The 72,089-nt window shown below is 44.9% G+C and overlaps 1 protein-coding gene across 4 annotated transcripts; it reads right to left on the bottom strand.

The window, feature by feature from the left end:
* Positions 1-872: 872 nt before the first annotated feature.
* On the bottom strand, positions 873-30,505 carry SLC41A3 (solute carrier family 41 member 3). Of its 4 annotated transcripts, none has more exons than XM_032194395.1 (11): positions 25,984-26,070; positions 25,042-25,076; positions 14,382-14,489; positions 13,483-13,554; positions 12,532-12,676; positions 10,284-10,430; positions 7,544-7,688; positions 6,756-6,835; positions 4,855-4,989; positions 3,883-4,031; positions 873-1,786 (listed from the first exon to the last, which is right to left on the bottom strand). In XM_032194395.1, the coding sequence occupies exons 3-11, from the start codon at positions 14,409-14,411 to the stop codon at positions 1,601-1,603; spliced, it is 1,089 nt and encodes a 362-aa protein (XP_032050286.1). In that variant the 5' UTR covers positions 14,412-14,489; positions 25,042-25,076; positions 25,984-26,070; the 3' UTR covers positions 873-1,600. The 4 variants fall into 4 exon arrangements, with proteins under 4 accessions (XP_032050286.1, XP_032050284.1, XP_032050285.1 ...); XM_032194393.1 differs by having other exon boundaries at positions 24,758-25,076; XM_032194394.1 differs by lacking the exon at positions 25,984-26,070 and adding an exon at positions 25,727-25,778 and having other exon boundaries at positions 24,758-25,076.
* Between the last annotated feature and the right edge of the window lie 41,584 nt (positions 30,506-72,089).

Consider the following 72,089-nt stretch of genomic DNA (forward strand, 5'->3'; position numbering starts at 1 on the left):
CCGAGCTCTGCCCAGAAATCCCCCGAAGAAGGGACGCACCCGTGCCAGGGCTTTGTTGGAGCTGTATGGCAGTGGAGCAGCTGAGTGCTGGGCTCTGGGAATTGATGCTGGAGGAGGTGACTGGGCCACCTCGCAGGAAAGCAGCTCTCTGAGGCAGCAGGGACACACAGCAAGGTGGGGAAGAGAAAGGCTGGTGCTGGGGCAGGAGGAGTTATTTGCCAGGACTGCTCAAGCCAGTGCCAAATTGGCACTAATAAAAGTGCATGAAATAAAACGCTAAGCTGAAGTTATTAAAATATGTATGTATCTTTTAGTGCAGCTCCCTCAAACTGGGACTGGCAATCAGACACTTGCTTTGTTTTCCATGCAAGCCCCCACAGCCACCGCTGCTGCTGCAGTTATCGCAGGTGCTCAGGGCTGACCGTGCCTGGGCTGCAGCAGGAGATAAAACAGCGAGGCCCAAGGTGGTGGAGAGGGTGCCCCAAATGCTGTCACGTCCCCACCATGTCCCCACACATGCTCCCCAGCTCAGTTGGTGCGGGGTTATTTACCCTTCAAATCTAAAAAAGGAAGAGGAGGCTGGGAAAGGAGGGGAACAACAGCTTGGTTTTGTCCAGGGAGCGCTCTTCCCCACTCCTGGTCTCCCAGCAATGAAAAGCTTTTGCCATTAGGGACCCTCAGCCACTGTCAACCCTGTGCAGAACCCCAGCCCCACTGCAGTATCAGGAGCAAAGAAAAAGCCCAAGGCCAGCAGTCACTCAACACAGCTCAAATCCAGGTGTTGAAGGGCTAGTGGGTCCTCAAACAAGGCGACTGTCTCCTAGCAGGAAGAGCCATGGCAAGAAAAACATCCTCAAATCCACAGCATTCAATTTTTTTAAACCACTTTATTTGTGTGTGTTTCTATAAACGTTTTAACTACTGGACATTTCATAAACCGTAAAAACAAAACCAGCCCTCCTACCCCCAAAATGCACTCAAATCAGCTTGTTGGTCAGACAACAGCAACGCTGCTGGCTTAGGTAGGTGGTATCCCTAGATAACCTCGTGCTGGGCGCAAGCCAGTGAGACACTCACTGCGTCAGACCCTAAGCATCTGAGCGACAGAGAGGAGATGAGTTTAAAGACCTGGATGCTCTCCTCCTCCAGGGAAAGGGGGCAAATACAATATTTTCCTGGATGGCAAGTCAGAGCTGGACAGAGATGTTGTGACACCTGCAGGATCAGATGCAGCAATCTCAGCAGGCTTTGGAGCAGCCTTGCAGGCTGTGTTGGTTTTAGGGACTGCAGCCGACCGAAATGTTCGTTCAGTACAATATAGCCCAGAAGCTCCTTAGGGCCAAGTTGGCCGGGCGTGGGTGTGAGCAGCAGGTGCTGCCTAAACTCGGCTTACTCACGTGCGACGGCGCAAGTCTGTGGGTGCTGATTCCTCCGGGTGGGCGAGCCCAGCTGTAAGGCACGACGGGGAGGAGAGGCAGGGCGGTGGGGCAGCAGGGGAGGCCCAACCCAGCCGGGTGACCCAGCGCTCATCGCCAAGCACCCCACTGTCACGGAGGAAAGCACCGTGTTGAACGAGTGATGTGGAGCAGCGCACGTTGCCTCAGTTCCCCAGGGTCATGTCTGTGCCGTGGACTAGCCAAGCCAGGCGGAAACAGGCGGCGAGGAATCCAGTGCCCAGGAGATCCCCCAGGGCAGTGAGGTAGGGGATAGAGAAATTATCTGGATCCAGCGCCTTCCTCCACATCAGGCGCACAATTAGGTCGGCCACGTAGAGCAGGATTCCCACCTGGAGAGGCAAGACAGGCTCTGCTGTGATGCAGCAAGAAGGCAACACACAACCTCCCTCAGCTCCCATTCACTTCAGCAGAAACAGGGTTGCTGCGGATACACAGGCAGCCCCAAAGCGTAAGTTTGCAACCAGATTTTTTTCTCCTCATCCTTCTTCTTTCCATTAGAAATTCAAATCTCGTCTACTTTGTTTTTCCTAAAAGTCTCAGTGGGCAACTAGAGTTTGAGGCAGTTTTTACATCAAAGTTATCCCAAGCAGCACTGACACATTAAAAAAATATAAAATAATTTTTTTCATCTCAATAATTTTAAAATCTTTGTTGTGATTTCTTTTAATTCCTATTTTGCTCCCGCTTCTGATAAACAGATGGAGGAGAAAATATTTCTCTTAAAGATTAAAGACCGTCTAGTTAATTGAATTAAGAAGGGAGAGTTTGCACTCCACATCTGCAGTCCCCCCATAGGGGACCACAGCACAACAGGAACCAAAGAGAGAGGCAGCATTTCTAAAGGTGCAAACAGCAAGCTGGGTGCAGGGAGAGGGAGATGGAGGGAGCAAATTAACAGCAGAATCACAGAAACTAAATCTGAATAGAAACTCAAGAGTTTTATAAAGTCCGTCCCTCTGCCTCAATGCAGGGTGAAATATGTCCCCATCTTTCCTGACAGTGTTTAAATGTATGCTAAACCACCCCCAAAGATGGAGATTACACACTGTAAGCAATCAGCCCCGCGGCTTAATTTTTTGACTTTTCTTCTTTTCTCCAAGGTCTAACATAAATCTGTCTTTTTCCATTTGAAACCCCTGATTTCTTGATTCATTCCTAGTGACCACAGAGAAAGCGTTATTCTGTCCCTCCCCACAGAAACTCGGTAGTTTAAAGGCTATTACCAGATTTTTCTCAAGCCTCTCTTCTTTAGACTAGCTAACCCCAGTCCATTCAATTGTTCCTCTGAGGTCATGTTTTCTAGGCCCCTAATCTTTCTCTTTGGGCTTCCTCCAGCTGAACCGAACTTCCCCCTCTCATTCTTTCTGGTTTTCTTTATAAATTGTAATGGATGGGAAGAAAGAACCAGGCTGAGCACATTCTCCTCTGCTGGGCTCCATGGGAGTCTTTTGGGGTCAGTGGCGTTGCTGGGATTCTGCTCTTTACACTGTCATTTATTCAGTGTATTTTCATGCTTGGCTCTGGTTGAGGAGTTACCTCGATGCATAAAGAGAAGAATAAATATTTTCCTTTACAACTATGGCTGTGGTGCGGGGCTTCGGGTTGTGCAAAGGTCAAGAAAAACTGATTGTTTACACACGCAAGGAATTCACCCGTGGACACAAGGCTGCTTGTAAGGCAAAGTGAGAAGCCAGCTGCCTCGCCCTACAACCTAATGAATTACTGATTTAAAAGGGCAAGTGAAGTCAGAGCCTCTGTGAGTTTGTGACAGATGCATGCATTTCTGAGTGAGACGACAAAGTTTACAGGGCAGTGAAAACACTGAAAGGGAACAGGCAGAACAAATTGGTTGAACTGCCCGTTGCTGACCCCAAACCTTTACTTTCCGTGACGAGCTTCCCAGGCCTGGGTTTTCCCTTCGCTTTTGACTCATACGGCCCCGTCCAAAGGGATCATGATATATGAAATTGGTTTCCAAAATGAGTGGGGAAACCTGCTGGCTGGGTTTCATAGTCTTTCATTTCCTCCTTACTAGGATGACCAGTAGGAATAACTGAGGCTTAACAACTCAAGGAGCAAATGTGGTAAAAAGGTACCACCTTACAGCAAGAGGTACCTAAGCTATGTGTGTCTGCCTACTGCAGCTCTGTGGATAACAGGAATTTCTTCCTCATCTCATTCTAATCCCTCCCTCGTCCTTAGTGGCAGTTGTGCTTCCGTGGGAAACTGCACAGTGGCAATGAGGGTGAAATATTACTGGACGAGTAGAAAATAGAGGTCGCTTGGTAGAAAGGACACCTGAAATGAATGGAAATGGGGGACACTGCTTGGAGCTTTAGCATGACTCCTGTCTAGCCTGGCCACTGTTTTGGTTTTGTGGTATCTATTTTGTAGTATTCCTTTTGGAAGAAAAGCTGGGGTTTACCTGCAGCAAAGCAGCAGTCAGATAAAACATCACAAAGGTGAAGGACAGAGAAGTGTGGCCTCCTTGCAGCAGGTGGATGGTGTAGAGGAACACGAGGTGCCCTGGGATAACCAGGAGGAACAGGACTCGGGCTGACTTGGAATTCACCTCTGCAGAGGACAGAGAAAAAGAGTGATCACAACGGCTGCAGACAGTGGGGAGAGAACAGAAGATGGTTGTGTATTTTAATGCTGGTACGTAGAGTTGGGTCTGTCCCCTCCCACCAAACACATTGGTAATGCCTTTTCTAGATCATGCAGCAATCTGGAGCATCTGTAGTATCAGCCCAGCAGCTTTGTCTGGCACTGAAAACTGTGCCAAAGACATGCTCCATGCTGATCCTCTCACTCTACATCTTCTAAACACTCCTTCTCAGCAGCTATCTCCCTCCCACTGCTTCTGCTCTGTCTTGCTGCAACCCACTTTCCCAGCTTTTAGTCTGCTCTAGCAGTAACTCCCAATCTAGTAGGGAAAATCGAGTGAGCCTGCAGTCTAAAAAGACAACAGACCCAAACTGAGTTTTAATGATGTTTAGGTTTGTCCACGGCTGAAGATGGAGGAGTTACTGATTTTCAGTAAGGAGTTACTGATTTTCAGCTCTATTCAGCCCCCTGCCAACAGGTGATGGCTCTAGGCTGGCCACGCTTAAAATCACCTTCTATCAGATAAAATCTCAGATTCCTTTTCAATTACTTTCTTTAGCATTTCCTGAAGACCAGTTTCTTTACATGTTAGTGAGCAAAAACATACAAGCTTTTTTTCAAGCTGCCTGCTGCAGAGATGTTGCTTGCCTGTCTGAGGATCTTCCCCATTAGGGAGAAAGGGAGTTCTGCCTTTGAAACCCACCTAGTCCTTCGCGCCAACCAGGCTTGATAAAGGAGCTATCTGTGATGACGGGCCTTGAGACATGGACACCTAGAGTTCAAGGTCTACCTGATGAGAAGAATGTGGTGCATGGGTTGGGCCAATTCTGCCTCATCTTGTATGGCAAAACTCCAGGCATGCTCCAGAAATGCAGGAATGTGGAAATACGGCTGGCCTGGATGGCGACCAGATTCCCTCCAACACCTATGAGGACAAAACACAGTAAACCTGTACACCACCTTCACTGCAGCAGGAAATACCAGCCTCAAACCTAGCCCAAGACAGGTCAATCTGCATTCACTTACAAGCTCTCGAGGAGCAGCGGTGAGAAAATCTGATCCCACATGTCATGGTGAAGCTGTGCTATTCACCTGGTAGGAACAACTCTTAAAAATCTGGATGGCTCCAGTGATGGTTTCCTTCTGACTGCTTTTTTGGAAATGTTCTCCCTGCCTTGCCAGCACCAGCAGTAAATGCAACGTGCCTCGGAAGATGATGTAATTGAACCTGGTTTGGTGCAGTCTGTGAGCAATACCTGGGGAAAGCAGTGCAGGCAATGGCAGCTGCTGCTCTTGGCCACTTCTTGGATTTACTCAGTCAGAGAACAAGACAACAAACATCATGGAGACTGATTACGTCTGTCTGAAAGCATCTGACACACTTGTTAAAGAAGGAATCATATGAGAATGAATCAGAGCCCAAATATGTTAGGCAATTAAAAGGAAATTAATTCCTTCCAGACTGATTAATTCTAGTAAATATGAAAAAGCTGCTATATTTTCCAGTAGAAAATAGAGGGCTGATGATCTGTGGAGCAAACTTCCACCATCCTGAGTGTGTGCAGGGTAGAAATGACACAGAAAAGGTAATGTTGAGCTGGATTGCACAGGCTTCTCATGTTTTCATTGCCTTAAAGAAGGAAATTCTTTAAATGATTCTTCACATCGTTAAATGTGAGATTTGCCAGAGTGGAACCAAAATGAAAATACCCTGACAGAGCAGCATATCCAACATGGAAGTTTTCTGAAACACACACTGCTATTCTTTGCAGGATTCTCGTGCATATACAATATAGTTACCTGTGCAAAGTCACAGAGCACTGCCAAACAGTCACCCACCCCCAGAGACTGATGTCTGGGTCAGCCATTGTTCACCTAAATGGCTGTTGACACATGTACTTTCCTAATCGGGCTCTTTGGCTAACCATGCTGGAAAGAGTTTGTCACCAAGGCGGCTGTCTTTATGCAGATCCAGCAAGGTGACAGCTGGATGACACCCTCTGACATTTCAAGATGACACCACGCTTTGACAGTGGCATGAGGCCAAGCCTTCCCTAGGAACATGGGTTTCCCTTGGAATGGGCCTGGTCTGCAAGAAACATTAGAATGGCAGAAAAACAACCCAGTGGATTCTCAGTGATCCCCAGCAGTTTATACCGATACATTTATGTGTCTATAACAGAATATTGTGAGGCTTCTTACAAAAATAAATATACACACAAAAGATGTTTTTATGTATATATACAATCTATACACATAATCTTGTATACATATATATGTATACATAATATATTAGTCTTTATCATCAATCTGTTTAGGGGATGATTGCACAGCTCAAATTAGTGAGCGAAGAGAGATGGAAAATGGATTTATTGTGACATCCTTAGTAGGTCTGATGTTATGAAAGTGAAGGTATCAGCATAGCTATCAGAGATAATCATCAGATGTTGTTAACCTTTCCAACAGCTCTGTCAGTATGTTTCAGCCCTGCTTGCTATTTTGCACCAGAGATGCTTCAAAATACCAGTAAGCAGGGATGTAATGGGGACCAGTGACTTCACTTCCACTGCTGATGGGAGCAGGGACTTGAAAAGAGACTCCTATATAGGGACAACAGTGGATAGCGTAAGCCTTGAGAAGACAGAGGAGGAATAAATAAAAGCATGCATATAACCCCCCTGGCCAACCTACCATTAATCACAGGTGTGAAAACGGCCATGCCTTCAAACTTTGGGTCAGTTACAGTTTTGTCCAAGATGAGCCCACCGATGCTGTAAAAAAAAGGACAGGCAAAGAGGGTGGATCAATCTCTCTTACCCAGAACAACTCCTGTGCTGTGAAAACAGCACACAGAGATAAGTTATTATCTTCTTTCTTATAATAACTTATAAGTTATTATCTTGTTCCTCATTGAAAGTGCTGGACTGTTCCCTATAGCAGACGTTTACTCCTTTTACATCTGTTTTCACTGACAGCCTTGCATTTTTTGTTAATGGAATAAGGAGATCAGCAAGGACCCCCTCTGAGCAAAACAAATACTAGTCAGGAAAGCTTTACTATCCTTGCCAAAAGTTTTGCTAAACCTCTATATTGGTTTTAGCAGTTTTCAAAACTCTGTCTCAGCTGGGTCTGAATGATGGAGCACAGAGGGGAACGAACTACCTGGCCCTACATTCACCAGAGTCGTTTACAGCCGAATAAAAATGAGGCTGAAGTCTGACTATTTGCGATGGTTATCATCTCCCTTTTTGGTTTCCTGGCTTGCACCCATGTGGTACGTGAATGTATGAGTGGGACTTAAAACAATGACTTGCTTTTTCCAGTCATTTGTGAGCTCCCTATCTGCTTTCTCACAGCCTGTTGAGATACCCTTCTGCTTTCCCTTCCAGTTTCCCTTTCTATGGCTTTCTAAATGAGCACAGGGTCTCCTTGTAACACGCAAACGTGTGTGGGCTAGCGGGAGTTGTTCCTTGGTTTACCTGCTGATGCTCATTGCAACAATAACCGGCTGCCATCCAGACTTCAGAACTTCAGCAAGGGAAGGACTTTGCTTGGCGATGGCAACCCAGAGTGGAATCATGACAATGAAGACAGCACAGATCAGAGGAGAAAGATATTTCACATCTGGCAAGGAAAAGAAATCTTGAATTAAATGCCCCTGGCTTCCCAGACTGCCAAAATTATATTGCATAAAGTCTGGAAGAAAGGCAGCAGGGATCTGGCTCAGACTGAGATACGTTAACAGAAAAATCATATGAACCAAGATATTCCCCACATGACCACCTCACTCCACCACAGAAATTCATAATTAACCTCTGAAACTCACTGCTAGAGGATGCTATTTGAAAATCAGCAGGACTCAAAGCAAGTTATATCTGAAGATGTGCAAGTCTCCAACTTTGTCTCCAGCTAAGCAAGACAAAAGTTACAAACTTTCCAGCTTCAGGGTACAAATAAAACAGCAGGGCAAGAGGGGGAACTCTCCTGTGTGCAAGCTGCATCAATTTAAGACAGACACCTCATGCCTTCATCTAAAACAAGACGTAATAGGTACTTTTTGTGATAAGCTAGCAGGCTCAGTGAGCAGCTGGCCTGCTCTACAGGGACAAATGCTCTCTTGCATGTATTAGCCAGTTAAGATCCAGGGTTTCTTTCAAGCTAGCTAACATGTGTTTCCATTAGGTGCTTTTTCCGTTCAGTAGGGGCATAACCTTGAATTGACCTTTAGAAGCAAAGGTTTTAAAAAATAAGCGTATGTGCAAAACCAAAAGAAAATAAACATGACTCAGAACCATGAGAAACACCTTCAAGCGATGGGGATGATGCCAACCCTTCTGATATAAAAACACTTCTTCGACAAAGCTCTCCATCTGGTCGCTGTGCTGGGGCCATTGCCAGTGGTTTGTAACACAGGCTTTGCAGGTAATCTGGGAGACTGCAGGCTCAAAGTGCACATTTTTCAAAATGACATTGTCAGGGCCTCAGGCTACCTGGGTGAGATAGCATTGATTTGATGATATCTTCACAGAATCAAGAGCTCTTACACAAAGGGATGCACTCTTTACATGTGGCTTTAGTCAGCACTGAAATGCAACCACTTCTGGGGTGTAAATAGTCGCTGTTTTGTCAGGGCATTTTAGGACAGATGGGTTGTATGACAGACTTTGCTGCTGTACTGGATTTCCTACCCCCACCCTCGTTGTTTTGGGCCATTAATTACTTCTTAAACGATGCATACACGCAGCACTGGTATCTATCAAAAATTACAAAGCCTACAGAAAGACTCCTGCTGGAATGAATGGACTTAGGTCTCTGCATACCGACTCTGCCACACCATGAACAGCCCCTAAGCACATTGCAACCCTTTGACGCAGTTCATATCTTCGTTATGGACTGGGAAGGTCCAAGGTTAATCTTTAAAAAACTGGAAATCTTCATAGGCGAAAGGGTGCATTCACTGTAAAGAGAAGGTACTGTACCAGAAGGCACATGGTCCCCCAAACTTACGGACTCACTGGTATTTTTGAAGGATATATTTTGGTAGGATCCAGAAGCCACATCACCATCTATCCCTTACTACACACTGGGGAGAGAAGCAGATTTATTTAACCACCATCAATGGTGCCTTCCTTTTACCTGACTCACTTTCTGCTCTCAACAACCAGGTGTCTGTGCGGTGAGTATTATCCATATCAAGAGGCTGAAACTATTTAAACTACTCTGAAAGCATCACAGATGCTTCTCTAGTCACAACCACAGAGGCTATCATGTTGTTCTGCCATGTGTTCCCTGGGAGATATTATCAGAGGCACAGCAACTGAAAGGCAAATGAACTCTACAGAGGCAGAGGCAGGTGTGATGGCGTCATGGAAAAAGCCTAATAAAAAAATGCACCTCCGAAGTCCAAGGAGAACTGGATGGAAGCAATTCATGGGCCTCTCCCTGCAACATGTGCTCCCTCACTTTCTGGCACATGGAGTGAGTTACGCAAACTGGGAACAGCTGCTGTCACTGCTGCTCACAGTCTGAAGCAACAGTTTAGGTTTCAAATGGCACTGAGCTTGCTGGATTTCTTTATTTTCCTGTTCCTATTCTAGGTTACACTCATGGTAAATAGATGAGTACTTTACAAGCAACAGTCAAGCACATATCACCAAGTTGCAACATGTTTTGTGCTTTTCAACGTCAACAGGTGCCCAAGTCTTTGCCAACCAGCAGCACAGCTAACCTCACAGCCACAACGCCTACTCAGAGCCCCGTGAGCATTAAACAATGCAGCACTATCTCCCTAACTCCAAGAATACAATATCATCTTGTTCATCCACGACTCTCCACATGAGAAGACATGAGAATACTTTACAAATGCCAAAACCCTGAAATAGCTTTGTGAGGAGGGGCCTGCTACAAACCATGCGCAGAAAGTAGTTATGCTGGACTAGTGACAGATGCAGGAACAGTGTCACATATGTCAACCTTTTTATCCAAAGCTATGTGATAAACGTTGGTCATTTCTTTGAGAAATACTAGTTGCATTTCTTAGGCTCTGCCTTCCAGTTTGCTACTGAAAGAGAGCCTGGAAAAAGCATTTGTGGTCGTTTTCCCACCTCAGTGGTATGACAGCCTCCGCTCTGAAGCATCCCAGAAACGTGCAAGTGCCCTGCAACAATTTAACAAGGATTCATCTCTTGCTGAGCTGCAAATCCCTGCTAAACACCTTACCTATGTATTTGAAGAGGGTACTGCTGATTCCTGCCAGCAGGGAAAGGGTTATCAAGTCTCCAAGGCTCGCTGCTATGGGTGTGGCGATGTTGTCTGGATTGATCCCAACTTTCCTTGCTCCAATGATCACGCCAATCATCACCAGACCTAGAGAAGACACAGAGCAGGCATCAGAGGAAGCATCTTGCTGTGTTTCACCCTGGAGCTGCTATTCTGGTTCCCAGAGGGACACAGGGTCTGGGGAAAGCAAGCAGCACATCGCCCATAGCGGAATCACACAGCTGAATACTGGACATCCCCAGGAATTTGTCCTCTCGCTTTCACCAATCTGAAGGGCATGCCTCTGCCCTTGTGAACTTCACCAAAGGCCCAGAGGCACACAGGCAGATTCCAGGGATCAAAGGAGATACCAGCAGGCAGCCCAAATGTAGAAGCTCCCCTCCTGAGCAGCCTAATCTTTGCTGCCTTGAAGCAGAACCAGGCACGAAGCACACTCATAGATAAGCACACAGCAGGCATGCAGCAGCCTCCCAGTGCCATCTCCTACTCTGGATTCTGCAGCACAAAGATATTTTCCATATTAGACCATAATTTCTGAGGAGTTTGAACCACCAAGGAGCAGCAAGCTTACTCGCAGTAAGCAAAAGCCTAAATTAGCTTTTCAGCTCGGCCATCAGACAGACCCCTCGCAGCCCACAGTCTTTGGGCTGCTTTAATTTGCACATGGGGAGGGATGGTTCAGGGAGCAGATCCAGAGCCGTGGGGTTATTATGGAAGTGGCTCACCCTGCCCACCCCTCTACCCCCACGCTCTGAGCTGCACCTGGAAAATTCAGCAGCTTTTCAAGACTGTCAGAAAGGAGAGAAGTTTGTCTTGCCCAAGTACGTTAATGAGCACTGATCCCAAAGCTTGATGAACAGGTGAGAATCAGCCACCAGATCTCTCACAGGTCTGTGGAAGGGCCACCTGGCATACACTCTGCCTGGCCAACCTTCGCTGCTGTGTGCCTGGCAAGGGCAGCCTTGGGACAAGACACGACATCTCTTCAAAATCCTCCTGTAGCTGACAGGATGCACCAAAGGAAGCCTGGGAAAGGATTTGCTCCTGCTCACAACTTCTGTGTCTGTTTGCACAGGCCCGCAAAAGTTGAGCAAGCACAGGAGTGTAAGCTCTCCCCTAAAAAATACCACTTTCCTCAATACAACGTGCCTTATACAAAAGCACATCCTCGCACTGTAGCATTCTCCACCAAAGCCCTCCCTGACATCCACACTCCCCTCCCCACAGAACAGCTCCCACTGCTTCCCTCCCCGGTCACAGAAATACCAGTTTCCCTTCATGCACACCCACACACAGGCTGGCTGTGGCCATGTCCAGGGAAGAAACTAATGCCAGCTGAAAGCCTGCAATGGCGCAGCAGCAAAGCCTCTCTGTATCACACTGAGCAGAGAGATTGAAGGGAAGAGTTTAATGAAAGCTGGGCTGCTATTTTTCTCTTTTAACAACTGCCTCATGTAATGTTCTTCATCAAAGGCATCTACAATCACCCTTTGACTCCAGCTTCAAGATATGCACTTGCTTCGACTTGTCCCTTTTGCTTAGAAAACTTGCTATATCCAACTCTGCCAGCTCCCTCTATTCAGGGTATCATGCTGCCCTCACATGGCAGACCTACAAAATATTCATCCTCAGTCGTCACAGAGCAGCTCCTGCCTGTCCACCCCATCGTGTTTGCCTTGCAAACACGAAGAGCCAGGGCTCAGAGTAGGTAATGCACAGGGACAGCCACAATCCTCTGCTGTCCATCTTGAGCATGGCTTGGAGCTGTCTGCTAACAAACAGACTCTCAATACCCTGCTTTGTGCTGAGGCATCAGCTAATCCTCCCCTACGAAAGGGACGGCGTGGATGGCTAATACGTCACCCAAGCTGAACGGAGAAAAAGTGTGCGCGTGTGCGTTTACACCCACCCAGAGCACGGGGCATTTTTTGTGCAAGTCAGGTACCATGGGACATTTTGATTGCTGCTGTAGATGCCAAGAGCCCAGCAAACAGCATATCCTGGGAGAAGAGAAGCAAGGACAGGGAGCAGAAGGATGAAGCTGTGGACATGGGACTAATGTTCCCTCCACTCCATATCCCTGTGCGAAACGAAAAGGATTTCAGCAGGGCCTCCCTGGCAGAAGGGACAAGTTTTTCTGCACCTGAGTACTGCGCATTTAATCTGAGAAGGAACTAAAATGACTCACCAAGAGAAAGTGCAGCTATGAAGGCCGTGGTCACGCTGCTGGCACACAGCACAGCAGCCTGGCTCAGCTCCACAGAGCCCTTGGAGATGGCTCCCAGGATCACAGCAGCAACGGCAGCCAGAAGTCCCACCACGGTGGCCTGGACCTAGGGGCCAAAAGACAGCTGGTGAGCAATCAGCCACATCTGCTCCCAGGCAGGCCTGGCTCCACGTGATTGCAGCATTTCTGCACAGCTAGGAGGGCAAAAAGCAAACCCTTGCAGAGATGCTGATTGCTTGTGCATTTAAGCAGCATCCCTGTAAGGCTTTGCTACATTAAAAAAAAATAATCCTGACAAAGTTTGGAGAAAAACTCTGGAGGCCTGCAAAGGGCAGATAACACTTCAGCAAAGGACACTGAGTCCATCAGTGAAGGAATAGTCCCGGTCAACACAAAAATGGGCTTCCCATCAACACAGCACTTCTACCAAGCTGAAAGCTGTGGAAGGAGATAAGGGAAAGCACACAGACACATGTTGCAAGCCCTTTAGCCTTGCCATGTGCAACCTCCTAGGCTAGTTGCTGGATTTTAACAAGCAGAAAGAGCTTGTTTCTCCCATCTCTCCCCTCCTGCCCCAGGCTGATTCCCAAACTTTGCCTGTAAATGACAGGCTTTATCTGGAGGCTGTTGTGAAACAGCGACTGTGCTGCAGCTCCCCCTGCAAAAGGAGTTTCTTTCATTATTTCAGTTTGTCCACAAAGGCAATGTATGTCTAGATCTGTTTTGCTGATGAACAACAAGCTCCAGAGCTACACAGAGCTTTATCGGAGGTCAAGGCTTTGCTTGGCTCTGTTGAGAATATCTGCCCCGAATCAATAGCTCTGGACCCAGAAGTGCTGGGAACAGATGCTGTCAGACTACAGAATAACAAGAGAAAAGGGCTTTTTGCCTCTCCCAGCTGGAGTGACTCACCTGGATAAGGGCTAAATTGCAGGTAGCCATTTTCCACTGCTTCTGAGCATCATCCATCTGTCCAGTGTTAGCCTAGGAATCAAAAGAGACACCCTGAAAACCTGTCCCCGTTGCAAATGTGGCTGCTGAAGGCAATTTCATCTGGCCCCTGTGGGAAAGAGGCCGCTAAAAGCCAGAGAAACAAGGACACGTCAGCATCTCCTAGCCTTCCCTGCACTCCCCTCTTGAGACATCCCTACTGTGCTCCCAACCAGCACCCCAGGGGCACCAGAAGCTCACAAGGAAGTGCAGAGGCATTGTAGGGCACCCACATTAAGACAGAGTGAGCATATCCACCAAATCTCACACAGACCATATGTTGGACAAACTAAACTGTTTTTCCTCTTTCTGGCCCCCTAAATTGCTCTGTTAAGCTCTAATTTCCCCCAGACAGCTGAAAGCAAACAAAACTGCTTAGGGAGATAGGAAACCTTGCTGAGAGATCACATCCAGAGCAACAAAAGCTAATGCTGGTCCCAAGAAGCCTCAGGCTATTCCCCCCCAAATAGAATTGCTGGGCAGCCCTGGTTCTCTCAAGGGTCAATAGCCACAGAAAAGCAATCCAGTCCCAAAGCTGATAGCTCTGGATCCCTGGCTCTGTCTCCTTCCTGTGTCACCAGGCCCTAAATAGGAGCAACTGGCCTCACAGGGATTAATTCACGTTCAAAGAGCAGACAGAAATTCTCTGTTCCATTTATAAAATGAGGGCAAACACATTATTTTAACACTCACACACAGCTAATTTCTACTTAGAAGAAACTGGCTTGTCTCAAACACAGAGTGGTTACATAAAAGCAGAATCTCTTGATGCCTCCTGCTAACTCCTTCCCTCCCACCACCACCGCCTTGTTAACACTCACAGCAGTAGAGAGCCTGGATGCCAGCGTCATCTCGAGATTACCCTTCAGGCCAACCAAGGCAGGAACCAGGATAAAAACTTCTGTAATCGTCTGAAACACAGCCCAGTGCTAGAAGGGAGAAAACAAAAGAAGAAAACAACTCAATTTGTGATGCTGACCACTGCACTGCTGTTGCTTCAGAGCAGAGCGGGTTCCCATCTCAGCCCTTCTTCTACAGGTATTTGCTAGGCACATGGGGGCAGATTCTGCCCGAGGCTGGTTGCACTTTGGGAGTGAAGTAAACAATTTTTAGCTTGCAGGATACTTCCTGATCTCATGTACAACGAAGCACTATCCTAACAGTGTAGAAACCTTCCTGAGGGCAGCAGCAGGTTTTGGAAAGTTACAACTTAAAATGTACCTTTAGAATTAGCCAACAACATCAGAAATTATTAAGGTTCACAAGCCAAATGAAATACAGCACGCCCTCCATCCTCTATACTGACACTAGACACAGGAACTCCCGTTGCTATCCAGACTCATAAGAACAAACACAAAGATCTGGAAATGATCTAACAACAAAAAGTCACGTCTGTCTTTCTTTACCAAATCTCAAACTAAGCATCTAAGACTGGTGGTGGGACTGAAAGACTTTTTTGTATCTCTTCTCCACAGGCAGTTCCTAAATCTTCCTGTTACCAAGCACACTCCCAGCACAGCTGGAAAAAGGATTTTGAATTAAGATATCCCATAAGCCTGAACTGCTGGGCCAGTATCTTCATTATCATTGCTCCTCTGAAGCTGAGCTATACAAAGTTCTTGAATTAGCTGCAACACTGGAGATGATCTGAAACCTTAAACTCTGTTGATTAACACACATCTTCTCTAGTGTATCTACCATGCGGTGCCTTTCAATATAATTCATTTACCCCCTGTGCGTACAAGGATGTTGCAAAGTCACGCAGTAGCCAGAGAGGCTCACATCAGAATGAAACTGCAGAACAGAGCAGCTCACTGTGAAGTAAAATCAACCAACCTAACATCTAAGAGCAGAATACAAGAAAAAACAGCAGCTGCAGTGACTGAAGGTCCATCTAATCTATTCTTACCTCTATCACTGGTGAAATTCAGATGTATAAAATGAGCACCTATAAACACGACAAGCATATGGGATAATTCTCCAGTGTATTTTCCAGCCTACAATTATCTGCCACAGGGTCCTGAGCTGGAGGAGCTGCTGTGCACTTAGCACCGCTGGAAGGATTTCTCTTTCAGGTACTCGTGCAATCTACCCCCTCCAGCCCATGTGCCATCCTGGGGCAAAAAATTCCACAGCTTAGCTACACATCACGAGAACTTTCATTAATTCTGAACTTGTCACTGCTGAGTTTCATATGATGGTCCTGAATTCTTGTGCTAGAGGACAAACATGAGCAACAGAGCTCTGCCTACCTTCTCCATATCCCTTGGGATTTTGTAAACCTGAATATCCAGAAGGTGAGACAGACTCAACAGATGTCAACACATTCACCATTCAGCCTGTTGGGAAACACACGCAGGGTGTAACGGCTCGGTGTTTTGCTCTGACTGTGCCCTGAGAAGCTGTGGGAAGCTGGTGGTGTGGCTGTCTGCTGGGAAGCCTTAACAGCTTCCTTCTGAGTCAATATGAATAAAAGAGGGGGTGAGCCAGCCCCGAGCACGTGGTGCAAGACACCCATCAGGGGTGCAGATAATAGGCAAAACGTTATTATCAATACGAGGAGGCTTATTTCCTGGCACCGCTGATCTGGAACCTGGCACATTTCAAAATGTTAAAAGTTACCTACTGTGAGTAAATAACAGACAACACGAGCAGAGTCACCTTATTTGATACACTGCAATTCTCTTTGAATTTGTTAACGTGGAACTTAAATACCTGAGAAAAGGGACAGACATCTCTTAGAGACTCAAATTACCCTCTCTCCTATCTCTCTAATTAAGAATAAAAAAAGATCCAAACCCATCTCTGACACCTTCAAAAGAAAGAGGAGAAAAAATAGTTCATAGTCGCAATGTAACAAAGCCCAACCATTTAAAATACACAAATGTACAGGCATTTGTATGTAAGATCTTGCATATTTTGCACGTAAAAAGATATAAATATAAAGAAAGAGACAAACTCAACTGCTCGTATTTTACATGTAGGTCTCCTTTGGGAGATATGACTTTGTTGTATCAATGTAAGCTCCAATCCTTGTGTTAATGATGGATTTTACAGGTCTCAAGCCATTGTAACGGAAGGTTTAGTATGTGAGGTATGATTTTTTTGGGGCACTGGCTTATATATAATTACTCTGAAAAGCTTTGAACAACTAATAATAAAATCACACAACTGTACTAATAAAAACAAAGCTGATTTAATTGCTTCCATTTGAGTCTCATTAGTGACTCACCAAGAGCCTGAGGACAGATTCACACTAATTTATACCACAGCAGTCAGGATTCCACTGTGTTAGAGACTGCAGAAATGCAGAATAAATAAATGGTCCCTGTGCCACTGCTACGCAGGACTGCCAGCAGAAGGAGCAGGTGGATGTGGCAGGTTAAGGCTGTTCAGGCAAGGGGCTGGATGGAGTCAAGCAGGCATCTCTGTCCTTTGAGGTGAAAACTGGCCTAGATCAAATCTACACAAGGAAACTAAGGGAGAAAATGACTTTTTCCCACTTCATGCACCCATAACGGAGTTACAGCCACAACTTGCAAAGCACAGCACTGAAGAAACTTGGTCACCCTACGATTCAGTGCAGCTGACTCACTTGATCCTGTGATCCCCATGGCAGCTGGATCTGCTCATGGGGTCCCAGAGGGGAAAAGCGGCTGTGATGTACTGACACCGACTCTCCAGCTCCAGCCTAACCCCACCATCCCACACTGCTGTCCTCACAGTCCCAGCCACGTCCTCTGCTACCTCTCCTGGTGTGTCCATCCTCCCACAGCAGCTAAGAAAATCTCAGAGGTTTTCCATTGCCCTGAACAAATCAACAGAAAGGTCAAAAGATCCTGGATTGTAAAGCCCAAGCCAATTCAAAATCCCTTTCAATGTTAATCATCCCATGAGCTTCTATCAACAAAGGATAGGAATATCTTATATCTGTGACTTCTGTTTGGACTGTGTCACGTTGCAGTGGTGTGGAAGGGGAGGATGAAAGGGCAGCTCTCCTCCTGAACTCTCTGGTTTGAAATCTGATCATCCAGTTTCAACCTGATTCTTCACCTTACTGTAAAACAGTGAACCAAACACTGATGGGGTCCCACAAGGTTTGTGCTTCCCCAGCAATGCCAGCCAGCCTGGAATCCAGACAGACCAATCAACCAGGGATCACTGGAGTGAAGGTAGAAGTGGGATTGTTCAGCAAGAAAAGACCCTTGCAGTGATCTTGGTCCTGTATAGAGGCTGCATCCATCACCTGTGCACCTAAGAAGAGAAAAAGGCAAATGGGTATTGCTTTGAGCATCCTTTTACAGTGAGAGAGACCCAAATTTGAGTTTGATGTCAACTGGGCTGGAGAGATCTCTCTTGATTTCATGGATCGGAAACTGCTGAAGTCCTGTAAAGACTGATGGACACAAATAAGCACTCTCCACTTGGCTCTACAGTTTCTAACAATATCAGCTCTACAAATTATAGAAACAGTTAGATTCCCAGCACAGCCACTGTATTTCTAAGTAACAAAACAGGACAGTGAGTTTCTAGTTCTCATGCTGCAGGAAGAAAAGCTGAAAATAAGCAGCTCACAGACAAAAAGGCACAAAAGAACAATCCGAACCCTTAAAGGCTAAAATCCCTGGATTTTTCCAGCTACTGGTTTTGTTTTTAAAAAGAGGGTTGTTGACATCATGTCAGCTTACCTCAATAACATCTCTCCGATGCTGGCTGTGATTCTCAATGCACTAGCTCCCTCCTCTGGGAGCTGAACCCACTGACTGATGGCTTCTATTTCAGTATAATTGGAAACACCTTCACCAAAAAATACACTTCCTATTACTGTGCTTCATGCATGACCCCATTTCTAAGAGTCTAGAGAGCAAATACTGCAAAGTGAGCAAAGTAGGCTGTGCTCTGGTATTTTAAAGGACATGTGCAATGTTGGTACGCAAGGATTGTGTTTTCCATCAGTTTTGATACAGTCACATTCTTTAACAGAGCCCGCTTCTCAGCAAGTGCATTGGATTTGTTTTAAACAAAGACCTATTCACCTGCCAAGGCTACAGAATGGGTACGTACAATGTCTTTATACTTCTTGGAGATATCTGGCCAAAGATAACTGCTAAATATTAACATAACATCTTGGGTAGTTTGAGAACTTCTGTAATGCTGCAAGACAGGTCTGTGCCTAAGCGCTGCACAACAAGGTGGAGACAACAAACAGAGCATAGCAACAGCTGTGCACTCCAGTTAACCCTTCTTTGATATTCCTCATATTCCCTTTTATTCAACTTTGCTGCCTTCTTTGTTTCTTTCAGTGCAAGAAAAAAACAGCAAGGTATTGTCCTTCCAAACACTCAAGTGTCCATATTTAGATCCTGCTGTGGTACAAATGCCAGAGAATCTAATGTACTCCAGTGAGCTCAGACTGCAGGATATATCCCTGGGAAACTGTGCCAGCCTTTTGATTTGTAAATCCACTGGCATTAGATGCCCAAACTAGATCAAATTTTGCATTTCTATTTGTGCCCCTGGTACAAAGGAAAGACAGATGGGATAGATTCTGGCTGTGGGCACAAAGGTGTAAATCCAGCACGACTCCTTGGAAGTCGATGGAAGTTACTCCAAATTTACACCCACCTCAGAATCTGGCCAAGAAGCACTAAGTTTGTAGGCAATGCTTATCTTTTCATGCTGGCATGCGTTTCATCACAGTATCTAAATACCTTCTAGACCAAAGATTACATTAGGTTGTTTGCAAAGAACTGAAAACATATAAACTTGCCTCCAAGTGAAACGGGTAGTTAGTAACAACCCTGACCTAGATCTTTTTATCAGACATTTTTGAAGAAAGAATATCATGCAACAGGGGAACACACCGCAGCCTGATCCCAGCTGCTTCTTAGCAGTCATCACCAGAGTGTTTAGCTGGATGCAGTGCAGTGAGCCCCCAGCCTAAAGCATCAAGAGGGGCGTCAGGCAGCCCCTCTGAAAGCTGCTATCCCACTTCACAAGGAGCCCATGCACTGATCGTAAGACAGACAGCATCTCTCTAGCACAGGAAAAGCCCACAGACATTTGGCTGACCAGCTGCCAGGACCACACACATTAAAACCAGCAAAACACAAATACTCCAGGTCAGTGAAGCAGCCCACCCCCTCACTACTGAAGCTGCCTAACCACGTGTACCTACTTGAACAACATCCATCAAGAGGCCAGCAGCTACCATGCCCAAGCCAGCCAGAAGGAAGGGCACGAAAATCTGGGAAGCAATGGAGAAGGAGGTCTCTGGGAGAAATCCACTGGCTGACCTAGTCAACTTGCAGGTGAAACCACGCAGCTTCTGGCCATGAAAGCACAGCTCCAGTTCTAACTGGGTGACCACCATGGTCGAACACCGTTACCCCATGCTCAGCAGCACAAGTGGAGGGAGATCAGGTCATCACACAGATCCTCCTGGTAGCTCACTCTGAAGTCAAAAGAAATACGCTTTTCCTCAAACTACAACAATGATGCCAAATTGTTTTCTCTTCTTCTCCTCCTAGGAGCGCGTCCAGAGAGTTGCAGCAAGGGTATCCTCCAAAATTGGTTCAGCTGGGTTGAGCCCAGGTGGCAGCAAACCCGACGGACACTATTTCTCCGAGTTATATCCAGGGGGGAATTATTAAAGATAAAAGAAGATTGTAGAGATGTCCGTGGACGAATAGAAACAAGCCCACACCCCATTCAGCTCCCACCACCTCGGTAAAAACCAGTAAGACCTGCTCAGGCTACAGCACTGAAAGAGTGACAGGTCATGCAAGAATCCTTCAGCGTGCTCAAACGCACTAGTGTCCTTTCTCCTCAGGTTACATTTCTTGTCAGACCGCGGCTTGCCTTTGATACGATGGTTTAATATATAAGCCTGCTGTGAGCCGGCCCCACTTCCCTCACTCCCACCATAAGCAACGTTGAACTTTTCTCGCTGTCCCAAGGCCGAGGAGGTGGGGAGTTAACAGCCAGGATCCGTTTTGCTCTCCTCCAAGGTGAAGAAAGGTCAAGGAAAACATGAGTCGACGTTTCTGCCGGCTGACTATATTATGCAGCTTCCATCCCCGGGCAAGTGACAGTTAAGCCAGCTGGTGAGAGAAGATCTGCCCTTCTAGACCCTGGCCCCTCTCGTCCCCTCCACGGTCTCAACGGGATGTAACGATCGCTCTGTGCCAGCTATACCTCCGAATGACTGGCTTTCAGGGGGGGGAAAAAAAATCTAGAGAACCAGCCAATAAGCTTCAAAAGCGAACACCCTTATCTGCTGTCATCACTTCAACTTTCTGCTAGTTTGCAAAGGCCAAGATAAGAGTCATAGCCAGAGCTTATTTAAGGTAGCTCCGTAATCTCGCTACTCCACAGGCAAAGGAGAGAAAGGGCGAATATTTCCAGGGCAAGCTGTGAGCTGGTCTCCCTTCCTGTCCTAGAGCAAAACACTCTGCTTCTGCATACTCCCAGGAAGATACGGTCACTGAGAGGTGGGGTCTCCCCTCAAAGTCTCCCTGGTCAAACAGCTGACACAAGCCCAAGAACCAGAGCTGCATCACAGCCACGGATGGACAAAGAATTTATATCCTGCTCGGTAAAGACTGCAGTGAACTCTTCAGCTCAAAGTCAAGCATGAGGGGAGGGAAGACTGGGTATTCTGCTGGGGCTCCTTTCCAATAATTAATGTGGGCAAAACTTAACTAGAACAGAGAGTGAAAAGGCTTTAAAAACATAATTTAGGATGAAGGAGTATAGGATTGGTTTAGTAGGTTGGCCACTGGGCTTTTTCACTCTCCAGCCATAGGTTCAAACCCAGCTATGCCCTACTGAAAGAAATGAGTGAAAAAAATATTCAGTGGTAGGCATGAAAGATTCAAGTTTCTCAGTCCAGTTCAAATTCAATGTTTGAATTGCACTGACTTACTAATACCTGTTGTGCTAATCAACCTCCCTCACACTCTCTGCAAAGAGATGTAAAGATTAATGGCTTGTGGACTCTGCCCCTGTGACTTGGTTCCCAGCTTGCAGCTAAGTGCGTTAGCAAGGTTGGACAGAACAAGGCATACTTTTGCCTTGTAGATAAACAGAGAACTAAGGACACTCGCAGGATGGTGCGCTTCTTTTGGTCTGGTATCACACACAGCAAAATACCAAGCCTGGTGGGCTGAGGTGGTACAACACATCTCTCTGCAAGCACAGCAGGGTGAAAAACGAGCCCTAACTACAAATGGGAAACTGTCCTTTCTAGGTTAGTATTTTGGGACAGCCCCTAGAGCCTCCTCCACTCCCAGCTAGCTTGGTGTGTACATGTCCACCTCTTCCACCTAACAATAGTCCGGTTAGCTGAAAGCTAAAAAGGGAGTATATTTCAGCTAATCTAACTGGGAAGAAAAAGTCCACAATAGCTGGAAGAGGGAGGTTAATAAAAATCCTGTAATAACCACACATCATCCGACCTCTTTATACCAGCCAGGAACTGGGCAGCAAAGGCATGAAGGCGCAGTTCTGGTTAGAAACTCAGAGGCTTCAAGCAAAAAAAGAATAAAGGACAAGCTCTGGGCAGCAACTACACGCTTTTTAAGGTCTGATAACATGCATACTTTATGTCATCACATCCGTCAGCAGGACTGCTGACAGGCAGCAACATTAATGTAAAGGAAATATCAATGAGCTTGAATGACTCAAATGACATTAAAAACACAGCAGCCACACATCCTGTTCTAAAGCTTCAACCTGGCAGGGGTTACAAGTTTATCATGCTTCAGCTCTCTCTGTTTCTAAGCAAGCACCGTAAAAAGCCTTCGACCGATGAATCGGTGTACAGAAAGGTAATTGGTTCAGGTGACCTGTGCGTGTACACCGGGTCATTTTATTATGCATTTAAGGAGTCTCTGATAAGGTCTCATGCCATTATTGCCAGCAAAGAGATGTGTCACATTTTCCTAGCAAAGAGATATATCGTATTTGTTGGCAAAGAGACATACCGCATCTGAGAAGAAGAAGAGCATTGCCAAGCAGCCAAAAACAGATTATAGCTGGGGGAAAAAATGCACCTCATGGCTGTAGCACTCTTCGTGACAAAACCTGGGGAGTGCTCTGCTGCCCTTCTCTGCACACAAATACACCAATATCCCTATTCTCACACATTAGCCAACAGGTAGTCTTGCCGTAGAGCAGCCAAAGCAGAAACAGCCTCTTTGCTGGAGCCCTCATCCTGATCTGGGGACTCCATCCACTGCTGCAGTTCAAAAAATGGAAAGACAGCAAGTGCCAAGGAATGCAGTTTCAAACGTACCTTATCATCCCTGCAAAGAAGGGACAGGGATACAACAAGCACTCTTGCAACACAGCACCAGTAGCAGCAGACAGTGGTAGTCTAACATCTCAGAGCCCTCAAAGGACACTGGCTTTTGGGGACCCCACGTCCTGGTTGTTGGAGCACCAGCACTCATGACTCTGCTAGCTCTCCGTCAGATCAGGCTGCGTATTCTTCCTGTTTCCCACCTTGCTCCTCTGTTCCCCACTTTAGGAAAGGAAAGGGAAGGGGACTGAGAGTAAGTGGTGAGCTAAAAGCAAGCAAGCTGCACGTGCCTGGGGCCCAAAGCCTTGCAGAATCTCCTGTTGCCCCACAGAAACAGCAGCAGGTCTGAGGGCAGGACTGCCTAGCTAAGGGAAGGGCAGTTCCCAGCAGCAGTGATTTCATGATGAAACACATTCAAGTGGTCCACGCTTACCCGTGAAAAGTCATTTTGCTAATTGCCAACGGCCTATTTTTCTTATGTGATGTTGCATGGCTTCACTTCCCAAGCTCTATGCACTAACGTGAATGTTCTTTGTGAGCTCTTTATTTGCATAAAGCAGAAACCAGACTTCTGTGGTTTCAGAAGAGTAAGAGGTTTGTTTCACATGCTGTTTAAATTAGTGGCCCAATACTTCCTAGAAAAAAAAAAAAAAAAGAAGAAAAAAAAGCGCTCTAAAGGAAAAACATTGAAAGAAAAACGGTCTTCCAAGATCATAAATCTATCTGCAACCTATTTCTCACTTTAATATCTCACTATGGGAAGCAACATGTCTTAGACTCATAGGAATGAGCAGGTCTGAGCACTCTGAAAAATAAAAATGAAAACCACAGACTTGTGCATGTCAAGTGGCTGCTTAGGACTCTCAGAACAATGTCTAAGGAGACTAAAGTAGTCTGCCGTGGGGTTCTGGATTTGATGTGGTATTTTCTGGAGCATTCTGCTGGGTATTGAGCACATGCTAAGGTCAATTAAGGATACTCTGTTCCTACAGTGAAGCCTCTATAGCTCTTATAGCTTAGGGAGATCTGCCTGGGGCTAATAGCAAAAGTACACACCTCCAGATTTGTAAAAGTTATATCAATAGAAGCACAGTAGTTTCAGTGTCACTGTATCTGATAACTCAGGGCAGTCTGACCCAACAGCTAGCTAGTTAAATAACACAGGTTAACTAAAAGGCACACAGCAATAAGAGTCACTTAGAGTACAAAGGCATAGCAATTTGTAATCTCTAAATTAACTACAGCTTTAAAGTATCTGAAAGTAGGCGTTCATTGCTGCTTTAAAGCGCTGTATTGCTATGCCATTGGAGGCAAGGTCTGGTCCTGGCTGTTACTAAAACATCAGTCAGACTGAAAGACTGAACACTCAAGGATTTATGTTACTTGCTACAAGGCCCTTGAGAAGGATGTGGGGCGCAGCCTGGGCTGGATATATGAAGTGTTAACAGTGCTGGGTCGGCTCCTCGCAGGGGACGCACTGCTTTTCAGAGCCACATCCAGAGCCAGAAGCAATACAGCTGTACCCATTTCAGAAAAGCACTATGCCATCACAGCCCTTGGGGCTGCAATTCAGCCATCCTCCTCCTGGGACCAAGCTAAAAGACTGCTGCACAGGACTGCACCTTACTACTTAGATGGCTCAGCTTCTTTGCAAACTCTTCAGCACCATGGTCTCTATTACGTCCAAAAGACAAAAACAGGCCAGAAAAACACCACATGCCGTCTACTGAGAGCTGCACAAAATACATATACCTGCCTTGGAAGGACATGTTAGTATGCAAAACTACTGCACATTTTCCTTTACTTGCTAACCCCAGAGCAAATCCCTGCTTCTGAAGAGAAGTTTCCCACCTATCCCATACCAGGTACATCAGAATAGTTCCTTTCCCTTACCTGAACATAATCCAAAACCATGCCTGCCAAGACCATGCCAAACCCAGCTAGGAGGTACGGCAGGAGCACCTGCAGGCAAATCGCAATGGCTGACTCTTCCCGTGACTTTGCCATGGACGCCTTCTCCTCAGCCAACAGCTTCTGCTGTGCGGGCAGAGAGACATCCTCTGCCTCCTGGCTGCCAAGTCTGCTCTCTCTGTGTTTACCCTTGCTCTTTGCTTTGTGCCTGGATCGCTCTCCATTTCTAGTTCTGCCCTCTTTTCTCCTCTGCCGAGCCTCCTCACCTTTCATGGTGGCTTTCTTGAATCAAGGAGTTTCTCTGAAAAACAAAGTCAGAACCAGTGAGATGATGAAAGGAGGTGCTGGGTGGGTCAGCGACTGACGACCCTGGCAACTCCGCTCCATTTACCTGAAGGCAAACCACCACCTACCCCCAAAACCCTAGATGCTCTGCTTGACCCAGATGCTGGTGCTCAGTTTACCTTCAGTTTTGCATTGTGTCAAACCAATCTCTCCTTCCATTACTGCATCTCTCTTCCTGGGCCTGTGTTCACACTGGAGCGCTCCTTGTGCATCCTGACTCCTACTCTGGGGATTCCTGAAAGGATGCGGAGGGTGCTGCAGGCAGCCTGCATGCTGGACCCACCAGTTCTCATAAGGGGGTCACGAGAACTGAGGAGCCCAACAAAATCCAACCCTTTTTAGGATCTGACCAGGAGCAGTCCACACCCCGGCATCCTGCAGTCCAGCAAAAGGTGTAACTCACACCTAGCTTAGCAGAGCCAGCTGCCAAATGTTCCCCAATATGAGGGCAATTCTTTAATCTGCCCTCTGATCCGAACACTTTCACTTCCCCTCGCACCTCCTTTGACACACACGAACACGGTATGTGACTCACCTACCTACACAGAACCTGCCGTGACCCCTGCAGCATCCTCTGAGAAAAAAATAAACACGCAAAATTGTTACCAGTTTCTCTCTCCTCTCGTCTCACCCCTCCTGCCTGGATCCTTCCCCATCGCCTCCCCCACCGAGGCTGACTCGTTCCCCAGGACGGGTCCCCGCTGCTCCAACCTCACCCAACATCTGGGCAGCGGAAGGAAACCGCTGGGAGGCCCCAACCGCAGCTGGGCGGCGGAGGAGGGAAGAAGGAAGGATGGACGACCCCAAAACCCCTCTGTGTGTGTGTGTGTGTGTGTGTCCCCGTCCCCTTTCCCGTCGCTTACCGGCTCCTCGCCCTGCCCGGGGCTCTGCCCTCAGAGGGCCGCGGGAGGCGCCCGCCACGGCCGGGCCGAGCCCGCCCTGCGCGGCGGCCGCGGGTTCGAGTCCGGCCCCCGGCGGCTCGGAGGCGGCGCGGCGCCCTGAGTGGCAGCCGCCGGGCCTGCCCCGGCGCCGTGCGTGAGGCGAGGGGGGGGCCGCGTTGCTGCAGCCCCTGGCCCGCGGTGTTGGTGGCTGTCCCGCGGCCCTGCCTGGCCCACGGAGGGCAGAAGGGGACGGGGTTGACGGAGAAGGGGGTCGGAGGGCTTCCGGAGCCCGCTCGGGACGTGAGCCCCACAGGGAAGCACTCCCCAGGAGGAGCGGCTGCCCCCCGAGCCTGCAGGCTGCCCCAATCCCCGGCTGATCTTATCAGCAAGGGTGAAAGCTGAGCGCAGGAGGAGAAAACCTCAGGCTGCAATTAGGAGTTGAAGAAAGACTTTTCCTCTATTTTTATTTTTCTTTCCTGACCCCTACCCCCTTAGTTCAGCATTACAACATCTCTCGCTTCAAGCTTCCTGTGCAAACGCCTCCACTGCAATCAACAGCAAAACTCCTAGTGACTTGATTTCATCCCCCCCCCCGCCAATGAACCAACATTAGAAATGTGATTGCACCATCCATCACATCTGAGCACATAAATCCCATTACGCACTGAAGTAACCGTACTTGTGCACGGCTCCTGAATCACACAGCTCAAATTGCCAGAACAATCAAGGATATTAAATCATACCTCAGTACCAGAGCAATGTTATATCCTGCTGAAGTCTCTCAGGTGTCACGCTACGCTAAAGGGCTCCTACTGACAAAATGGTGCCTCTGGGCCTGCAAGCCCTGGGCTCAAAGCAGGGTACACTGAAGGGAGCTGAAGGTTTTTGTAAGTGACAGTAACGAAACGCTGCAGCTGCTGCGTGTTGAGGGTGCGCATTTAACTGTTGAATGTCACTGCTGTAACAGCGAGGCTTAAATTTCAGCTCACTTGGTGTAATTTTATGTCTTCCCTTTGCAACTGGTGCTTCCCTGAGAATGGTCAGAACACAGCGTTTTCCTATGGGAAATAAGAAGAGAAGGGACATCAAAAACCTGCAACCTTGCCAAGACATTTTTAGACCTGTTAAATGTATTCTGCTATCACTTTACCCCTGAGCTTCAAAGAAAAATATCTACAGAGCAAGCAGAAATCCTCCTGGGGAAACTGATTGACAAGGGCCTTTTGGTAACAGCTCCAGCTCAGGGATCTCCCACCTGGGTCCAACCATCAGCTTGCACTGGAGCTCCCAGCACCCTGCCACACCTCATCCTGTGTACAAAAGGGGATGTAACTGTTTGGCATATGCACCGTATCCTCGTGTACCAACCTCAAATCTCCAGTGCATCACCACTGGGTACGTATTTGAGGAGGCTGTCTTTCAGCAGCAGCACAGAACTGCATTTCTCGGAAGCACAGCAGCAGTGTTTAGATACACCCTGGCTTTGACGCAAGGGAACGGCTGCTGGACCTTGACTGCAAACAGAGCTCCTGTGACCTAGGAGCCCCTGAGCTCCCAGATAGGAATAGTTCAGCCACTCAGTGCAGCCTGCGAAGTGCTTGGTGACATGAAGCTGAGCAACTTCACGCTAAAATGATTTTCTTCCTCACTCAGCTAGAATTCATGTGTGCTACTTCTCTCTGCTCTCACAGAGGTACAAGTAACATCGGCAGTGTCAAAGGCATTAAGGGACTCATTGCACTTGTTCTTATTTCTCCGTAGTGCTTACAAAGACTTTCCTGCAATAAGAAAATAAGTTTCCTTCCTGTCTTCCATGTTGCTTTGCTCCTGGACTTTATTTCCAACAACTATTCCTTCAGCCAAGCAGAGGGGAATTTTATAGCTCTTTCCACTCTTCTGTCCAGAGACAACATTTGTTTTTTACCCAGTTTCCTGTTATACAATGACATTTCTTTGATGACTAGGGACTACTGAAGACATTTCTCAACCATAAAGCTTGATTTATGACTTCAATGCAGTTGGCCCCAGTGACACTGTGACTGCCAGGCTGTGTATTGTCCATTGTCACCACTGCATTAAGGCTGCTGGTGACTGCTCCATGGCACATTGGGCTGCAGTCCCATCAGTCCCATCATGGGACATGCTTCTGGACACCCAACAGCTGAGATGCATGAAGAAATGCTCAGTCTAACCTTCTGCTTTGTGAAACACTGTTAGCTATTATGGGTTAAAAGTATCATCTGGAGGTTTGTGTGCAGACAGAAACAGGCAGTACAAAACTGATACGTGACAAATGCTTAATACCTTATAAATCCAGAGTTTGAGAGACATAAAACACGGCAGGAACTTCCTGGAGTTGGGTGGGTAGGAGAAGGAGACAACTCTTATTTGCTTTTTCCTTTGTGTATGTTTTGATGTTAGTTTTATGGTATGCTAGCCTTCACACGCAGTAATTTACAGGTAGCTCAGTTAATTTTGTTTCAGTCTCCATCTTTTTTTTTTTTTTTTTTTTTTTTTTTTTTTTTTTTAAATCAAAGCTATTTAAAGCACGGATGTTTTGAGCAGCAGTAATACTCAGAGAAATTAAGAGAGCCACCTCCTACCTGCTATCTCTCCTCACCTTCACTTGTGCAAGCATCCACCATGCAGCTACTGCTGTTCTTGGCACACTTGTTAAGCCAGTTTACAACCCCAGATTCAGGCTTCATATACAGAAACCACCCAGTGTAGGAGAGTGAATGTAGTACAAAGAGCTGCTTTTTGTGACCTGGGACAGCTCTTAACTTGACTTGCAGTGCTACAGGCCCCTGTTGAACTACTCTGCAGAAGAATAAAGCCAGGCTAAGCTACCATGCTTGCCTGGCACTCTCAGGAGTTGATGAGAGCTATTTGCACGTGTTCTCCCACGTACTAGATTACCAAGGACAAGGTATTTATAATGCATGATGCCCTTCTACTCCCAGTCTGCCATTAGATGGCAGCAACTGAACGTGGAATGGGGTCGTGCAGCTCTGCAAATCCTACTTACCACACGGCTTGTGCAGGGATTTCAAGCTTTTCACTTCTAGGTCAATGGTTCAAATCTGGCCCAGGTCAGGAGGGGCCAGAGATCTTCACAGTCCGACAGCTGCTCAGCCTCCTCTGTGAGAGCAGTTTGCAGGTTTCTGTTTCTAATCTTGTGGATGAGTGCCTGTCTCATCACTGGTTCTAATTGGCACCCCCACTTGACACAGAAAGGCGGAAGATGCTCCAAAAAAACTGAATTCTCCCGTGCTCTAGACAATTTGACAAAGGGATCTTGCGCATCTTGGAGCACAAGCCTACCCTCAGTAACAAAGCCAGAAGAATGCGTTGGCTCTGTTTCCTCTGCGAGTAAATAACAGCCCAAAATGATCTCATTCCGGACAGGAGTGTGACAGTTGGGGTCTTTCAGCAGATAAAATTAATTTGTTATTAATTTAGGATCTGATATTCAGATAGACTAATGATGGCGCAATGAAATCCTGTCAAACATGTTGTAACACTCGTTATTTACAGCCTCTATAACTGCAGGGACAAACTCCATCCAGAATTGCCTTACAAGGTGACCTAATTTGGAAAAGAAAACCTAGAGAATTTTCTCACATTAGAAGATACCTCACTGTGACTCCTTCCCTTACAATTCTAAAACTCTGTGAGGGACTGGAGCAACTGATACTCTCCAGAGAAATCCGTGAGATAAGAAATGAGCCTAGCAAGCATGTGATTGTGATATAGTTCAAGCCTGCGTGTGTATCACTCAGCTCGTTCTGTTAAGATTTGAGAAGCATGTCACTACGTAAATCCCTTTGGGCAGCTGGGCACCCCTCCAATGCACAGATTTCCCTTGCTGCTAATGAATCAGCCTCTTTTGCTAACTTACCTCCAAAGCTCGTTTACTTGGAAACCAAGGGAGCTTAGGGAACAGGGCCCTCTCCGTGCATAACAATGACCTATTTTAGATACTTCTCCTCACGCGGTCATGGAGAAGGGGCAGCAAGAGAGTGCTTCTATCCAAGAGGCATTTCCTGGAATAGATCCTAAACAATGTCAGGCCATTTCCATTTTGAGACCTGACATTTCGCGGTGCCAATGCCTCCACACAACAGAAAATGCCAGTGAGAGTCAGGGATGGGATCCAGCTGCCTCATTCCAAGAACGCACACCCAGGCCCTCAGCACACGTGGCTGTTATTCTCACAAACAGCCCCTTTCCATGGAAGCTGATAACACAAAATGGGAATGCTCCCAGTGCAGAATGTCAGAGGAGACCAAGGGTATGTTTTCTACCTCCAGGCATGTTTACATTGCTAGGCTTTCTCAGTCAACATGGGCAATACAGCATGGGAAACAGATGCATGCATCATGGAATCTGTCCTTTCCCAAGCCCTGTGCTGCTAGACTGTTTCCCGTGGCTGAATTAGCTGGTATAGCTCTGCATGACACTTCAGGAAAGACATACCTTGTGCCTCAGGAGGGAATGCTTGACCAGAGGAAATGTTTCATGTGTCATCTCCTCTCTAAGATGTGGGCAATTGCATACACCTGGGAAGAAGCAAAATCTTTTGTGTTTTTTCCACAGATAGCTTCCTGAGGGAAAATCAAAAGAAAAAGCACACTGTAATGCATTCGTTGTTTAGTACATTTAACCCAAATCTCACCAGCCTGCACATAAGGCTCAGATCCCAGGCTAGAACCCACTGGTTTCAGTGCATCTTTGGCTGATTCCTTGGAAGGCCAGATGGGACTGGCCTTATCCTGTGTGACTCAGTGGACACGGTACAACTTTAGAACTGCAGCATTTCTGTTACAAAAGTACCTGACCTACATAAAAACAGCCAGCAATGGAGGAGAATCAGCCACAAGGGTTAAGAACTCACCCAGTGTGCATTGCTTTATGAGGCTGAATTTGTCTGGCTTCAGCTTTTAGCCCCTGGATGCGCTCACACCTTTATCCCTACGTTCTTTTCCAAATTACCCTTTCTCTTCTTGTGGTTTCCTCAAGTCCTTCACCTTTAGGCAGGCAGATAAGCTCCCAAAAGTTTCCAAACAGCATACTACTGAATGGGGCTCAATATTGGGCAATAGCACTGAAAGTGGATAAAACTGAACCCTTCTGTGCCAGCAGAAGACTCCATCAATCCAGTGAGCACTGTAGCCCTTCTGGACCTCTAGAGACCAGCACATTGTTCTGTGAGGTTTCATAACTGAAATGTGGTGTGGTTGCACGTTTCACAGGAGACCAATGTATCATAGTGCCACTGTCAGCCAGTCAATAGATTACTGCCTGTAAGCTGTCAACCCTACTGGATACTAGGCTAATTTAAAGGGATTTGTGGTTCTTAAATAAACCTTCACTGCTACTAGTCGCCCTATTATTTTCATTCATGAGTCACCTGTACGCTCTTCCATTATTTTGACTAATGATACTTCATCAGCTCTCTTAAATGCTGGCACATAGCACGGCTTTCTTCCCATTCTCCTGGAACTTCCCAGTTATTTGCTGCTCCCGCAGGGTCCATTTCTTACCACCACTGACAGTTAAGGCTACTGAGTAAGTGAGAGAGAAAAAGAAAAAACAGAGCTTTCCTAGCTACCACAGGGTAGCTACTCAGGCTGCATCACCTCCCAGACATTAATGGTGCTAACCAAATATGCTCGGTTTTCTTAATGCAATATTAACTATTAAAAAGGAGCATTGTTCCTGACCCCTGAAAATTAGTAGGATATCATGAAGAATGATTACTTGTAGCCATCTCAGCATGCTATCTTAACATAACTGCACCTATGCCAAGAAACAAGATGGCTGTATTTATCCAGAGCACTCGTATTAGTTCCCTGTAGTGCACATCAGAATACTAGGCAAAAGCTGGCACTGCTCAGTCTTTCTGTAGTTCTTGGTTTGTAGTGACCATGTCAAGATAATTTGCAGAACCATTCAAGAATGTGTGACACCCAAAATGTCTTGACATAGGACACAACCCTGTGAGTGGTAAATCTCATCTCTGATTTTCTGAATACTCTGAGTATGAAGGAGATGACAATTTCCTAGGTGCTTTGAGTATGAGGAAGTCTTTCTGTTGGGATGGAGCAGCTCCAGAAGTAGGTAATGGGAGCATCATCTCTACCTTTCAGTTCTGCCTGGGAGCGATTTCTTAAAGTAAGGTAGTGATCCTTTTACTATATTTTTTATTTTTTGTTACTGTTAAAATAAACCACCTTTCAAAAACACTCAGTCCTGCAGAGAATGTTTGGCACTGCTAAATATATTTGGAGACACGTCAGTGCTCCCAAGGAAAAGGAACAAAGCTCTCATCCAGCATCGTTTCCCCACAGATAAATGCCTCTTACTTAAGAGGAATTAAATCTAGATGGTTATTCCTTAGGGCACAGCTGTGCTGAAGTGATTTTATTAAGTGACTCAGAAATGATCGTTCTGAAACATCTTTCTGGTTTGTTAGAATATTTCCTCAGGCAGCCATTTCATTCTCGGATGTTGTTGATCTGTGTTCTAAATCTTTGCATTTGACTTCTCAGCTATTTGCTGCCGCAAAGAGCAGCTAACATTCCTGTCTGAACTCTTTCCAGAAAAGCTGCATCTTGGTGGAGAAAGGGTCTGGGGACTCCAAACAATATTGTTTGGCAAAACAGGGTATGCACACAAAGTGATTTGGCAGGTCTGAATGGCAGAGGAAATTAGTCAAGGGATGAAGAAACCCCTCCACTGCAAAGTTACAATTATAGTTGTATTCAGAGCATTAATGGCTAGGAGTCATTAGAAGCTAAGGATTGCTTGGTTGCATCTGGAATGAATTGCTGGTCTCAGTCCAGCTCCTGCCTGACAGGTGTTTCAGAGATCACCATGAGAAATGGCCTCAGGCTTGGCCCAAGACTTAACAGAAAACACAGGACTTGAATGGGATTACAAAGACTGAGCACAGACACATTTGTTACCAAAAAGCAGCATTTAAAAAGGATGGTTATAGCCATAGGCTTTCAGGGTCACCTTTTCAAGGTCATTGTCTAACAAAGCAGATGAAATTTTGCGTACCCTGTCTCAAGACTTACCAAATATGTGTGCAAACGACACGGTTATTGCACAAATGCATTTTAACCCCCCAAACTCCCATAAAATAGCATTTAGGCCTTTTGGAAGCCATGGGAGGCACCAAGCTCAACCCAATCCCATGGATTTTGAGATTGACTTAATAGCATGCTTGTACTTCTCAGGTGGGGATGGATCAGAGCACAAACTCAAGCAGAAGCCTTCTTGGAAAGGAATGTGACTACAGCCTCCCTAACCACAGGCCCCCTGGTGCGGCTTGTGAGAGAGCCACTTGTCCCCAGCACACCCCTGTGCAAGAAGATGTGTCCTTGCTTGTGCCCTGCAAGAAGGCAATGATGATGGAAACAGAGCAAGGAGGATTTTGCCGTTTGCCTACATCCATATTACTGGAGCCAGAAGCTGTTCTGGTTTCCACCCTCACACACGTGGCCTTTCTCCTCTCCACTCCATGTCTTAACATGACCAAGGCCACACACCTGTACACCTCTGCCACCACCCCAAAATACTACGCTCTTTGCTCAGCCAGCCCCCAGTCACCTGGGGAGCAATGTGTTGCTATTGCTGAGCGCAGAATTGTTGTAACTTACTACTTACAGGCAGAATCCATTTGTGGGCTGGTAGCAGGGAAGACGTATTAGTAGAATATAAATAATAGATCAATACTGTAATGTCTTCCATCTAACTTATGGGCTTCCTCAAGCAGATTATTTGGTAAGTAGAATTCTGGAGAAAAAAAGAAAAGAAAAGAAATTATATAAACGTCCCAATTCTGCTGGTATTAGACCCAAAAAAGCAGGTTTGGATCCAAACTCAATCACCTTCAAACTACGGGATGCTTCAAACCCTGAGTTTTTATTTGTCTGCATTATTTACCAAGTGCTCCTTCTCTGGCTTACCCAGGCAAAGGTCTACACACCTCTAAACTCTTGCTCGCAGTACCATTTATCTGTGCAAGCCCAACTCTGACAACCTCTCCTCACTGTGAAAATTGCAAGTAACAACTTATTCCAGCACTTTCAGTTCTATTTCAGTCCCGACTTTTCTCCCACACACCAAGCACCAATTTCCTGCTGTGTTGTTGTTTTTTTTTCCCCATCAGTGCTATTTTCCTCCATGGGCAGAAGAGGACAAACACAACAGTCCCAGCAGAGCTCATCCTTAGCCCCTGCAGCCCTGCTCAGAGCTTGGCACATCACCCACAGGAAGAGAGAAGCAAGGGGAAAAACCTGCGTCCCTGCTCCGTGGCTGAGCTGCAGCTTGTTAGCTTTTTCACAATGTGGTTAGGAGGCTTACAGCTCTCTGTGACAGCTCTGCAATACAGGCTGATCAGGTTCACTTGGGGCCATGCCAGGCTCTCCTCAAATATATATATATATGTATTATTTATTTATAACCAACTTGTGAGATGGAAAACTGGTTTCTATATTTAATAGAAAGTGCTCCTGGCAGATTAACCCTGGCAGTGTTGGGCTTTGGGACTTGGTGGGTTCTTTCTGAGTATGTGCTACTACACTTACTTTCCTCCTAGGTCTAATCCAACACAGAGCTAGTGTCAGATAGCACGATTTACTCTTTAGAGGGGAGCTGATTTATTTTCAACCTCTCAAAAGAACCAGGCTAAGAACCATATAGTCTGGAGGAAAGAAAGGCAAGAACTTGCAATGTTTTTCTGAGTCTATTTTAATCTTGAAAAATAAAAGCAGGTTTGGATATAAACCTGAAACTGTGCCTTAGATACCACAGGATACTTAGCCTTAGATATAGATACCACAGGAACCCCTATTCTGTGATACTTTAGAAAGATCACTTCTGCCTTTTGAAGCCAAACTAAAGGGCAGGTTCCCATCCAAACAGCAAGGATCGAAATGCTGCATCAGCTGTGCTGGGGGATGCACCCTTCAAAGCACATTTGCCTGAGTGCTTCCCATGGCTGGAAAGCCACTATACACATTGAGCCAGGCGACCCAGTAGCTGTGATGTCCACGTGCACAAACAGCTGGATGCAGGCAGACACTTCATCTACAGCTGCTTGTAGAACGGCCCTACAAGCACAAGGCAGCATGTCTGGAATCAGTCTTCTGCCACTAGTGCACAAAGGACAATACACAATGATAGGAAGGCTGTCAAACATGGGTGCAGAATTAAGGAGTAAAGAGCTGTATGCTGCTATCCCCTAGCTCCAGCCTGCGTAAACGACATTCTTCAAATCTGCATTTCCACTCCTCCTTCAAAGGTATACTGTGCCTGATCTCCCTACCCTGTTCTGAACTGCTGTGCCAGGCTGTGAGAAAGCACTGCGGTAACATTCAGTCCCAGACACGAGTACATTCCCGGAGCAGGGGGCACTATTTCTGTGCATTTCCTTCAACCCGGACCAGCTGAGCTTGTTTTGAACCCGACTTGCTATTTGTGAAAGACTTTGGGGATCCTTGGCTAAAAAAAAAAAAAAAAAGACAGCCCTCCCTTTACAACGCGGGTTGCATTTCCCTTGCGGTACATTGAAGGAAACTGAGACACAAGGCACTTTAACTAGCTTATGCAAAGCTCCAGAGATACCAGCAGGAGACTCCAAGCAGAAAAGCAGCTGACCTTAATGCTCTAACCACTAGATTGTATCACCTTCCGTTATGCCCTGATCTCTTCTTGTCCAGACCTTTCTCCTTCTTCACGAGAAGCATCTTTCCAGGTGCAAACTCTAACTTAAAGCATTTGTATTCACCACCATGCAAGGAGATCTTGTCCTGACATAGCAACCACAGCAAAGTAGTTTAAAAATCTGACTGCATGCAAGTGTGTGTATATGTGTACATGCATAAATATACATCTATATATATATATTACATATACATACATAAATATATATAAAACATTACAACAGAGACAAGTATCATACTAGGAAATCCTGATTTTTCACTGGCAGGCTGGGCAAGGGGAAAACAGCCCATTTTTCTTTGCATGCCACTGTTCCTTTTGTGCATGGAAACACTCAGTTCCTGAATGCAAGAAGTGTATGTGTTGGTTTTTCAAGAGCTGGTCCAGAGCCTGCCCATGGGTATACAGCCCACGTGCTGCCTGTGAGTCTCATACCAACATGCTGAGAGTAGCCATCACACGCTTTGGCTTTTCAGGAATCCATACACTCAGTATTATCCAACCCTCTCTGTGCCTCTGGCCATAAGCAGAGCTATTGCTTCCCTCTATTAGCAGTGAGTGGTTTATATTAGATTCAAAGCCCCGTGGATTCAGAAAGAATAAGATGTTGTAGCACATGACGCATGCTAAATAGGTATTTCATCTGTTTACCAAAACCTTTGATATGACCCAGAAGGATATTGGCAGTCCTGCCTTTGAGAAAGAGAGCTTGGAGAAGGCAAGCCAAAGCTTACATCTAGCTTTATGCCATGCACTGCTAGTTTGAGCAGCAATTTAGTCTCTTTTGTCTCCGTCTCATTTATACTATGGAGATAATTACAATTAACAATTAAGCATGGTCTGGGGTAAAGCTTTCTGAAACACTTGGGTGAAAAAAGCTGCAGACACATGAGACATTGCACTTATGGATTTTTAGTCCATTAGTAGCTAGCTTCTGCCACAAATAGGACCCAAAACAGCTTGGATATCTTAAGGCAAGATCTATTTATGTATCTGCATGCTAAGCAGAAAACAGAGTCCTTGAAATTACGAGCAAACAAGTTTCTCTGTTCAGAGGTCTGGGCTAATAATGAGTGCCAACCCGCTGAGCACCTGGGCATTTAATGCACCCATAAGAGAGGGACCTCAGGAACAGACCCTGCTCTGCCCTGCACTGCCTGGAAACACAGAGCTGGCAGCAAAGTAGTTCAGAGTAATGAGAACCATAATAGGTATGGGGGCCCTGCGCTTTCCATATTTGTGATGGTCTGCTTGGAGCCTGCAGCAGCAGCGCTAGCAGTGCATTACATCTTTGAGCTGCTCTGTACTAATAAGCCTGAACAGACGGTGACATTAAGACTGGGGGAAATGTTTTTGCAGCGTGCAGTTGAGGATGAAGGTAATAATTTAATGAGCTTTTGAGGAATTTGCACACTCAGAAAATTCTGGCTACGAATGGGAATTAAAACAACTTCCTTTCTATAATACCAGGGGACTATCACTAACTGAACAAATACCAGGTCACAAAGCTAAACAAAAAAACAGTCTTCTGCAGGTGTACAGAAGATCTTGCTGAAGTTTTCCCTATTCTCCCTTATTTTCTCCTTTCAAATCATTCTGATTGAATACATTTCATTAACTTGAATCTGGTGAGCCCTTCAAAAGTCTTCTGCAGTTTTTTCAAGCAGACCAACCTAAAAAAAAACCTAAATGCTTCAACCCTACTTCCCCAGACAGAGCACACTCCAAAGCACCTCTTCATTATTGGAGACAGCCATTAACTTGCTGCTGCCAAAATCCAGCTATGTGGTCAAATGTACTACAAGCCTTCCTTCTCCTCTCTCACCCCCTTCAACGTGTTTTGGAAATTTTTGGTTTATTTTGTTGCTCATTAATTCACTAATTGTCTACGTTGAAATGCTAACAGGCACCCAGAAAGACACAGGAAATTGGGCTTCAGCTTAAGAAGAGCTTTCAAACTACAGAACAACGAAGCTTTGGGCAGCATGCCTCCAATAACGGGGATCTGTAAAAGCATGAACATCTACATGCATGTAGCTACAACAGAGGATGGATGAAATGTCTTTCAGACTTCCGTTCCCACTCAACAATTTACTAACTGGGATAAATACTCACTAGTTACCTTCTGAAAGTAACAAATTACCTATGTTTGTAGATACCTTCTCAGGTGCTTTATAAATTGCAGTTAGCTGCAATTCTCATTCTCAGGCACTCAACTGAGCTGCTCTGGTTTTCTGAGCTACTGCACATCAGCTCAGCTATGTAAGCCTTTGCTTTTCACAGATAAGAGGGAAAACGTGAGCAGTGAGCACTATTAAACCAGCATAACTTGACTAATGTCTAAAGCCCCTGTCTGAATATGTCAAAATTGAAACAGGCTGCATCCAACCCATTAAACATTAGGCAGGTAAGAGTCAGGCACCTTCAGGGGACAATTCATTCTGTGCATCTTAAACACTTCTCTTCAGATGGGACCCAGCTGAAGGGCTTATCTTTCTCCACTGACTACAGAGGGAATCTACCTTAAACTGGATTTTAAAGGACAGTAAACAGACAACACAAATCCCACTTTAACTGTCTCTTAGCAAAAAATCTTCAGCAGTAAACAAAGCCTAAAATCACTGCCCCTATCTGACTGCAGACATCCCCACTCGTACATTTTTTTTAGGGTTTTACCACAGAGTGCAGCGACCACAACAGCCGTATGCCTTTGGGGTTCAGCAAAGCCTGTGCCTGTGGATGGAGCTGAGTTTCTTCCCATCTGGTTAACAATTAATTTTGGCACAACCACTCATCTCAGCACCACAGCTGTGCAGGGAGCTTTCCATTTCAGAGCAACACTGGGAGGGCTGGCAGAATCACAGAACGGCTGAGGTGGGAAGGGACCTCTGGAGATCATCTGGTCCTACCCCTTGCCAAGCAGGGTCACCTACAGCACGATGCACAGGATGGCATCCAGGTGGGTTTTAATGTATCTGGAGTAGGAGACTCCACAGCCTCTCTGGGCAGCCTGTTCCAGTGCTGTCACCCCCACAGCAAAGAGCTGCTCAGGGGAAATCTGTCCGGGCCGAGTTAAAACCTTAATCCTTAAGCTTCGCATGGTGAGTGCCTCTGGCTCACTGGGTCTAGTGCGTATGCCGATGGATATTGTGCATGGAGACACTGAAATCCGAGGGGTAAGCATTTGTTTCCTCACACTCACAATGTTAAATCCAAAACCCCCTTCAGAGCAAGGGAAAGTAAAGCATGCAATGAGATATACTGACACTGCTTAGAAGAGTTTGCCACAGTAAAACGTAGATCACTCACTCTTCCTTGCTGTTTTGGTTGCCAGAATCTGCCCAACACCCTGCCCCGAGCCAGGCAGGAGCAAGCTCTCCACCTACCTGTAACTACTGTCAGCCCAGCCTCTCCAGAAGTTCAACCACTTTCTTAAAATACTCTTTTTTCAGTGCATTCATTCTTCTCTTATGGCCACAGAAACTAATCCTCAAGCTCTGAATTCATCAGAAGCTACGAACACTGGGAACAGCATACAGAGTTGGAAAGGGATTAATGAGTTTCAGCACAGCAGAAGGCAAGCTGGATGTCAAAAGCCAGAGTTGCAGTCCCGGCGAGCATCGTGGCACCGCAGTGGGATGCAGTGCTCAGCAGCTCGAGCACAAAGTGCCTCTGGGCAGCAGCTGCTCTGCAGCTGGCGCAGGGCTGGCTCCCAGCTCCAGCTCTCAGCTCCCAGCCTTCCCAAACGGGCAGCAGCTGTGTGTGTTTTTGGCAGGTCTGCGTGGCTGACAGGGGACACGCTATGTTTGGCCGCAGCACAGGTGCAAGCAAAACAGTGGTGGAGGCAAGAAGCAGCCCTTTTCTTTCTGCCTGCAACCTCCGTGTATCAGCATGAAGAAACATTGCTTTAATTCAAGACCTTAATTCAAATCCTCCTTGAGGACAAATTCTGCCGGATAAGGCTGGCTGCAGCCAGAGAGAGCAGAGAGTGGCTCTGAGGTCTTCACGTAGCCCCATTAAAGGGCTCCCACCCTCATCTGATCTCACACTTTTCCCAAAACAGGGAAAAGCTGCCCTCAGAGGTGTATTTTTGTCTACAGAGATAAACATCTTTCAGAGAATAAAATTAATCCCAAGTTTCTAGATATGCTGGGCTAGCACGCTAAACCACTTGCAGTGGAAACATCCCATACAGATGACATATATGCCACAAGGGGAGGAGATGGGGCAGATCAACAAATTTTCCCCATTGCCTGGGAACAAACCCTGGGCTAAGGGAATCTGAAGAAAACATTTTTATTTAGCTGCTTCTATTCAAAAATCCTTAGGAAAGGGTAGAAACTTGAGAACACTCTCACCTCCTGCCCAACCTTATGTAAGGAGGTAGGATCGAGTTGTAAATACGATCCTATCTCGAACCTCAAGTATGCACTCCTGGCTCGAACTCCAGCCTCTGGCAGAAGTCCAACTGATTCCAGTGAGGCCAGGGATTTGCCCCCAGGATGGTCACACCTGGGGTTTTATTCACTCCATGATAAAAATTTGCTAAACTTGGAACCCGATTGTAGATCAGCTTCCAAACAACACCCATGTTTAGGGTGGTTGGAGCTGGAGCTTCATTGCTGGCCCTTCTCCATGGAACTGAAAGCCAGAAGTATGATGATGACAATAAATATTCAGCACTTCATCTTCAAAGCACTGGGTGGATGTTTCAGTCAGCAGCTAGCTAATCAATGGCACAATATGAACCATGGCGTCAATTATTTATGTGATGATCTTGCAAGCTACATACGAAGATAGTCACTGGGGTTGACAGGTATAATCATATTTATTTTACCCTAAAGACGCCATTATTGGTAGATCCCCAAACCACAATAGTGGCAACAGTATAAAACTTCTTATAAAGAGTGTTATGACCTAGAGGCAAGTTGGCGGAGAGGTGCAAATGGATACTCCTTAAGAGATGACTCGTTTGCCTGTGACTTTCTGAGAAACTCCATCCAGTGTTTCTTTTTCCTTCTGCTAAGGGGTTTGGCTGGAAACATCCTCATCAGCTGTACTGCCTTCTCAGCTGTTGGAGATCTTTGCTCTGTGACCAGAAAGTGGCACAGGGGCAATTGAACATGAACCCCTTAAAGGTCAGGTTACACTCCCAGTAAATGAGCTATCAGAAAAAAAACACACTTCCGAGCAGTCTGCAGGAGGAATGAGCACTTTGCAAAGCAAGCAGCTATGAACAGAGGCACTGCGGGACCTTATGCTCTGGTTGTTTCAAGTCTGAAGCTTCTTGTCCAGAGCATCAAACTAGGTGGAGAGAGAAATGCAGAATCAAGATCAAGAATGCAGAATCCTCAAGATCAAGAGGAAGCTATTCTACCTATATCAGAGCCTGGTTTAGAAGACTTAAAACATCCTCAGTAAATTCTGGCTTAATTTATCTTCTTTCCCTCCTTTCAATAGGCAGTTTTCACTGATTTCTTGAGCTACAGTCAATTCATAGCCATCTCTTTGAAACACTTCTGTTTATTTTCTGCTTTGACCTCCGCCTCCCAAAACTGTTTGTAGTGTAAAAATGATCATATTATAGTTGAACCCTGCATACTTTGGCTGGGGACAGCCGGTTGTCATGGCTTCAAGGCAATTACTATTATCAGAAAGACTTCTCCATCATTTGTGGTATTTAAATTAAGATTCTTATAAAAAATATCCTCATAGCTCCCATACAAGTGGAGGACTTGCTCCAGGAATTTTTGGATGTGATTCTCTGGCCTGTGTTATGCAGGTCAGAGGATTTAATCATAATGGTCCCTCCTGGCTTCAACACTTAATAATCTATGGTTCATTTTATTTAGTCCCATGATCTAGTCTCTCTTTTCAAAACAAAGGGGCCCATATGCTCTTGCAGAATGGAAAGAAGAGAAAATAAAGGCAAGATGACCATGAAGTAATGAAGAGGCAGTCACAAGGCGGTTATCAGGTACACCTCATCAAGAAAAGATAACTGGTGACATTTTTTTTTTTTTTTACAGCATTGAATGAAGTGAATTTATTCAGCATAAGTGCCAGTTTGTAGTTAACATAGCTTCCTGAAGAGCTGTGACCTTGCAGCAATGTTGCGTTGATCTAAGTGATAGACTCGGAGGAAGCCTGCTGTACACATTTAGGCCTGCAGCTGTGCTTTTTAATAAGATGTCAAATATATCATAATTAACTCTGTGGACAGAGTCATGATATCTGTTGAGAAATTACAAGGAACAAGAGTTCCCAGGCACACACAGAACTGCTGGAAACTGAAGAAAGAGTTCTATGGGGCTCCTCACCCTGAATGTAAAGTACATCTTGTATGTATACATATGCATTGAGTCTCTTCCTCTAGCACCATTTAATAAGATTCTTCCATGCAGTCCAACACGACTTTTTACCCTTTTAACAGGGTAATTTAAGAAGGCAAAGCCACTCCTTGTGGGCAATTAAACTGGTCATTGCTCCACGATACAAAGCATGTCCTCCCTTCGAGTTCCTCGGGGGCAAGAAAGTTAGGATTTGAAGCTCAAGTCATACCTCATTCCTGTCTAACACCTTCCTTTTGAGATCCCAACCAGAAAATATTAAGAAATTAAGCTTTAGGACACTACTTTAAGGTAGGTCATAATTATCCACAGCTTAAAGGGAAACAGAAGTTCTCACTTTGGACAACAACTAATTTGCTGGTGCTTTCACACACCAAACCTGCAACCCTGCAGTAAAAACACAGAGTGGAGGTGGTTCTGGGCAGACTCCTGGGCTGCCCACACTCCTGGACATCCCTTCTTTGTCTGTTCTGTGCCTCACAAAGGGGTTAGGTGTGTCTGCGTCTATGAGCACAGAGCTGCTTTCGCTCCTCACCCACCTGTGCCACAGGGCAGGGAGTATTAGGTCTGGCTCCACATTCTGCTAATGCACCTCCACGGCATCTGGACCAGAACCAGCTTGTGTCTGGCCAGCTCGTAAAGAGAGAAGCAGGACTTGGTTCTGCCTGTTCCCATCTGCACAGGTACACCCTGGAAAGATAAGGGAGGAAGCCAAGGATTACAACAGAGACCTTGCGATGTGCACATCACCCCATGTGAAACACCTCAGCCCTCCGCTGTGTGGAGTGCCAACCTCTCCCTCCCTGAGCCAGGGAGCAGAAAGAAACATCCACCAGCAAAAGCTCCTAAAGCTGCTCAGCTGCAGGTAATGTCAAAAATCCTGAACAAAAGTCCTAAATCTTGATTGCTCAGGTTGGCTCACAGCTCCAGTGCAGCTCTAGGAAGGTCATGCTTTGCTTACTCCACAGTTATTTCAGAGATGCTCTGCTGTAGGCCGAGGCACTAAAAAGCATGAAATAAGGCTCTTACAAGTGGTAACTCAATTCCATTTTCATCAGTAACAGAGAATTAATGGCTAATGGTATTCCACCTAACTGTAATTACATATTAAGTATAGTAATGAATGAAGCTGAGAAGCATGAGGGGCTCCTTATTTAAATTATCCAAATTACTCGGTCCTCTTGGCCTGCTAAACACTTTATCAGCAACCTCGAGAAAAACGCTTGTAGCACAAGGGATTTCTGCATTTTACTGCGTATGCAGATATCCCAAGAAAGGCAACATGTTTTCCCCAGAAGTTCAGGAGTGCATTTGAAGCCAAATTTATCTTTTGCAACTGAACCAGCAGCCTGGGCCAACAGTCAGTATATTCTGTGGTATCAGAGGGTAAGAAACCTGAAGTCTGTCCCTAAGATCGACTGACAAAAAAGAAATTTCATGTTCTACTCACATTGTCAAGGTAAGTTGAGGTTTAAAGAGGGTGTATATTTTAAGCTCATATTATACTTCATTAGGATTTAAATAAACAGTGGTTAACACAAACAAAATTCTTAGGATGAGCTGTCTGGCCAGATAATGAGAACCATATAAAACTGGAAGTGTATTAAGTTTGTAGAACATTAAGTAGGTGTAGCAGTCCTCCTTCTGCTATCCCCATGAAGTCACCGAGAGCAGCCAACCTGTTTTCCTCCTAACCTATTCACCACATTCTCCTGAAGGTCATACTGGCAAGATGTTATTTCTCTGTGGCCACAGTTAATGGGTCTGGGAGCATAACAGGGATATATCCCTTTTCTTGAGAGATTCAGAGGTTTGACATTTACCAGCAAATAAGAGTGTGGCTTCCACCAAGTGCCACAGTGCAATTTGGGAATCCCTCCTTTGTAGAGACAGCAAATAAGCCCTTGTTAACTCTTCCACTACCACTTTTCTAATAACAAAACATAGCTTTCATCAAAACACAGCTTACTTTCCAGGACCAGCATTGTGGCCCTGAGCACAGCTTTACCCACTATCTCCAGGACCCAGGAAGCGCCTTGGAGCTTATACAAGCTGCTTCTTGTGGACATGACTTTCCTGTACCACAAGCTCCCCTGCTTGCTTCAGGGGCCACTTTACATCATTCCTCCCAGACCTGCTCGTGCCTGCGTCACTCATCCGCCCTCTCTCCCCGTCCTCGTTTCACACCCACTCCTCCATTTCCTTCCATGACACCTCGCTGCCACCCTTTTTTTGCAGCACCATCTGTCTAGGACAGCCTCGCGTGTGTTCTTCTCATCAAAATTATTCCCAGGAAGCAAGTGCAGGATTTTAGCAAATCTAAAAGCCAAAAATCAAGCTAAGGATAAAAAGAAATGATTCTTCCTTTCTGGCTGCCCCCTATTCAAGGGTTCCACCTGACATCCACTTCTAATGCGCTGCCAGAGGACCCTTTCCTCTCATCCGCTGGATATATTTCACTCCCCGAGCCAGTTACTCCTCAGGTGTCTTTCACACAGGGCCTTCCACGCCAGATCCCAACCTGCTGCCTTTGTGCTACAGAGCGGCACCAGTTCAGGAAGAACAAGCTCGGAAGCTGCAGGATAGGAGGAAAGCAGCAGGGAGGGCTTTGATATTGGAGGCAACTCGTTTGAATTCCTGCCAGCATGCTCCAAATGTTTCCAATGATGAGGGAGAAAAAGGAAAAAAAGAAAAAAAAAAAAAAAGGAAAAAAAAAAAAGATAAATATTCTGCATGCCAGATCCATAGCCAGTGCAAGTCAGCACAGCTCTGCTGCCATCTGGCTGGCTTCACCCACAAATCCCCGTCCCCTTCCATGGGGAAAGTCCTTCAAAGGACAGACCCCCAGGACACCTATCCCAAATGGCTAACAAAAAAGATCCAAGTCACATAAAAAAAAATCAATCTTTGGTTATAGTACTGCAAAGCCAACTTGCACCGGCTGAGGATTTGCTAACGCAAGCTTAAAGATACAAAGACAAGCCTCAAGAAAGGGAATTTCAGAAGTAAAAAAAAATGAAGCTGAGTTACAGCCAGCTTCTGAATTCCCTCAGAGCCCTTTACTTAGGCAGCTTTCCAGTTAGTGTCAATGGAAGTTTTGCCTGAGTAGCAACCAAGTAAAAATAGACTCAGAATATCAGGATTTGACCCAGAGCCTTTAATATACAGAAATAGAAAGACACACACACAAACGCGCAAAGAGGGTAAACCTCAGGAGTGATAATGAGCTTTGATTTTTCATCAGCCACAAAAATGTCAACTATGCTCCCAGTACATTCCACAACAGAACAATATTTATATTTGATCTCTGCAATGGTTTCACGCTGCACGTTACATAAGCCGCTGATTCCCCATACAGTAATGGAAACAGACGGCACTTGCCACGGTTTATTTTTTGCATCAGGCATTCTTTGGCAGATACTCATGGGAAACAATATGGCAGGGGAATGGCATTAGACTTCCCCTGTGCAAACGCCAGGAAGGCTGTGAACAAGCAGTACAGGACTTTTGCTCTTTTTTTGGAACTGTTGCAAGAGCTAATGGGTCGTTTTGTCCCCTTTGCATACCTAGAAGGACTCGTGTTATGAGAGCAGATCCACTAACAGAACAAATTTGGCCCCAGTGCCCAGGAAACAACAGTCCCAACAGTGAGCTCCCCTGCTTTTCCAAGGCAGGAGGCCACCAAAGCCTGTCACTACTCCTGCTACCTGTGCGATGGGATTCAAACAATCTGCAGGGAAAAGTCACCCTTCCCACCAGCACCGCTATTTCCCCAGGATCTGTGCCAGAAAAGCACCATGCTGCACAGCAAGAGCTCAAAGCTGGGGTTCAGTCCTTAGCTGAGCCTAGGCCCTGAAATAAATTAACTCTCATATTAGTCTGCCTAGTAATGTTATTAAAGAGGACCAAACAGTTAGTATCAACAGCAGCACTAACTACTCAGTGACATATTGCTGCACAGCCTGCCTGAGTCCATCTACCAGCACACTGTGGTCATATACATGCAAGACTATAGAAGAAAACTTGGATCTGGAGTTGAAATGCCATTACCGGCCTGGTGTCAGCCTTGGTTTTTGACCCATGACAGCGGAATGGGATGTGGAATTATAGAGCAGCTTTGCTCGGGCTTAGCTTTGTTTGTATGTGTGCTTCAGGTTGAGGTTTGGACAGGTTCTTTTTTTCCTACTGGTAGATATCCTTAGGGGGAGAAAGCTCAACTATAAAGGACATGGTGGAAGCTGTAGCATTGTGCTGTCCGTAGGTTCTTCAAACCCTTTGGAAACAGGCTGAAAGAAAAGAAGCCACCTAGGTCCTCCCTCCCACACCAAAGCAGTACCACCTCAGCCAGTTTAAAAGCATCCTGCCAGATCTGCACAGTGGGTACTGGATGTCCTGAGTACCACTGGCAGCACCATGGGCCTGGGAGCACTCAGAGTTTGACAGGCTGGGCCCAAAGCTCGTGATAACACAGACCAGCACCGCTCCCTGCATCCCACCCCACACCTGCACAGCGCTGAGAGCCCTGCAGAGGGCTTGGCATCCAGGGGACCCTGTGCTCCGGAATTCTCAAGTCCTGTCCAACACTGCCAGTTCAGCTGATTCTGCAAGAGGGTCAGTGGAAAAAACGTGACAGAACAGCTAGGAGCATGCCCCTTGATGAGCTAGCAAGAGCTGGAAGTAGTCCTTGCATGTTTTATTGCCAGGGATCAGAAGACAGCAATGGGCTTTAAATCTGCCTCTTCTCTCCAAGCCATGGTAAGCTGTTTTTCTTGCTGCATAATTGCCTACGAACTCTGATGGAATGTAATGGCTGGAGTACTAGCATATCTTCTGCTCCCAGCAACCATGCACGATTATTTTTTGCATCCTTGCTGGAAAGAACAGAGCAGACTGTACTCCAGGACTTTGTCACCTTAGGACATATGATAAACATTCGCATGTGTCACACTCAGACTTACGCCAGCCTATTAGCAGTGCAGGAATAGTAAAGGCACCAAGAGATGAGCTGCATTTCCACAACCCTCCAGCTGTCAGAAGCACAGACTGACAGAAATAAAGCTGCACAGGGGAGACAGGCCAAACCAGAAATAATCCATCATGTGCCACAGTTCCCAGATTCCTCAGGATCTTTTCCGAGGAATCTGATGTCAGGCGTTGAACATGTCAGTACGACTTGCACTTTGGTGATTTTCCATCTGCGGCTGCTGTTTCTGATATTACACGCAGGGTTACCACTGACACGTATCACTTCACGAACAGCTGGAGGAGCAGTGGCCAGCCTTCTTTTGCATACTGAAAATCCTGGGCAGCCAAAGCCCACAAGACACACCATGAATTCTGCAAGCCTGGGAATACGCCACACAGGCAAGGAAAGCAGCTCCACTGGGGTCTCACTGCTCTAACACATGTTGGCAGTGAGCTGTGCATGCAGTGACAGCAAATTCAGCCTCCTCCTGGTTTACTTCCAGGTAGATCTAAAGTCCCCAGAGTCCCACAGGCCCCACTGCTGGTTATGGGGCATAGCAAGTGCATGAGGAGTTATACTCAAGAGGCAGCTCTGGTCCACAGCCACACAACTACCTTATGAAATAGCAAGGGATTAGTGAGGACATTGAAGAAAGCAGCCAGAAAGACAGCTCTGTAGCTCCATAGACCAAGTGCAACAACTGGGCCATTTATGTAGGGGAGAGTTGCTCAGAGTTTTCAATACCTAGTTTGGCCAGCAAAATTATAACCCTTGGAGAAAGAATTAGCAGAATGTACAAAGGATAAGGGCATCCATCACACTAGCCACATTTAATAGCATGGCAACCAGAGTCTTGCATGGACTGACCCTACTCCTGCTCTCTCTCTCTGTCCCCAGTCTCGCTGCACAGTAGCAAATTCTCCTGGAGGATTCTCCTTCAGTAGCAATTTTTGGAAGCAACAAAAACTGGAAACTAATGCAGGTTCCTCCATCAGTAAACAGTAGAGACAACACTTCTCTTCTGCCCCAAACTTGGTAATTGGTCTTGTCCTGCTGATTCATTTTAAGGCAGATGCCAGATTCATACAGATTTACCATGGCACTACTGCTGCCAGACAGTCCTGGCCAGGTGTAGAAAATGGGAAGGAACCTGGAGCACACCCCTGCTCTGCAGACACAAGTCAACAAAATAGTGCCACAGAAATTGAACTCTGGATCACTCTTAATCCAAGCATGTGCATTTCTCCATCGCTCTCGCACTCACTCTTCATCACCATTTCTATCTATTCATAACCATGTTAGACATTTATACTAGTTACAAGGAGAAAAGGATTCACGTGAAGGAGTTGGTTAAAAGTTAACCGAGTTGCTACAGATAAGATTATTTTGGAAAGCAGCATGTCATCAGGAAATAATAGTGCTAATGAGGAGCCAGCTTCATCTTGTTTCTGTTTGCTGTATCGCTGGAGCTGCAAAGCCACAAGAATTAGAGATGCATAGATGCAACTGTTCCATGTTCAGAAGTAAAATACGCAAAGTCAGCTGAGTAGCCACTGAACAATACTCTAAACAAGAAGTTAAAAGGTATCCAACAAATGCCAACTGACTGAGGAAAACACAGTCACATTTCTTGGCCACGTGTCCCAGCTGAACTTTCTGTTCCCTCCTGTCATTTAATCCCAGCTTTTCCAAAGGAATCAAAGGGTGCTTCAAAGGAGACTGCCCACCAGAGTGCCCAGAAGCTGCACAGTGCTCCTGTTCCGAATTCAATACCTCCCGAGCTACTGCCTTTCATACCATCAAAAGGGTCTTATGGGCATATTTTAGGTGCTAAGCAATCCTTTGCAACATTCACAGCAGCAGCAAAGTTTGCTGCTTCCCCACTTCTTGCCTTTATCCAGGGAACTTTTTTTTTTTTTTTTTAAATGTTCTCTGATTTCAGTGGTTTTCCTTCCCCTGTCCACTCTGTTGCTGATGTTTAGCGATCTTCTGCAAAGTCATGCTGCCCTTCTCTGTTGATTTTTCCCATTTTCAGGTCAAGCTACTTTCCTACCATCCTCCTCCTCCCCCCAAACTTTATATGCTTTTCTGTGTTCTCATTCACTTGTTGCAAGCAACTTCCTCTAATCCACCAGATTCAATGGGCAGATTCCTGCATGGGGCTGTCCTCAGATCTCTCCCTGCTCAAGTGTGCTGCTTGTTCTCACAAAGAGAATTAGGTCATCTGATAGCCAGGGTACAGAACAAATACTGCAGCAACAGCTCTTACAGCAGCACAGAACCACGGGCTGCTCAGCGATCCAGTTTAGCATGACCCGGTTTTGAGTCACTAACTATAACACCAGCATTCTGAAAAGTAGGGGCTGGGCTTAAAAAAGGAAAAAAAAAAAAGCCTGCATATATACAAAGCTCCATGCAAGGCTATATGGCTGAAGTGCTCACGCAGCCAAAGAGTAGGGAAAAAAGGGCATTTGTGAAGAACAACATGCAAAATTGCAACTGCTGGCACTGACTTCAAGTCATAATGCTGCTGTGCGCCACCTGAGATCAGGCACACCTTGCAATATGACAACAAAAATACAACTGCTCTAGACTGGGGTAGCCAAGTCACGGTGTGTGGATCACCAGTGGCTTGTGCGGCCCAGTTCCATCACTGTCAGCTACTTGCTGCGATCACTGGTGTCAAAAGGAAAATGTTTGTGGAAGCCTGAACCAGACTGGTATAAATTGGTGTGGACTAGCCATAGGTGCCACACTCCTCAGCAAGCAGGAGGAGGTTTCTGCAAGATAAAACAGCGTCCTGTATTTGAGAGAGTTATCTCATCAGTGCCTCACCTGCTAGCAGAATGAAGGTGACAGCAGGGCCATGACTACAGCAGGACCATTGTTATAGATGTTATTCAGCTTTTTCTGAAACAGTTCTCACACTTCCAACCATAAGAACCGCAGTTTTCTCTGGGCCCTGCAGCAGAAAGCTGCCTCTCTCCCTGCCTCGATACCTCTCCCCTAGCAGTGCCATGTGAGAGCAGGACAGGTCCATTTATTGTCCCCTGTGCCACAAGCCAACAGAGATGGTCACAGAAACACAGCCTCCCAGTAAAAGTAAATAGTAGCAGGCTACTCTGTCTGGAGGTGGTTTGGGAAACAATTCTTTTACCTCACAGGAAACCCAAACACCCTCTGAATCAGCCCAACTTACTACTGCTAATTCCCAGCTTTGACAAAAGAGCTGAGGTTCACGTTTCTGATCAAGTCAAACAACAATTTGATTTTTCATAGTGACTCACTTGGACCTAGCAGGGGATCCCAGAGGAGAATCCAGGCATGGAGATCCCATAACACCAACATCCTTCCTTTTTTTTTTTTTTTCTTCCTTTTTTTAAATAAAGCAACTTTATTTAACTTTCTCCTGCCCAAACCTTTCTCCTTTTAAATAAAACTTTTCAGCAGCCTAATTCCAAAACCAACTCCTTTCTCCGTCTCTTACAGGGCCCTTTTGAAAATCTTGGACTTGCCAACATTCGGGATTAGACTGTACATGGCTGTCCTAGCACAGAACAGAGAGAACATCATGTAATTTCCATTTTTCTCCCGGTTGTGCTCTTTCAAAGCCTCACACTACTTACGGTTTCCACGCCACATATTCTTCTGTCCGTTGCCATGGCACAGCCACTGGTTTGTCATTAATATTGTGGGTAACTTCAGATCCTTGACCTCAGGGCTTTCAGAGCTTTTCATGGTGTATTTTCCTCTTGATTGAATTGCTCTGCATTCCCAAGCACAGCTAAAACAAAAATAAAACACTGCTGCTTTTGAATGGGGAAAATTCATTTCACGAAGACAGGCTAGAAAAGGCTGGAGACCCATTGAAGAACAGCAGATTAAAAGGAAAACAGCCATTCTCTGCAGACGTAGTGACCATGGCATGGATTTAGATTTACCTACAGCATCTGAATCGAACCATGGTCCATGCATGAACTCAATATCTAGTGCAGTTCTGACTAATTTAAATATGTCACTCTGCTACCAGAGGACCTCAAATTATTTTATAAATTCCTATCCGTGATTTTTCCCAACAGTTTTGAGAAGCGTGGTGTTACTGTTCACAGACTGCAGATGGGAAGACTGAGGTACAGAGTTGGTAAGTTACCCCACACCTAAACCACGGATGTAGCTCACAGCTTTCCACGCGATTGTCCTACCTTGATTTGGGTTCTTGCCTTTGAGGGCTCCAGCTGTATTTCCACATCTAGGGGTACGTTATTTGTACAACACATCTGTGCAAATGCTTTTATGCCTATGATTTTTACTCAGGGGGATTATTACCAAGATGTCAATTGGTAAATGAAATTCTATCTGTCATTCTTTATGTTCAAACCTTGGATTTACTGAGAGCAGAAATTTATCTTCACTAATTTTAATGCTAGTGATAATTCTTATTTCAGAAAGCAGTCCATTTCTGAAGTCTGTTAGAAATCAATTAGTTCACATGTACCAGACTGACTCTGTGGTATCCCTGCTCAACAGAACTACAGTTTTGGTGGTAGTTGTTGTGTTTTGTGCTTTTTTTTTTTTTTTTTTTTTTTTGTGGTCTGAAGAAAAGTAACAGCCATTACCATGGAAAACATGGTAATTGTCACACCAGCGGTCAATTGCCAAAGCTAAACTACCCTTCAAAACCTCAAAAACAGGTTTTAAGAACTGCATATACTTAAAGATGCTGCTTTCATATGAGTTTTTCCTGCTAAATGAACTTCCAGAAACATGAATTTGACAACTTTTTCACATTTCTGAGGATCAAACCTTGCTGCCCAGTCTGGTAGTATTATTTTTGGTGAGAGGTCCTTCTGGATATAAAAACCCCAAGGGAACAGCATCAGTCATTTTCCTTCTTTTTACAAATAATACCTTACAGAAAAAGCGATCTATCAAAAGGGAAAAATGCATCTACCACCTACTTCAGGAGGATGCTTCAGAAGCTGCAAACAAAACTCCTGAATCTACACGTGACAGTCACTGCACACATCAGGCGGGCAGTTCTGTCCGCATACACACACTTAAAATGCCTAATAGCAGGACTGAAGATGACAAGAACCACTTGATTATTTCTGAATCAATACAAACACCTGTCTGGAAAAACAAAGAGCATCAAACAGACGCTAAGATGCAAAGCCTGAGGGCTTTTCAGCTGACGCTGGCAGATAAAAGAATAAAAGTGGCATGAATGTACATCCTTCCTCCGCAGATCTGGGGCCTGTTTGAGCTCCTGGTGCTACTGAAGTGATTGTAGGATCGCTCTCAATTCAATTGTGCCTTCCCTAGCCCCCCCAACCAGAGCCAAGAAAGCCCTGTGCTGAGGAAGGAGCGTAGCCATACCATGCAGACTTTCAGCACAAAACCCTCTCCCTGCTGCGGACATGTCCCTCTTGCCAAACGCTGAAAGTAAAGCCAATCCCACAACTTCTTCCCAGCAGAATAAGGACCCCCTTTACGATTTGCTCAGTCAAGAGGACACTCCAGCTGGCTTTGCTCCCTCGAGAGGCCTTTGCTTCTGTAAATCTGCTTTGCTAGGCCAGCTACATCAGAGCCGCTCTTTTACTACTGCAGAGAGGGCAAGTTTGCTGTACTATCCCCCAGGCAGCCCGTTTGAAAGCCCTTCATTGGGAAGGCCAGTCACATCCCACTTCAGACAAAAACGCTGCCTTACAAACAGCCTTTTTCCTCAGATCCCCAGCTGGAAAAAGGGGGAAGAAAAAAAAAAAAAAAGTGCTGTGAAATCCCATAGCTCCTCAGGGAAAAGCATCTCTCTGTATGTCAGCACACTATAGGCTTGTAGAAAGGTTGTACCTGATGTGTATTGTCATAAAAACCATATAGGAGCACAACAGAAATAAGGGGAAATGCCGGAGGTCCCTTCCTGGGCTAAATCCTTTGAGATGCTGAATGCTACCAGCTCCTTACGGATAAGGCACTGAGAAACCTATGATCACAGTTTAGTTTTCCTCACATTATCAGCCCCACACAGCCATTCACAATGTTCTCCATGGATCTGGGTACTGTCCTACTGCTTCCCAAACCTGAGTTCCTTTCCAACCCATTTATGAAGAGAATAATTCTGCTAGTAGGATCTCTGTCTGTGTATAGCAAAAAGCCATATCCATTCCTGTACAGTGTATCATGCCAGATTAGCCTGATATTTTCTGCTCTAACTCAGACTCAAAGGATCTGCACTATGCTTAAAAAAAGGAAATTGCAGTATACCTATTGAAACCAGGCTGCCTGGTCTTTTCCAGGCCCAAATCCACCCCAGCGTACAGCCTGAGTGATCATGAAGCACACGGGGGCTTTCTGCAGTACTCAAGCTGTGTCAGCGTGCAGAACAGAGACCTGATACCCCTGAGTCCAACTGAGAACAGGCCTGGACCCAAACCTTCTTTTACTGTACTGACATACCTCAGCAGCCTCATCGTTTGCCTTTTCAACGTACTGACTCGATTATAAGGGATGAATGGAACTGATAGCATCACACGGAACAGTCACTGCAGTAGCCACTTCATGCCTTCAGGAAGCTGTTTTTCTATCCAAGGTTATGTGCGGCCCTTAAATATAAACAAATATGAACCTAACGTATTTCATTTCCATATTGCTCACAATTCTGCTACCACCTCTGCACCAGAGGGGTCAGGATTCAGCATGGACATAGAACTGCATCTCCTTATCACAGAGGAAAGAGATTAATGAGCTTTGGAACACAATTTTTCACTTGGAAGCATTTCATTAGGCAAGCTTTCTCCCACATGGAGAACATGATGCTAGAATGGAAATAGCTTAACCCATTTTATAAATTGGCATGAGTCAAGGTAAACAGCAGGCACGGAACAGATTCCAGTCACAGTGTTTCATGCTTCACTTACTGGATGATGATATAATTTTACCACTGTTGATTAACTAATTTTGTTAGCATCTACAGTAGTCATCTATCAGTGCCTTGAGATCTACAATTATTTCTCTACCAAAGTTATGACCTATTTATACATCATCCAATTATCTAAAATAGTGACAATAAAAACAACACCTGGTAGTTACGCTGCAACACTGAAAGCCAAGAAATAGGAGTTCTGTCCCAGCTCTGTTACTCACTTGCTGTTTGACTGTGGACAATTCACTCAGAACATAGTTTCCTCATATCCGCTACCTGAGGGAGTCCTGTTTCAGACATCTGACATTAAAAAAAATGCACAGAAAAGCCTTCAGTTCCTCCAAATGATACCTTAAATGCAACAGTCCTAACATTCAAACACATAACAAGTCTTTAAATATTTAATCAGATAGCACAAACCTCACGCACCAGCTGACTCCTGCTGGATGTTTCCCCAAAAAGAGGCTCCAAACACATGCATTCCAGATCCCTCTCTCCCAATCCATCATCCTGTGCATGAAAAGCACTCTGATAACCACCCTGCCATATTGGCTATGTGGAGTCAATAGCAGAGGCCACAGCTTTGCAATGCTTGGGGTTGGGGCCACATAACAGCCCCCCAAAACCCATGCTCAGATGCATCTGTATGGTGAAGAATGCCACGACGTGCTGCTACGTCACAGCATGGGGGAAAAAGAGCTCTGCAAAATGAGGACAACCAGTACGTGTGGCCACCTACCCCAGATTCAGTGAGATCTTATGAATATAGATTTTTTTTTCCTTTACAGAAAGAGCTGCACAACTCTCTATTCTTACACTGTTCCCTAACATAACAGAGCAAGACGCAATGCTTTCACAAGTTCTTTTTATTCCTGCAGCCTGGTTAAAAGGATACAGCGTTCCACTAACAGCTATGTACCCTGGACAGCTGGTTAAAAGCACAACTTTGTGCTGCAGCAGCAACAAGGTGGATCCTTTATACAGTGGCACCTACCCATGGTATAACATTCAAGCATGCAAAATGAAACCAGCTGAGTTCTGCACAAAGCTTTTGTGTGTGTCTGATGGGCTCTGAGAATCTTTTGTCACAACTCAGAGTGCTGTCCCCAGAGAGGGACAATTTTTTCCTTTCCCTCAACTCTGTTTTATGGTTTTCTTCTAATTTTACAACACAGCCTGTGACAGCTGGTCACACGGTGTGTCTGGGTTGAATAAAGCCCAGGGACCCTTTGCCAAGCCTCTACGCAATGTGCTGAGCTTAATGAAATGTGTCAGCTCTACTGTGAATCGTGCATTCATGGAACTGAATGAATCTGAATTTTCAAGGAAAACTTAAGGGATACAAAACTGCACACAGCGAACCCCAGGGACAGGGGTGGGAAGGGGGGGGGGGAATATCAGTGAAACACACAGCAGCTCTCCTAACAGCAAAATAGATCCATATAGATGGAATTCAATCAATCACTTTGAGTAATAATTTAAAATGATCAGTCACCTCTGAGGCTCAGGGGAGAATGAGTTCAATGGCTGAGTTAAATGCCAGGTGCCAGCAGACTAGGTTATAGTGCAGCCTCACCACCTACATCCAACAATTCCAAGCAAAATCACATCATTTTTGTACCTTTCTCTCCCAGTCATATAACAGGAACTAAACGTTTCCTTCTGGCTCAGTTTGCTTCTCTTCTCTTGTCTATAGAGGTTACCTGCCCAGAAGAGCACTGATTATTCCTGAGTAGAGTGGCCTATCAGTACAGGAGTGTCCCCATCCTACCTGGTACTCGAAGCTTTTATCACACGTGGGACAGGTTAGCCAATCTGTATGGCTCCTCCACATGGTGAACGTCCTAAGGTACACAAAGCAAAGTGCACATTAAAAAGGCCAGACCTTGTTTTTTTCCTCCCTCCCACACTGCAGAGCAAAGAGAACCCTGATGAACGTGAAAAATGCAATTTTAACAACAAAAAAGATTTTCTAGATGTTTTTTTTTCCTGGATCATATCAATCTGTGAAACTCAGTCTCATTGCACTTCCCCTCCTTGTAGTTTCTTGCTAGTAGTCAGTCAATCAGTAAATAAATTAACATTATGCTTCCACTGGACACAAGGAAATGTAAGTGTTCATCATCCTTGAAAATCATGCAGCACATGTCCCAGGAATTTTTGTGACATATGAGAGCCACAGGAGGAATGGGTATATTTTTACCCAAATTTCTGTAAAGAAATTTCTCTGTTTTCTTTTTCCTAGTGTTCCCAGTTACCTGTCAGCTGAACTGCACTGAATCTAGACCTGGCTGTATCACCCCTGAGCAATCTGCTACAAAATAGGGAAAATCACAGCAGGCCACCTGATGCTGATGGTTGGGCCCCACTGCAGTTTGCTGTCAAAGTCAGTTTGACATCTCTGTATCAGACAAGAAGCTATTTGACCTCGCCACGTGAGTTTAACTGGGAAAACAGCAAACAACACCTGCTCAAACATTGTAAAACAGGAGAACGGATGCCAAAACATAGATGTCCTATGGGGTAAGGGTTAACAGTCAAATACTTTTAACAAAGTCCCAGATGTGTGAGCATTGCTGTCAGTTTTCTACCTCTCACCAGCAATTTTTACTTCAGATGTGCTTCACTAGGGAATTAAGCCTTAAAATATCCTTACAAGATAAAAAGAGGTTATTATTCTCTTCTATATTAAGGAAAAGGGGAGGTTAAATGACTCCTGCAAACCTTACACCCGCGTTGGGACCAGAAATAAAACCCCAGCTATCCTTCCTTCACTCCTTGGCTTTAGCCCAAGATGACATTTTCCCACCTCCTAACACCAGCCCTGCAGAAATATGCTGGAGAAGAAAATCTTCCCCTGCAACCAAGAGCCCCAGCAGCTGGAAACATGGCTCTGAGCTGTGCCAACCTGCCACATGCGCTAACTGCTGAAAAGAGTGACAGCCATTTGAGAAGCCCACTTTTGAACATGGCCCAGCACCCACCACCCCATCTCCAGCTGCCTCCTTTTTGCCCCTGAACCAGCAGCACCATCCTCCTTGACCCTGAACTCTCCTTCTTCTCCACATCTGTTGCTTGCAAATCTTCCTGTCACCACCTCCTTTTTTAAACACTAAGTCCTTGACCGCATCTCCATTCCATCAGGCCACGACTGCTTCTTGCCACAGAGGATGGTGAAGTCTCCTATTCATGGATCTTCCCCAGCTGCCCACAGCACTGACCTCTCCAGTGCAATTCCCCAGCTTTTCACCCCACGTAGTATGTGTGGAGATGAGGGCCAGCCCCATCCTTGTTGGAGCAGGCATGCAGCTTCAGCTGCATCAGCAACTGGAGATCCCAGAAGCTGTAGGATGGAGTCTAGTGCAGTGCTGGTGGGATCCAGGTTTCCCAGCCCCCTGATTTCTCTCCAAGACAGGCCTTGCCTGCAAAACCGTATCTCCACCCCATTATATCCAGGATCCAGTTCAAAAGAACCTTTTGGATTTTCTACTCATTTCTCTCTTCCCTTCCCCTGTTTCCAGTTCCTCTGTCATGATTGTAAACATACTCCTTGTGCAAGACCCTTCCATTGTCTCGAAATCCACAAGGTCTTCCTCTCACCTCCTGCTAATGAGTTTGTGAATATCCAAACATATTCTATGTAGTTTTAATCAAAGTTTTATGTAATTACCAAAATCCATTCTCGACCATGCCATACAGTGCTTTGGAAATGGTATGGGGTCAAGATTTATTGCAGGCCACCACAGTGTACTCTTTGTTGAGCCTAATGAAAGCAGGGTTTACCCAAGAGAAGGAATCCATCTCAGTGTCCTGCATCTCAGCTATAGCAATACTTTTAACTCATGTGCTTGTAGACAAACCAACATGTTACGTTCTAATAACCTGTGCAAGAAATACATTTTTCAAAGTCTCAACTCACCTTTCTTCAGCATTTTTGGCTGGAAGGGGCTAAGTGAGGTGACGGAGCTCTGAATCCCACATCTTGTTCTGGAAGTGCCCATAGCGATGGTTGAGTTCTGAACATGTAGAAGTGTTTTTAATTACTAAGGGGAAAAAAATGAAGTCAAAGCAGAGACAGCTGCCAGAGCTTCCACAGGACTGACTACATTCACAAATCTTGTAATCTTTTTATGTTCATTATGAGAATGCTACAAAAAAAAAAAAGGGCAATCACATCTTGGCCAACAAATTAAATGCTTATTCAGAGATTAATTCACATCATCTGTACTCCATTAGATGTTCTCTTTTGCCAGGGAATATAATGCAATATTTTCAGGGGGAATAGTTGCTGCTGTTGCCAAGAGCTTGCAATTTACTGGCTTTTGCAGCATTGACATGGGAGTCACAGAGCTATGGGCACAGCTAGAGCACATAATGGAGCAACATACAGTATGAGACATACGGACCAAATCTGCTTAATTCTGGTGTTAAAAGGTAATGATTATGACTGCAATGCAGCCAAGTGACAGGGGGAAACAAATTCATAAACTGATAAAAGCATATCCTTGTATCAGAAAGGGAACAATTTGTTGCTGCTGGGTTTGGGTCTTTCTTTGTCCCCAGTCTACAAATACATTGAGATTTCATTTCAAGATCAGAAGATAAAGGTGAGGGAAGTATAACTTTTAACTTTGGTGTGTCTAACCTAAAACATCATAACAGGGCAACCTTTCCAAGAATAAATGCATAACATTGCGTAAGGCAGATCCCCAGAATAATTTTTTTAAAAAGCTTCCCTAATCAATTTGTGATTCTTCTTGGAATACACAGTGCCAGAAAACAGTTCTACTATCCTGCCTATTCTTACATTTGCTAAATATTAAGATATTACCTTCTGTTTTTTGAGCAGAACCTCAAAATGGAAGATCACTTTGGGATAATATGCTATGTATAGATAATAAGCTAGAACACATTATTTATAGTAAGTATCCAAGTACACCATCAAATATGAGGGACTAAATTCTCATGCTTCCCTGAATAGACCTGTTTATGTGGAAGTTAGCACTACTTTGAGAAGAAAACTGGACCAGAAACCTCCAGAGGTCTCCTCTACCCATAGTTATCTATGAGTCTATGAAAATGGTACACAACTGCTCCTTTCTCCGTCTGTGTCAGACACAAAGTACTGTAAGATAGGAACCCCTGTGGTATCAGTAACACATTAACCAGGTGCAGAGCGTTTTGTTGATAGTGAAGGACAATGCTATTGGGGTTGCATTGTTTGAATGAAGTCCCAGGGCTTTTGGGACAGGCTATCCACTGATCTGTTCTGCAGCTCTGGCTCCTCATGGACCTAGTACCAAAAGCTGTGGCTACAATAAAAGTACCTGGTAAAAATACCTCTTGACCTACTCTACACTCCTGCAAATTATTTAGGAAAAATGGGGTTGCATTCCCCAGGTTTTCCAGCCTAGAGATGAAGACAGAAAGAGCAAGGTGACCATTATAGGTATCCTTTGCTGATGTGGAAGAAGTTCCCTTTCCTATTTTACCATCTTCAGGGTCATCCAATAGGCAAGGTGGACCTGAGGAGCCTGCGGATGTAGTATCTTCCTTCATTTGCCTGCTACTCTTTTCCCACAGCCCCAAAGGTCAGCAGTGTACTATCCAGATTTAGGGACTTCATGGGTCCTTATATATTGCATTAGATGAGTGCATATACAAAAGAGTGAGATTCATGAAAACCACCATACTCGGTGCAGAATTCCTTACATTAGCTCATAGGAAATGATAATTATTTAGTTTTTGCCCCTTTGGGGCTGTTAATGCTGAATTTAAATAGCTACTAGGAAAAATTACACAACACATAGGTATTTGCATCTTTTACTGGATTTAGCTCCCAATCCCTTTTCTGTGCCAAACACTACAGGAGACAACATCACAACAAATACCATAAAATAGTGGTTAATTATCCAAAACCCATCTTTTTTTTTTTTTCCACCCAAAAAGCTCAGAGAGGTAAGTCTAAACACTGACTGCATCGAACTGACAAAAAAAAATAAAGGCAAAAAAGCAAACAGGGCACAACTGAGAGAAAGGGCAGAAAATTCCAGCTTACTGACGAGAGGTATACAGGTTGGTACACTGTACCGCAGATCTAGGTAGATGGTCTTGTTAGCGGAACATGCAGACCCTTCCAGATGTTCTCAGCTATTTCCAATGCTGTATCCACAGTCATTTTAAACCACTGAAGTGCAGAACTAATGGAAAGTTTGTTTGTTTCCTGTAGGATGGTGGTTGGCTATACGTGATCTGGGCTACCTAGTCAGCCTTTTAAATACAGAATAAATAGTTTCTTCCCAAAGTTGTTTTGCAGAAAATGTTCCTTTCTGCTAGATACAGGGAGAATTAATCCTTTCTCCCCGCTACAGACTGCTTTGCTTGTTTCTCCCACTGGCCTCTCAGAAGTAAAAGGGGGAGATGCAACTGCTCTGTTTAATGAGCTGCTATTACTCCTATTTTTATTATGATGCCCAATAAATATTAAATTTTTATTTTCCTGAGCTCTTTCCTTCAGGAAATGTCAGCCAAACATAACCCAGCAAAAGCTAGCTTTGTGTTTGCCTTGGCTTCTGGGACTCACCATGGTCCCAGAACAAGGACAGGATGAAATACTGGGGCACACCACCTGGCTTCAAAATTGGGCACTGTCTAGAGCTAGCTTGCACATATTGGGAGCCAAACCTGTATTCTGGGCTATGCCAAGTCTGGCGCTTTTCTGTCATTTTCCCAAGCCTGTGGTAGCCACATCAATACAGAGATTTGAGAAAAGTCTGAGCACATCCAAGGCATTATGCAAATATCCCCTCTTGTGCTCTGCTGCAATACATGTATTGAAATAACTTCGTATAAACTGCATTGTAAAGGCTTTACAAATGTCATCATTTCTGAATTAATTATCAACCAAATGCCAACAATTTCCCTGCCTTAATATACATTAACATAACCCATTAACAATGTCTAGTTGTCAGGCGATGTCAAGAAGAGGGTGTCATGCCTGGTTTGTGAAAAACAACTTGGACACCACGCTCTCTGGTTTTGGCTCATGTATTGTAAATATGAGGACACCCTTCATACTTCTTCAGATGTGCCCCTGATGGAATGGGTTCATACTATAAATCACTCCAACTTTAATTACATGTTTTTCTTTTCTGCATTAAAGATTCCAGAACATGATTCATCCTCTCATCGCTATATTTTGACGTGAATGCAACTCCTCCACAAACAATGGGAGTCACACCAAATTGGGGTACTAAAACAGGCTCTTAGACAACACTGTTTTTACTAAGTCCATCCTCTAAGCAACTTCGACTTTCACTGAGAAGTCCGTGCTGAATTACAAAATTATTCCATTCAGTCCAAAAAAGGTGTTACAGAAAAGCAGGGCCGTGGGCACTGTCCCATCACAAATGCCAGCCCCACACCAGCACTGTGTCCCGCTGACGGATTGGGTCCATTGACAAGTGCCAACAACTGGACAAGACGAGCAGTTTTCCACTGAAAACCAAGTTAACTCTTTCTTTTCTAGACAGCTCTTAGTTTTGACACTGATGAGAATTAGTATCTGGATATCTCATATCTGCTTTTCTCTATAGACCGAGCACCTTTGGAGGACTACGGCTCCCAGCACACTAAAATCTTCTCTCTCATAGGCGAGTTTTGGCCTCGATGTGCTTTGGGATAAAGTTCTATTCTTTGCTGCCAGTGAGCATATGTTCTTGCACTGATTCCATCAGTAAACAAGTACTCTTTAAAAGCCCGAAGAGCTACCTGATTTTCTTTACTTTTTGACAGAATTAGGCACTGCAGCAGTTAAAATTCATATGCTTTTTGCAGACCCTCCAATAAAGCCAGTGAGAGAGAATCACTGCAATGCCTCTGTGAGAGCATTTCTCTTGCTCCAATACCTTGGTGTACTGACAATTAACTCAGGTTAGCTGTCTTCTGCTCAGGAAGCTTGTAAGATATTGGCATGAAGGACTGTAAACTGTTGTGCTGTCCTACAGATGTACTAAGGGTGGATTCCTTGAGACTGTACTAAACCCACACATAAAACCACACAAACTTTGAACTGGGCACAAATGCTTTCCTAGCCCAAGATTTTCTGCCATGAATGCAACTTGTAAGTGAGGAGGGTTTTAAAAAATGTGTCCCCAGCCAGTATTTTCAAGGGATGAAGAAAATTAAGATTTGATCTTGTGGGCTTGATTTTCCAGTATCTGTTGTTAAAGCAACCCATTCCTACAAAAGCAGTGGCTGTTAAAATCGGGATACATTCACTACACCCATAATTTCCAGGATATACAAGCGTAATCTGCTAACCCTCTGTTTGTCCCTAAATTAATCAGGGTAACAAAATAGATAGTGATATGATAACAAAATGGATGTGACTGCACACACTGCCTTTTCCAAGGCACTCAGCAGTTTCTTGGCCCTATCATTCACTGCTCTATGGGCAGCCCCTTTTCTGAGCTACTTTCTGAAGCCTGTTTCACTAATTTACCTTGTCTTCTTGCAGTTCTCTGAAAGCCACTCAGATCTGTGCACTTCAAGAAATCTAACTCAGGTCAGGGGTTGAGGGTCTTTTCTGGATCTTTCTGAGTATATGGCACAGTGTCTCTGTATATTATAGCACTAGACCAAAAAGCTTTTGGTTTAGTAACTCCTTCCTAAAGGAAGAAATCTCCAGTTTTGTGACACCAGACTGCTTTTACCATATACCATTTTTAAAAGGAGAAATGTTTTAATTGGCACAATACTGACATGAAACATGCTGGGACTTTGGAAGGAATATGTAGGGAGAGAAAAGAAGAGAGGAAAAACAAATCTCATTCCTCTAGCAGGTTACTTCACAAGCAGTCAGCTTTCTGTAGCTGCTCAGGACCCTGGCAGGCTGGGAGCTGTTCTAGGGGAGAAAAGCGGATGCTGAGACCAGCATGCAAAATGCAGTCCCATCACGCAGCAATGCTGTTCATCATTCACATTCCCTTCCCATATGCTTGGTAACACGCACAGACGCTCAAGTTTATTGGACTTAATCAGTGCATTTCTGTTCCTTACACATGCTACCATCACCAGAGACCTTTGGCAGCAGCTGAAGCTCTGAATACAAAAAAGTACTGATAATCCTGGGCTCTGCAGTTTTTTTCATGATCAGCTTTGACATGACTTGTTGAACAGGCAAAGAGTCCTGAAACTTTCAAGATGAAAGCAGAAATACAAGAGTAACTGCCCAAGTTCATTTAACACCTCTACCACCGTGACCAGAAATACTTCCCCAGAGAAATGCAGACAGGAGACTAAATACGTAAGCGAAAGACGTTGATCCTGAACTGTACTCCCAGCTCTGCCACTGACTTGCTAAGGGACTTTTGGGATATTAAACTGCTGGTTACAATACTTTCCCTGCTGGTAAGTGAACAAAAGGATAGTGAATTTCCTGGGCAAGGCGAAGTTGATATGATCTTGCATACATTTCTGAGACAAGCACTGTATTTGTGTAAAACATTCAATGTGCTAAGCATACATTCATATCTGCCTTCATTTTTGCTAGTGTTGGCAGCTCTGCTATTTATCTCATATGAGAAGCTTCGCATTCCCTTTTTACAGATGCACAAAGTATGCTACACATCATGGGAAGCTGCTCCTAATAAACATCTGTAAATTCACCTCATTCTTGCTTCAAATTCTTAACCACAGCTCTGTCATGATAACCCCCTAAAACATAACAATGACCAGGCAAGCTAAAATCTTATTGTGCTATGCCAATACCAGCTATGCCTCCACTACACACGTAGAAGGGAGATGTCTGATCCAGAGCTACGCTGCACTCACATGAGCTGGCGTGCTCCTCTGTCACTGTGTAAGATGATGTGGAGAAAGTAATCTAGGTCCAAGTAAGCAGAGAGCGTATTTGAAATAAACCAGAGGAAAAGGTTTTCCACATGGGGTTGAAACAAACCAGAGGAAAAGGTTTTCCACACAACAAACTGAAGGCTTATGACCACATGATAAGAGCTTAAATGGGATTAAACATATTCAGAGAGTCACAATCTATGAAATCTCCATCTCAGGAGATGGCTAACCTGCAGGTCAGCGTTGCTCCAGGGGACAGACCACTCAACACATGCCCTGCTCCCTGATCTCTTCCTTTCAGCCTTCCTTGCCAGTTGCTGTCAAACAGGATGCCAGACTAGATAAATCCAGCAGAATATTCCTTACAGTTTTCGGTGCATTAGTAAGATCTGCTTTATTATACAGTAATATAGCACAGTATCGTGCTATGTTGCTTCTATCACTGTGGCAGCCTTCATGGAGCTGGGTGTCCATGTACACCACCTTGTTACAGCTCTGTGTTTCTTGTTGCCACTTACTCTCTGAAGTATTTTACTTACTGTGTGGAGTATACAAAGTGGGACGCTTGCTTGGTCCTGTGTTTACTGAATATGACGCTGTATAAATATTAGGCACAGGAGATAGTAAGGTAAGCTGTCAGAAAGCCCCCGTGGAGGGAAAACATGGAGACCTGACCTCCAGCCCCCTCGATCCATCACACAAGGTTAGCTGATATGATAAACACCGTAAATAGAAACGACTTGTTCTGAGCAATAGCTGTTAAACCAATAAACAGCGAAAACTTCGGAGAAAAAAACACTGTTTTTCCTCATTTATCAAACAAGACTCTGTATCTTTTTTTTTTTTCTCCCCCTTTTTAAACAAGTTCAGTTTGTGAAGATTGAAGAAAAACAAGACGTCCTTTCAAATCCCTTCTCTGGATCAAACCTCATTAGGTTTTGATGTCAATGGTGCATAGAAGGCTGACCGCTGCCAGCAGAAGTATTTGGCAGCCGGGCTGTTACATAATACAATCCTGTCTTTCACAGAAGAGAGATCACTGTGCTGCTAAATGTGCTAAAATTTAACCCGCTGCTTTGCTCCATCCAGCCAAAACAGCTCTGTGCATTTTCCATAGTACTAACCAATGGTTATAAAAAAAAAAAAAAAGTCAACTTTCTGCTTGAAAAATAAAATATCCAAAATACTAAAAACACATATAGATATTTATTTAAGGAAGTACACACTTCCCTTTCCCCACCTCTGACCAAAATCTACTCTGAGAAGGGAGATGTTTGTCCCAAAAAGCAAGAGTAGTATTTTATTTTTATTAAAAAAAAAAAAAGAAAAAAAAAAGAATTTGTACAACTCTCAGAAAAAAATTATGCTAAAGAAACAAAGTGTGTTGGTGTTGTTACCCTCGAACTGTGTCACTGCTTCATAGAAACATTTGGACTCATAACTCTGGAAACGTAAAATGTTTTCTAAGGCTGTTTACAGTAAGCTTGAGTTTTCAGCTCCCACGAGTAGGAAGAAAGTGTTTAAACTTCAAATTTTTTTTCCAGAATGTGCCTGTGTATCCCATGATGCTAAAAAAATAAAATAAAATACAGCTTTGAGTGGTGTAGATCGGGGCACTTCTGGTCCCACTCATAGTTTTTATTAACATTTGTCAACAAACTGACACAGCAATTTACTGTGCCAGATGCTGACAGGTGATATTCCCACTGAACCCAAGTTTTAAAAACCCAACTATCTTCTCTGAGCCCCCATATAAAACTGTACAGCCACTCCTGGACCAGCCCCAGTAAATATCTTGCGTTCAGCTAATGAACACCCTCCGGTGACACTGATATTAGCACATCTTGGAAAGAGAAATTCCAATTACAGGTCTGACTGAAACTGGAAAAAAGGCCCTCAGGATTTACCCTGACAGAAGACAAATGGAAAGGGCTCAGGAGGCACAGCTCTCCCTGGTCAGCTCAGTCACCAGCAACGATCACCCAGTAAGCCTCTCAGAAGTGGAGAAATACTTCAGGGATGCAAATCCATTAAGTTAAGGGGAACTGGGGGGTACATCAGAGGGATGGGATGTGCACCCAACTCCACACCAAAGACATCTCGCATTGTGCTACCAGCCACCTCCCTATACCCTGGCTAACATCAGGCAGACAAAATCCTTCCCCAGAAAGCCTCAGTGTCAGCTGTTGCTGCAAGCAGAGGTTAGTGTTACAGGCATCTCCTTACAGAGCATGGGCACAGGCAGCAATAGACATCCTACACATAGTGCATGCCAGAAACAACCATACCCCCTGTCCTGGGATCCTACGACAACGTAGCGTATTTTATTTAACTGATCCTGATGGAGGGAAGGTACTCACCAAGGCAGCTAAGGGCAACAGCTATCCACACACCCCTCTGAAAGGAAAGCCAAAAGACAGCAATTTAAATACGTGGCACTGTCCACTGAAGGAGCCTCTCCACCCGGAAGACCAGAGACCAGCACACCCGAGTCTTAGGGCTCCAGTTCACCTCTGAAGGCAACCCTACCCCAAATGGCCCTGCTTGGCCAACGGGACAAGCAAGGCGCCGTCTCCCAGCAGATGCTGGTCACGGTGGCCTGTGGCACTGCAGCACTCCCATAGTGTCCAGAAAGCTTCTCAGTATGGTCTGAAGATCATTCCTTGGTGCTCCTCCAAACCCCAATTGAGCACATTATGTTTTCAATTGAGCTGCGTGTTTCACGGGTGGCTGCTTTATTTATTGTACGCAGGGAGGAGTGCATGAGGAGAGAAAGTAGGTGGGAAGAGTAATGCAGTTTTAGGAAAACTTAGTTTACTTAGGAATTTATCTTTTGATTCCCCAAATCAGGAATTAATTAGCCCACATTGCTCTCTTTGTTTAGATGTTGCGCATTATGCTTTGCTAGGCAAATAAGGGCCTAGAGCAAGCACTGTATAAACAAGCACTTGTTAATTGCAACTTGGAGCTTGACAGAAAACCTGGGGATATAAACCAGCTTAGAAGAGAGACAAACCAGTCCCGAGCTGGTGAATGGCCATTACACACGCATCCAAAACCCTCTATGCTCCCCTTTCACATACCCTGATCCCCACCGCCATGGTCCCAAGCAGCAGATCCTACGGTGCCAACGTGGCCTCCCCAACGGGAGGCTTTGGGGAGAGGGCAGGCCCTGGGAGCCCGATCCCTGGCGCCTTCTGCCGCCTGCCCGATGCCTCCGAGGGATGACAGCAGAAACCTGGCTGCCACCGCCTGCTGTCACAGCCAGCGAGTTCAGAGGTTTCTCTTGGCTCGCTGGCCCACTTGCGTAAGCAGGGCGAGGTGGTGTGTGGAGCACGAAGGATGAGAGGCCGGATCCTGCAGCACTAGGGGGCGTGGAGCGTAGCTTAGATGGATTTTACTGGGTGTGAACAGCATGATCAGCAATTTGGAGTCACTATGGGTGCTAGGCTAGGCACATACAGGGACTATACGGAGAGAGCTCAGGTTCTGTGAGCAAGGACATGCAGAAAACTTGATCCAACAACCCTCGTGCTAGTTCCCTTCCTGCTTTACTCAAAACCAGCATGGTTCTCCCTCATCTTCAACATTTTACATTGCTTTAAAGGCAGACCCCTTGCACAGGTCCCCATGGGGGCATTATAGGTATTCTGAAAAAACATAATTTCAATGTCATCTGTTATTTGGTTTCCTTACAGTCACGGGCAGGAATCAAACTGCCTTTTCCTTTTCTTTAACGCATAGGCGTTTGAGTAGATTGAGAGAAAGCGTGTTTGCTCACACAAGGGACACCAGCCTCCTATGACGTGTCTGTCTTTCAGAAACCACACTGCGTGCCACAATTCGGCACTTTTTCTGCTGAAACCACAATCTCTATCATCATTTTATTATTACAACAACAGCTCATGCTCACTGTTTATAATGATAGGTACTGAACTGTAGTCTTAAAATTGTCCCTTGATACAAATAATCCAGCAGAAGTATAATTGCATATTATTCATGCTTGGATTCTATTAAACTTCCATTATCAGACTAAATCTTCATGACTACACATCTAAAAGGGGAATTAATTCAACTCTACACAATATTTTCTGATGCAGTCTCTACAACCTACATGTACCACACAAGGTTAAAGCATGCTAAAGATTATTCCAAAGTATTTGGTGTCTAAATTGCTTTAAAATCACTGGATGAAGTGCTTAAAACTCACTGAAATTTAATGTGTTTCCAAAAGATTTTTTCCTTTAATCTCTCTCATTTTCCCTGTGGAAAATTCTTCCTCAGAGTTTTTCTTCTTCCTACTGTGTTGTGACTGGCAGCAACATCCAGGCTTCATATGAGAAGTCTTCATATCACCTCCTTCAAAAGCTATTCAATTCTGTAAGAAACTGCAGCTTTCACAAATAGACAGGTGATTTATCGTACTGTACGTAATGTCCAGAGTCCCTGGGCCAAAGCAAGCAGTATGGTGGGGAGAACAGCCTCAGTACTCTGTCCTCCAAGAACCTGTTATGCACTGTGCAGCCACGGAGTGCAGCCACTACATACTGGTGTAGCCTACCAACGTGCCAGGCCTGAACTTCAAGCTATGCCAAGTAAAACTCTGATCCACTTTTGAAAATCTGCGACCACACAAGAGGGCCCTTCTCATATAAAGCACTGTTTGCTGGCTGAACTCATCAACATCTAAAACCTCTGGTCCACCAACATAGTCCTCACCAAGCCACAAGTCAGAAAAGATGCCTTGTGTTGCATTTAAAAACCATGAAACATCTTTGGGACTCACATGGCAACTTGGCTTCCTTCCTATCTGCAATCAGACATGGGGTTAAACTCAACAGATTTATTTACGCCCTCTGAATTCCCTGTGATTTGGGTTTTGTTGAACACATCAACCTACAGACACATTACCTGAGCGTAAAGTTATCATATCAGCAACATACTTCTATTATTGGCTGGTATTGTGTTTCCAGGTAAACAACTAGAGAGCAGTGACTTGACAAAAGCATTTTTAAAATAGTCTATCATATCATCCAAATACTTCAGAAGCACTTGAATTAAGCACTGATTCATTCATTGCATCCTCAAATTTGGATTCCTTTTCTACACATATCGCCTTATAATTATATAGGCTCTTCTTCTTTCCAGATGGCATGTTCAACAGTGTCCACACTAAAAACAGATAATCAAATATTAATTCATATCTCAGAAATTCTGCTCTGACAGATGGTCTTTAGCTCTATCAGTTCCTTCAAAAATAAGAGATCAGGCTTTTGGCTAGTCCACAGGCACAATAAGTCACAGGCTACTAGTTTCTTGCCCCTCAGGGCAAGGAAACCTTCACAAATTTTCTTCCTCTCCCCCTCCCTGCAAGAAAATCTGACTTAATTCTAATTTTGTGGAAAAAAAAAAAAAAAAAAAAAAAGAAAGAAAAAAAAATCACATAAAAATGAAGCTTAGTATTCAGAGCTTCACACCAGAGGCAGATTCAAACTGTGCAGAGACAGACATTGCTACATAAATCTTAGGTGGAAAGACTGGTAAAACACTCACTTTGACAAACGTAGCAAGGATCAAAACAAGATCTTTAGAGCTTAAATCACTAGCCACTATAAATCAATTTGGAAGTCCAGTTTCTTTGAGCTGGGCCTGTAACAGTCTGCCTCTAGAGACTGAGCAGAGGATGCTACGCTGCGTGCCCAGCAGATGATGTGCTCCCCATGGCCTGAACCATGGACCGAAGCAGTGCCAGGACCTGGCCTCTCCATCCACGTAGAGAATTCCCCACTCCACCCTCAAAGAGAAAAACATCTCTCTGAAATGATTAGTGCTAAAAATAAATTCAAAATTAAATTAAATAATAATAATATAAAAAAAAGGGTTACCAGGTTGGGACATTTTGTGCTACAATATTACCCAACTAACTACTTTTTTCCGTTTTTTCTTTTTCTTCCCCCACCCCCAAACTTCATTTGGCAAAGCAGCCCATTTCCTAACATGGACCAGGCACCCTGGGTTACTTCAGAGAAGACGTAAACAAGCCAAGTTTTTCAGAATTGCAAATTAGCTACTGAACACGTACATGTAGCATTTGCAGAACAATTTCCCAACACGTACATTTGTAATAAGAGTCTTAATGTCCCTATGGCGTAGAGTGATTTATAACTGAAGCACGTGTGACAGATTCATGTTACCCATCCAAAGAGGCTGTGGTATACACCATACATCAATTCTCAGGCTTGTTTTCTTTTCATTTTCTTTATTAAAGAAATAAAGAAAATGAATCAGGGAATTAAGAAATTCAGCTTGCCAACCTCCCAGATTTTTTCACAGTGGTTTAAATAAATCAAATTGAGATTATAGAGGGCCAAGACCAAGCATAACTATTGCATTAAAGAACACTGTTCTAAATCTGGAGTGACTAACAGGATAGCCTTGTGTCTCGATTTTTTTCTTTGAACTCAAGCTACACATCAGAAGACTTCAAGAAATCAGCAAAAACAGAGAATTGCCTTCCTGAAAATATATAAAGCACCAACTTTTTTTTTTTTTTTAACATAACAGTTGGGCATTTACAGCTTTGCAAAGACACCACAGTGAGCCAGAATGACTCTGGCCATTATCTGGGACAGGCATGTCTTCAAAAAAAAGAGGACGCAAGGCGATATGGCACAAAGACAATCTCAATCCCTCTTGCAAGTTCTGCTGGGGAACGTAACCCCAGGGCTCTGCCTACATGGCACATTCACAATCAACTCACACACAAGTACATCCAAGCATTGCATGGTCTCACCAAGGGGAAGCCAGATTTAAACACTCCTGAGTTTTGGGACAGTCTAGATGAAAAAAAACATGGCCCCAGTCCAATTCTCACCGCAGCCAAATGCCCAACTCTGATCTCATTGAAAACAATGGCAAAACTCCTGGAGAACAATCTGGCTCAGAACTAGCCAACTGTCTATCATTTCTCTCACTATATAAGATCTTATTCCTATTATTATACCTGACTACACGCTCCAAACTGTGGTTTCTTTTCCCACCCTGATCTCATTTGAATGATGTCAGACAGGGATAGGGAGACAAATACAGAAATGCAGTAAATGCCAAAGCTGGAACCAGCAACTCCAAGAAATAAATATAATAAGTACATAGAGTGCCAAGGCTGGATACAGCAGCCGAGGAAAAAGGGAAATGTAAAACTTTCTTGGCAAGGGCACATGGATTCATCCAGCTGAAAGAGGCACATTCCAGCCCACACCATTGTAAGCAATAATCTATGTCTCCCTTGAGAAAATACAGATGTTTGTAATTTTTTTGATTTTTTTTTAACTGCTCATATGAAATAACCTTGTTGTCTTGAAAAATTCCTCTAGGACTTGGTATTGCAAATGTTACTTCTGTACAAACTGTAAACTGCTGACTCAAACCAAACATACAAACAAAATTGCATCCAGGACAATTTTGAAACGCATTCTAATAATAAAAATGTACTTGAAGATTAACTGAGGCTAATGAATTAAAAACACATTCACGACAGAAAAGATGCTATTAATAATAATAAAGAAATTGCAACCATCTTTCCTTGCCCATAACAGCATCTTCCTCTTTTGCATCATCTATTTCAGAATTTTCTTTGCAGAAATGATACCCATGAAAACTGAAATAATATTCTAACCCTTTTATTTCAGCCGAGCTGGTACTGAAGTAACTTCATTGTCCTTTAATCAGATGTTGCTGATTTACAGGAGTGTCAGTGGTTGAAGAGTACAGTCATCACATTCTTAGCGAGGCTCACTGAATTTGGCACCAAGTCCCTCACTGGCAACTTCTATGATCTGGGGCAGAAAAATATTTTAACTGAAAAGGCCTGATTCTTCTCTGCTTTCCACTATACATCTACATCTGCATACGGTAACTGTCAGGAGCAGCCCTTCAGATTTTAACATCTTCTTGATGTGAACAGCTGTGTGTTCTTGAGCACACTGGTGAAAAAAGTTAAATGTGCAAACACATTTTAGAATAGGGAAGACTGAAAATTTTTGTGCTTTCTCTGCATTAAACAGGTCTCTGTTTTGATTGTTCTCTCCACCCCCATTTTCTTTTTCTTCCTTTGGCTTACAAGTGCCATAGATTCAACCTCCTGGCTGAAAGTCAGCATTTATTTTTTCATCTAGGGAAAATGATGAATTGGAGAATTTAAAATACCTCTTCACAGAAGGGCCCAAGAGCACAAGAGTCACCACTCAATCTGTCAGCCTCAGAA

Source organism: Aythya fuligula, chromosome 10 (assembly GCF_009819795.1).
Source record: "Aythya fuligula isolate bAytFul2 chromosome 10, bAytFul2.pri, whole genome shotgun sequence".
Taxonomy (NCBI): Eukaryota; Metazoa; Chordata; class Aves; order Anseriformes; family Anatidae; genus Aythya; species Aythya fuligula.

What these genes read in the sequence shown, in the direction of transcription:
- SLC41A3 (XM_032194393.1), bottom strand. Translation starts at nt 25,048, where the DNA reads ATGAAAGGTGAGGAGGCTCGGCAGAGGAGAAAAGAGGGCAGAACTAGA. An exon ending in GTTGCAATGAGCATCAGCAG is followed by an intron (nt 6,836 to 7,543) that starts GTAAACCAAGGA and finishes TTTTTTTTACAG; the next exon opens with CATCGGTGGGCTCATCTTGG. An exon ending in TTTCACACCTGTGATTAATG is followed by an intron (nt 4,990 to 6,755) that starts GTAGGTTGGCCA and finishes TTGTCCTCATAG; the next exon opens with GTGTTGGAGGGAATCTGGTC.